This window comes from Hyperolius riggenbachi, chromosome 2, assembly GCF_040937935.1.
Source record: "Hyperolius riggenbachi isolate aHypRig1 chromosome 2, aHypRig1.pri, whole genome shotgun sequence".
NCBI classification, from domain to species: Eukaryota; Metazoa; Chordata; class Amphibia; order Anura; family Hyperoliidae; genus Hyperolius; species Hyperolius riggenbachi.
In genome coordinates, this window is record NC_090647.1 from 320,130,531 (window position 1) to 320,196,495 (window position 65,965).

A 65,965-nucleotide genomic window follows, 5' to 3' on the forward strand; every position below is an offset into this window, starting at 1 on the left:
CGGCGCTGAGGGCACGTCCTGGCTGCCCACGGCTGGAGGAAGCCCCAGGTAAGTGGATGGGCATTTTTATTTTTTTAAGAGCCACCCTGAACCTTCCCTTTAACATTCTTAGACCCTGGTTTGTAAGTTATCACAAAATTAAAGCGGGAAAAGAATAGAGCCCATCGGGCTTGTCTAGGATTAAGTCTTTTAACCCCCTCAATATATTCTAAGTTCTTGTGATCTGTGTACACTGTTATAGGGTGAATTGCCCCTTCCAACCAGTGCCTCCATTCTTCGAAGGCCATCTTTACTGCCAATAATTCACGATTGCCCATGTCGTAATGACATTCAGCAGAAGAAAACTTCAGAGAAAAGAAGGCACAAGGATGCAACCTTTCTGGGCGACCTGAATACTGGGAAAGAACGGCTCCCACCCCTAGATCAGAAGCATCCACCTCAAGTATGAAGGGTAGATTTACATTGGCATGGGAGAGAACAGGAGCTGAGCAGAATGTATTCTTCAGATCAGAGAATGCTTTATAAGCCTGAGGTGACCAGTTGTTTGGATCTGCATCCTTTTTGGTCAAATCAGTCAATGGTGCAACCAAAGAGGAGAAATTTTTTATAAATCTGCGGTAATAATTAGCAAAACCGATAAATCGTTGAATGGCCTTGAGGCCTTTGGGAGGTGGCCAGTTCTGTACCGCTGATCATTTTTTTCATCCATAGACAAACCAGTATCAGAAATGACGTAGCCCAGGAAAGGCACCTGTGTGACTTCGAATAAACACTTCTCGAATTTGGCAAACAGTGAATTTTCTCTTAATTTTTGTAACACACATCTCACATGTCCTCTATGTTCAGACAAAGAATCAGTAAATCAAAATGTCGTCTAAATAAAATACTATAAATCTTCCCAATACATCTCTAAAGACATCATTCACGAAATCCTGGAAGACAGCTGGTGCATTACATAACCCAAAAGGCATCACGAGGTATTCATAATGCCAGTCTTGAGTATTGAAGGCTGTCTTCCGCTCGTCTCCTTGATGAATTCTGATCAGGTTGTATGCCCCTCGCAAGTCTAATTTAGTTAAAAATTTTGCCCCTGAAACCTGTGCAAATAGACCATCGATCAGAGGTAGTGGGTACCTATTTTTTACAGTAATCTTATTCAGCCCCTGTAATCAATACAGGGGCGTAACCCTGCATCTTTTTTCTCAACAAAGAAAAAGCCGGCGCCGGCTGGTGACGTGGATGGTCTAATAAAACCTTTCTCTTGGTTTTCCTCAATATACTCCTTCAGAGAAAGTTTTTTAAGGCCCTGTGAGGTTGTATAGATGACCTCGCGGGGGCATGGTACTGGGTAGCAAATCAATGGGACAATCGTAAGACCTGTGTGGTGGTAACTTATCTGCTGATTGAGGAAAGAACACATCAGAGAAATCTAGATACGGTGGTGGTAATGCTATCTGTTTGACCCCTAGACTGTGGAGAGGGATACCCCATATGCATACATCCTGGCAATGTTGTGACCAACACGTAAGTTGTCCTGAACACCAATCAATATGGGGTTGTGTTTCTGTAACCAAGGTAACCCCAACACAAGTGGACTAGAAGACATACGGAATACATACTACTGCATTTGCTCATGATGTAAAGCCCCAACCTGCAAAGAAATCTCTCGTGTGATGGAAATGGGTTGTTTGGGCTGCAAAGGAGTATCATCAATAGCAGTGACGTAGAGTTTGTTCTGCAAAGAGAGTGCTGGGATACCCAGGTTGGCTGCAAAGACAGAATCTATAAAATTTCCGGCCGCACCTGAGTCAACAAAGGCTTCGGTATGAAATGAAGCAATACCCCAGTGTAAAAGTGACTGGCAAAAGGACTTTTTTTATTTTAAGGGGAACAATTGGCCCGCCCAGGTGAAGTTCCCCAACTTCACCTAGGCGCTGGCGTTTTCCAGAGCCTGTCTCTTTGCGGAACAATTTTGAGCAAAGTGGCCTTTCTCAATACAATACAATAACATTTCTATAGCGCTTTTCTCCCATAGGACTCAAAGCGCTTAGACTCTCTCAGATTCAGTAATTGGTAGTAGGATGAAGTATTTACACAACATTTCTGCAAATGCCAAACTGAACAGGTGGGTTTTCAGTCTGGATTTAAACATGTCCAGGGATGGAGCTGTCCTGATCTGTTGAGGTAAGGAGTTCCAAATCGTAGGGGCAGCATGACAGAAGGCTCTGGGGCCAAAAGATTCCAAGTGGACTCTGGGTATGACTAGATTATTAGAACCTGTGGATCTGAGAATGCGGGGCTTGCTACGCAGCTGTAACATATCTTTCATGTATCCAGGGCCTAGATTATTCAGGGATTTAAATGTCAGTAGGCCGATCTTAAATAGGACCCTCTATTCTATAGGTAGCCAGTGAAGGGAGTGCAGGACTGGCGTTATGTGGCAGTGACGGGGTTGGTTGGTTAGCAGTCTGGCAGCAGTATTCTGTATCAGCTGTAGGCGGTGCAAGACCTTTTTTGGAAGGCCAGTGTAGAGAGCATTACAGTAGTCCAGTCGGGATGTGATGAAGGCATGGACTAAGGTTGGCAGATCTTCTGGGGGGATGAGGTGCTTGATTTTTGCAATGTTCTTCAGGTGAAAATAGGATGATTTCACCACAGCAGAGATTTGAGTTCTGAAGTTTAACTCTCCATCGATTAGAACTCCAAGGCTACGCACATGATCAGAGCTGCGTAGATCCGTGCCTCCTATTCCCAGTGGTGAAGACTGCAAGTTAAGTTGTTTTATTATCATGCTCTGCCCTCCAATCAGAAGGACTTCCGTTTTGTCTGCATTTAGTTTCAGCCAGTTGTCATTCATCCATTGCTGCAGTTCACGAAAGCAGGCGTTTATAGTTAGAGTTGGGTCTGTCACACCAGGCTTGAAGGAAAGATATAGTTGGGTGTCGTCTGCATAGCAGTGGTATGTCAGGCCATGTTTTTGGATTAGTTTTCCAAGCGGTAACATGTAAATCGTGAAAAGCAGGGGAGAGAGGATTGAGCCCTGGGGCACCCCATACTTAAGTGATACAGGGGTGGACAGGAAGGGCCCCATAGACACTTTGTGGGTTCTGCCACTCAAGAAGGATTGGAACCACTGAAGAACTATGCCATCAATGCCGCAGTATTCCTGTAGCCTGTTTATCAAGATGTCATGGTCAACTGTATCAAAGGCTGCAGAAAGGTCTAGTATGAGGATCAAGCACTCTCCTCTGTCTCTTGCCATGAGCAGGTGGTTGCATATTTGGATGAGGGCAGTTTCAGTGCTGTGGTGTTTCCTGAAGCCAGACTGGAATGGATCATAACTGTTGTTTTGTAGGATTTTGGCTTCTAGCTGGTGGTAAACAGCTTTTTCAATTAGCTTGCCCAGAAAGGGGCAACCACAATACATACAGAGACCAGCATTTTTCCTTCTGAGTTTCTCTGCTGGTGATAATCGTGAGAAACCCAGTTGCATTGGCTCCTCACTGGAGGATGTACTTCCTGGCCTAGGGTTCCCTAAAATGGAATAGACTTTGTTTTGAGGTCTGTGTCTGATCCGTCTGTCTACCCTTATGGCCAGGGAAATAGCATCCTCCAAAGTTCTGGGTTCAGGATGGCTCACGAGCATGTCTATTACTGAATCAGCTAGACCAGGGGTCTCAAACTCAATTTACCTGGGGAGCCGCAGGAGGCAAAGTCAGGATGAGGCTGGGCCGCATAAGGAATTTCACAATCGCGGCGCATCGCCGCCTCTGCCCGCCCCTCTCACCCTTCCTTCACAGAGAGGGGTGGGGAGAGGCGGCGATCCGTGCGGCGATTGACGTCAGGAGGGGCAGAGCTGAAGCTGAAAACTGTGCCCCTTCCAGGAAATGCCGGCGGATTGCCCCCCGGGCGATTTGGGGGCTCTGCAGCCCTCGTTTAGCGGCGGGGATGCGGCGGATTACTTGGGAGCACTGAAGCGAACTATAAGGTAGCTTTTGCCGGCGAGGGCCACAAAATATTGTATCGAGGGCCGCAAATGGCCCGCGGGCCGTGAGTTTGAGACCCCTGAGCTAAACCATAAAGAAATTGGTCGAGGAGTGCCGCCTCACCCCATTTGACCGATACCGACCACTTTCTAAACTCAGACACATATTCTTCGACTGTATGCTTTCCCTGATGTAAGTCTCGCAACTTGCGAGTGGCTGTAGTTCAAATGTCTGGGTCAGCATATATTACAGCCATAGCATCAAAGACCTGTTCCACTGAGGAAAGAGCTACATCCTGAGGACTTAACCCATATGCCCACGTCTGTGAGTCACCTTGTAATAACGTTTTGATCAGAGAAATTTTCTGAGACTCTGTACCAGAAGACCTAGACCAGGGGTCTCAAACTCAATTTACCTGGGGTCCGCAGGAGGCAAAGTCAGGATGAGGCTGGGCCACATAAGGAATTTCACAATCGCAGTGCATTGCCGCCTCTGCCCGCCCCTCTCACTCTTCCTTCACAGAGAGGGGCGGGGAGAGGCGGCGATCTGTGAGGCGATTGACGTCAGGAGGGGCAGAGCTGAAGCTGAAAGCTCTGCCCCTTCCAGGAAATGCCGGCGGATTCCCCCCCCCCCCCCCGGGCGATTTGGGGGCTCTGCAGCCCTCGTTTAGCGGCGGGGATGCGGCGGATTACTTGGGAGCACTGAAGCGAACTATAAGGAAGCTTTTGCCGGCGAGGGCCACAAAATATTGTATCGAGGGCCGCAAGTGGCCCGTGGGCCGCGAGTTTGAGACCCCTGACCTAGACCTTACTTCAAAATATGACATACATTGATTACGAAAGTAAGCAAAATCAAAGCGAGCACCTGAGAAGCTCCCAGGTAATGGCATTTTTAGCTCAACAATAGTTGGTATAAGAGCCAGAGGAGGAGATTGAATCTGTTCACGCATTTCCTCCATGATATATTTTATATGGGCCTTGGTAATATCACGCTGGTGCATGGTATGATAGTGTACAGGTAATATGCAATAAACAGTAATAACGTGGTCAGGATCAGGCTAAGATAGTAAACAGGTCAGAGATATCGAGGTACAGAATCGTAGGGCTAAATCATAGTCAAATATCGAGCAGAGTCATACACAGGTCAGATGTCAGTCGTATTGTAAGGATTAGGCAACAACGTAGTCAGGGACAGGCCGAGTCGGTAACGAGTATCAGATGACAGCGGTACAGAAGGATCAGACTAGAGCGAGATCAAGAGGCAGGCAAAAGTTCGGTACACAGATAATTATACAATAGATGTTACTTCAATAATATTACTAGACTATTACGAATAATTACAAAATAACTACAAGAACAATACTGACTGACTAGAGTACATGTATATTGTGCGTCTACACAATATATCAATGTATCTCAGAGTGGCTTTTTAGCTAGACCTGAAACCAGCGAACTGATTAGTATAGCTGCTTAAATCCGGAACCGGGAGACACCCGGATAGTTGCTATCCGGATATCTCCCAGTAAACCTGTGCGGGGTGGGAGTATCAATCTTACCTGTCGGACGTCTTCTTCGGTCCGGTGACATCAGACAGGTAAGATTGAACCCCCGCACAGGTAACTGGGAGATATCCGGATAAAACTATCCGGATGTCTCCCGGATCTGGATTTGAGCAGCTCTGCTGATTAGTATCAAGGCCAGTGAATGACTGAAAGCACTGGCCTTATATACAGATCCTAATTCCCCAAAAACCACTCCCATTTGGTGATGTCACCTAGTGACATCACCTGCAGTCATCCCTAACCCTCCTCCTTAGCCTATAAGGCTCACTCGAACTCGCGTGTGCACGATGCAACCTTTTGGTCGCACGGGAGCTGGAAGACACCGCCGGGGGATGCCACCAGAGGATTCCATCGCGGCAGTTCCACCGCTCGCCCGAACCACGCAGGAGACATCACGGGACCTGCCGCTGGAAGGTAAGCTTATCACAACCAGGCATTAGAAAGGTGGGAGATACGCAGAAATACACATGATCTACTTTGCTGATGCAAACATGGCAAGCGCTGATTACAGCAGGGAGATAAAATAAAACAAAACTCCGGGGCAGAGAGCATGAGGAAGCAGGGGAGAAGACTGATTCCTTCCACCGTTTTTCATAGACTCTTCGACGGGGACGCATCAGGGAAAGTAAAACCTGTAACTGTGCCCCCCAGATGCTGCGCTCAGGGACAGATGTAACCCTTGCCTCCCCCCTCCCCCATAACTACTCCTCTGCAAGAGACTGGAGGAAGCCCCAGGTAAGTAGATCCTGTTTTTCATTTTCCCTCGCACCTGTCCTTTAAGTAGGCAAAACTATATTTAACACTGTATATATGTGTGTGTGTGCATGCGTTCGTATAAATAAATAAATGTTATATATATATATATATACAGTGGCTTGCAAAAGTATTCGGCCCCCTTGAAGTTTTCCACATTTTGTCACATTACTGCCACAAACATGAATCAATTTTATTGGAATTCCACGTGAAAGATCAATACAAGTTGGTGCACATGTGAGAAGTGGAACGGAAATCATACATGATTCCAAACATTTTTTTACAAATCAATAAGTGCAAAGTGGGGTGTGCGTAATTATTCGGCCCCCTGAGTCAATACTTTGTAGAACCACCTTTTGCTGCAATTACAGCTGCCAGTCTTTTAGGGTAGACAAGACAAGACAAATAACATTTATATTGCGCTTTTCTCCTTGCGGACTCAAAGCGCCAGAGCAGAGCAGCAGCCACTAGGGCGCGCTCTATTGGCAGTAGCAGTGTAAGGGAGACTTGCCAAAGGTCTCCTACTGAATTAGTGCTGGCTTACTGAACAGGCAGAGCCGAGATTCGAACCCTGGTATCCTGTGTCAGAGGCAGAGCCCTTAACCATTACACTATCAGCCAAGCTATGTCTCTACCAGCTTTGCACATCTAGAGACTGAAATCCTTGCCCATTCTTCTTTGCAAAACAGCTCCAGCTCAGTCAAATTAGATGGACAGCGTTTGTGAACAGCAGTTTTCAGATCTTGCCGCAGATTCTCGATTGGATTTAGATCTGGACTTTGACTGGGCCATTCTAACACATAGATATCTTTTGTTTTAAACCATTCCATTGTTGCCCTGGCTTTATGTTTAGGGTTGTTGTCCTGCTGGAATGTGAACCTCCGCCCCAGTCTCAAGTCTTTTGCAGTCTCCAAGAGGTTTTCTTCCAAGTTTGCCCTGTATTTGGCTCCATACACCTTCCTATCAACTCTGACCAGCTTCCCTGCCCCTTCTGAAGAGAAGCACCCCCAGAGCATGATGCTGCCATCACCATATTTGACAGTGGGGATGGTGTGTTCTGAGTGATGTGCGTTGTTATTTTACCGTCACACATAGCGTTTTGCATTTTGGCCAAAAAGTTCCATTTTGGTCTCATCTGACCAGAGCACCTTCTTCTTCTGTTTGCTGTGTCTCCCACATGGCTTGTGGCAAACTGCAAACGGAATTTACTATGCTTTTCTGTTCACAGTGGCTTTCTTCTTGCCACTCTTCCATAAAGGCCAACTTTGTGCAGTGCACGACTAATAGTTGCCCTATGGACAGATTCCCCCACCTGAGCTGTAGATCTCTGCAGCTCACCCAGAATCACCATGGGCCTCTTGACTGCATTTCTGATCAGCGCTCTCCTTGTTCGGCCTGGATGTTCAAGGCTTTGGAAATCTTTTTGTATAGTGTTGGGCGAACAGTGTTCGCCACTGTTCAGGTTCTGCAGAACATCACCCTGTTCGGGTGATGTTCGGGTTCGGCCGAACACCTGATGGTGTTCGGCCAAACTGTTCGGCCATATGGCCGAACTAAGAGCGCATGGCCGAACGTTACCCGAACGTTCGGCTAGCGCTGTGATTGGCCGAACGGGTCACGTGTAGTGTTGGGCGAACATCTAGATGTTCGGGTTCGGGCCGAACATGGTCGAACTCCGAACATAATGGAAGTCAATGGGGACCCGAACTTTCGTGCTTTGTAAAGCCTCCTTATATGCTACATACCCCAAATTTACAGGGTATGTGCACCTTGGGAGTGGGTACAAGAGGAAAAAAATTTAGCAAAAAGAGCTTATAGTTTTTGAGAAAATCGATTTTAAAGTTTCAAACGGAAAACTGTCTTTTAAATGCGGGAAATGTCTGTTTTCTTTGCACAAGTAACATGCTTTTTGTCGGCATGCAGTCATAAATGTAATACATATAAGAGGTTCCAGGAAAAGGGACCGGTAACGCTAACCCAGCAGCAGCACACGTGATGGAACAGGAGGAGGGTGGCGCAGGAGGAGAAGGCCACGCTTTGAGACACAACAACCCAGGCCTTGCATGAGGACAAGAAGCGTGCGGATAGCAATTTGCATTTTGTCGCCATGCAGTCATAAATGTAATACAGATGAGAGGTTCAATAAACAGGGACTGGAAACGCTAACCCATCACAGATGTTCATTGTTCATGTTACTTGGTTGGGGTCCGGGAGTGTTGCGTAGTCGTTTCCAATCCAGGATTGATTCATTTTAATTTGAGTCAGACGGTCTGCATTTTCTGTGGAGAGGCGGATACGCCGCCGATCTGTGACGATGCCTCCGGCAGCACTGAAACAGCGTTCCGACATAACGCTGGCTGCCGGGCAAGCCAGCACCTCTATTGCGTACATTGCCAGTTTGTGCCAGGTGTCTAGCTTCGATACCCAATAGTTGAAGGGTGCAGATGGATTGTTCAACACAGCTACGTCATCTGACATGTAGTCCTTGACCATCTTCTCCAGGCGATCGGTGTTGGAGGTGGATCTGCACGCTTGCTGTTCTGTGTGCTGCTGCATGGGTGTCAGAAAATTTTCCCACTCCAAGGACACTGCCGATACCATTCCCTTTTGGGCACTAGCTGCGGCTTGTGTTGTTTGCTGCCCTCCTGGTCGTCCTGGGTTTGCGGGAGTCAGTCTGTCGGCGTACAACTGGCTAGAGGAGGGGGAGGATGTCAATCTCCTCTCTAAAGTCTCCACAAGGGCCTGCTGGTATTCTTCCATTTTGACCTGTCTGGCTCTTTCTTCAAGCAGTTTTGGAACATTGTGTTTGTACCGTGGATCCAGAAGGGTATAAACCCAGTAATTGGTGTTGTCCAGAATGCGCACAATGCGTGGGTCGCGTTCAATGCAGTCCTAGGCCGAAGAGGTCATAGCCTAGGGTCACAAAACCTGTTTATTTGGGCTATTTCAATGGTGGCGAGTCTGACGTACATAAATCGCAGCAATGGCCGTTAGCAACGTCTGAATCTCACGAAATGTCTCATGCAGGTAGAAGACATATTGTTAGACTTGGGCTCCAAAGATGGGTTCCCTACATCTCTGCAAACCAGAGTTACAGGGCTCCAAATTTGGTAAAATCCCCCATAGGCTTTCATTGGGCCTCCTATTTACAGTTCCAAAATCTCACATCTTTTCAAAGGGCAATTACTCAGCAGTGGCAAATTTTCTAGCATTGTAGGGACCCTTAGGGGGAACATGACTGGTGAGTTTCGGGCCCCTAGGCCAAAGAGGTCATAGCCTAGGGTCACAAAAACCTGTTTATTTGGGCTATTTCAATGGTAGTGATGGTGGCGTACATAAATCGCAGCAATGGCCGTTAGCAACGTCTGAATCTCATGAAATGTCTCATGCAGGTAGAAGACATATTGTTAGACTTGGATTCCAAAGATGGGGTCCCTACATCTCTGCAAACCAGAGTTACAGGGGTCCAAAATTGGTAAAATCCCCCATAGGATTTCATTGCCTCCCTATTTCACTTTCCAAAATCTCACATCTTTTCAAAGGGCAATGGCTCAGCAGTACCAAATTTTCTAGCATTGTAGGGACCCTTAGGGGGAACATGACTGGTGAGTTTCGGGCCCCTAGGCCGAAGAGGTCATAGCCTAGGGTCACAAAAACCTGTTTATTTGGGCTATTTCAATGGTAGTGATGGTGACGTACATAAATCGCAGCAATGGCCGTTAGCAACGTCTGAATCTCACGAAATGTCTCATGCAGGTAGAAGACATATTGTTAGAGTTGGATTCCAAAGATGGGGTCCCTACATCTCTGCAAACCAGAGTTACAGGGGTCCAAAATTGGTAAAATCCCCCATAGGATTTCATTGCCTCCCTATTTCACTTTCCAAAATCTCACATCTTTTCAAAGGGCAATGGCGCAGCAGTACCAAATTTTCTAGCATTGTAGGGACCCTTAGGGGGATCATGACTGGTGAGTTTTGCCACTGCTGAGCCATTGCCCTTTGAAATGGTGTGAGATTTTGGAACGGTAAATAGGAGGCCCAATGAAAGCCTATGGGGGATTTTACCAATTTTGGACCCCTGTAACTCTGGTTTGCAGAGATGTAGGGACCCCATCTTTGGAATCCAAGTCTAACAATATGTCTTCTACCTGCATGAGACATTTCGTGAGATTCAGACTTTGCTAACGGCCATTGCTGAGATTTATGTACGCCACCATCACTACCATTGAAATAGCCAAATAAACAGGTTTTTGTGACCCTAGGCTATGACCTCTTCGGCCTAGGGGCCCGAAACTCACCAGTCATGTTCCCCCTAAGGGTCCCTACAATGCTAGAAAATTTGGTACTGCTGAGCCAATGCCCTTTGAAAAGATGTGAGATTTTGGAAAGTGAAATAGGGAGGCAATGAAATCCTATGGGGGATTTTACCAATTTTGGACCCCTGTAACTCTGGTTTGCAGAGATGTAGGGACCCCATCTTTGGAATCCAAGTCTAACAATATGTCTTCTACCTGCATGAGACATTTCGTGAGATTCAGACTTTGCTAACGGCCATTGCTGCGATTTATGTATGTCACCATCACTACCATTGAAATAGCCCAAATAAACAGGTTTTTGTGACCCTAGGCTATGACCTCTTTGGCCTAGGGGCCCGAAACTCACCAGTCATGTTCCCCCTAAGGGTCCCTACAATGCTAGAAAATTTGCCACTGCTGAGTAATTGCCCTTTGAAAAGATGTGAGATTTTGGAACTGTAAATAGGAGGCCCAATGAAAGCCTATGGGTGATTTTACCAAATTTGGAGCCCTGTAACTCTGGTTTGCAGAGATGTAGGGAACCAATCTTTGGAGCCCAAGTCTAACAATATGTCTTCTACCTGCATGAGACATTTCGTGAGATTCAGACGTTGCTAACGGCCATTGCTGCGATTTATGTACGTCAGACTCGCCACCATTGAAATTGCCCAAATAAACAGGTTTTGTGACCCTAGGCTATGACCTCTTCGGCCTAGGACTGCATTGAACGCGACCCACGCATTGTGCGCATTCTGGACAACACCAATTACTGGGTTTATACCCTTCTGGATCCACGGTACAAACACAATGTTCCAAAACTGCTTGAAGAAAGAGCCAGACAGGTCAAAATGGAAGAATACCAGCAGGCCCTTGTGGAGACTTTAGAGAGGAGATTGACATCCTCCCCCTCCTCTAGCCAGTTGTACGCCGACAGACTGACTTCCGCAAACCCAGGACGAACAGGAGGGCAGCAAACAACACAAGCCGCAGCTAGTGCCCAAAAGGGAATGGTATCGGCAGTGTCCTTGGAGTGGGAAAATTTTCTGACACCCATGCAGCAGCACACAGAACAGCAAGCGTGCAGATCCACCTCCAACACCGATCGCCTGGAGAAGATGGTCAAGGACTACATGTCAGATGGCGTAGCTGTGTTGAACAATCCATCTGCACCCTTCAACTATTGGGTATCGAAGCTAGACACCTGGCACAAACTGGCAATGTACGCAATAGAGGTGCTGGCTTGCCCGGCAGCCAGCGTTATGTCGGAACGCTGTTTCAGTGCTGCCGGAGGCATCGTCACAGATCGGCGGCGTATCCGCCTCTCCACAGAAAATGCAGACCGTCTGACTCAAATTAAAATGAATCAATCCTGGATTGGAAACGACTACGCAACACTCCCGGACCCCAACCAAGTAACATGAACAATGAACATCTGTGATGGGTTAGCGTTTCCGGTCCCTGTTTATTGAACCTCTCATCTGTATTACATTTATGACTGCATGGCGACAAAATGCAAATTGCTATCCGCACGCTTCTTGTCCTCATGCAAGGCCTGGGTTGTTGTGTCTCAAAGCGTGGCCTTCTCCTCCTGCGCCACCCTCCTCCTGTTCCATCACGTGTGCTGCTGCTGGGTTAGCGTTACCGGTACCTTTTCCTGGAACCTCTTATATGTATTACATTTATGACTGCATGCCGACAAAAAGCATGTTACCTGTGCAAAGAAAACAGACATTTCCCGCATTTAAAAGACAGTTTTCCGTTTGAAACTTTAAAATCGATTTTCTCAAAAACTATAAGCTCTTTTTGCTAAATTTTTTTTCCTCTTGTACCCACTCCCAAGGTGCACATACCCTGTAAATTTGGGGTATGTAGCATGTAAGGAGGCTTTACAAAGCACAAAAGTTCGGGTCCCCATTGACTTCCATTATGTTCGGAGTTCGGGTCGAACACCCGAACATCGCAGCCATGTTCGGCCTGTTCGGCCCGAACCCGAACATCTAGATGTTCGTCCAACACTATTTTTGTAGCCTAAGCCTGCTTTAAATTTCTCAATAACTTTATCCCTGACCTGTCTGGTGTGTTCTTTGGACTTCATGGTGTTGTTGCTCCCAATATTCTCTTAGACAACCACTGAGGCCGTCACAGAGCAGCTGTATTTGTACTGACGTTAGATTACACACAGGTGCACTATATGTAGTCATTAGCACTCATCATGCAATGTCTATGGGCAACTGACTGCACTCAGACCAAAGGGGTCTGAATAATTACGCACACTCCACTTTGCAGTTATTTATTTTAAAAAAATGTTTGGAATCATGTATGATTTTCGTTCCACTTCTCACGTGTACACCACTTTGTATTGGTCTTTCACGTGAAATTCCAATAAAATTGATTCATGTTTGTGGCAGTAATGTGACTAAATGTGGAAAACTTCGGGGGGCCGAATACTTATGATGCTGGTGCTATATTTAGAGATGTGTTTCTTACAAAAGTGAGTCCACCATCTCATTTTTCTAAATATTTTATTATATCTTTTCATGGGGTAAAACTGAAGATATGACATTTTGATACAATGTAAGGTAGTCAGTCTACAGCTTGTAGAACTGCCATTAAAGTCTAAACTGTTGGCAACAAAAGTGAGTACATCCCTAAGTGAAGAATGTCAAAGTTCTGTCAAATTAGATTTTCCCTCCCTAAGGTCATGTTATTTGTTAGTGTTCCAAGGTCTCAGGTGTGAATTGGGAACAGGTGTGTTAAATTTGGTATTATCAAGCTCACACTCTCTCCTACTGATTAGTGGAAGTTCAGCATGGCACCTAATGGAAGAGAACTCTCTAAAGATCCTAAAAAAGAATTGTTGCTCTACATATAGATGACCTAGGCTATACGAAGATTGCCAACACCCTGAAACTGAGCTGCAGCATGGTGGCCAAGACAATACAGCGGTGTAACAGGACAGGTTACACTCAGAACAGGTCTCACCAAAGAATTTGAGTGCACATGTTCAGCATCATAAGGTTGTTTTTTGCAAATAGATTAATGAGTGCTGGCAGAATTACTGTAGAGCTTGAAAGGGTGATGGGGTCAGCCTGTCACTGCTCAGACCATACGCTGGACACTGCATTGAACTGGTCTGCATGGCTGTCATCCCAGGAAAAACATTTTCAGAAGATGACGCACAAGAAAGCCCACAGTGTGCTGAAGACAAGCAGACTAAGCACATGGATTACTAGAACCAAGTCCTGTGGACTGATAAGACCAAGTTAAACTCATTTGGTTCAAATGGTATCTGGCGTGTATGGAAGGAAATAGGTGAGGAGTACAAAAACAAAAGTGTCTTGCTAAAGTTCCATGGTAGTGGAAATGTCACGGTTTGGGGCTGCATGAGTGCTGCCTGCAATGGGGAGCTACAGTTCATTGGGGAAAACCGTAACTGCAAACATGAATAAATGCCAACATGTACTGTGATATACTGTAGCAGAGCATGATCCATCCCCTTTAGAAACTGAGTCCCAGGTCAATATTTCAACATGATTCCACACCTTCAAGATAACTACTTCCTTGCTAAAGAAACTGAGGGTATAGTCCATGATCTAAGCTCTATCCAGCATCTGTGGAGCATCCTGAAACGGAAGGTAGAGGAGGGCAAGGTCTCTAACATCCACCATCTTCATGGAAGGTGGAGGGGGGCAAGGTCTCTAACATCCACCAGCGTCACAATGTTATCATGGAGAGGTAGAAGAGGATTCCAGTGACAACCTGTAAAGCTCTAGTGAATTCCAAGCATAAGACAGTTAAGGCAGTGCCAAAAAACATAATTGTAGGCACACAAAATATTGGCACTTTTTATTTTGATGGGACAGAAAATGTACACTGTCATGCAAGCTATACACTGACTACTTAACAATGTATCAAAGTGTCATATCTTCAGTGTTGTCCCATGAAAAGATATAATACAATATTTACAAAAATGTACTCACTTTACTGAGGTACTGTGTATGTTTATGTCTATCTATCTATCTATACACTGCTCAAACAAATAAAGGAAACACAAAAATAAGACATCCTAGATCTGAATGAATGAAATATTCCTATTAAATACTTCATTCTTTACATAATTGAATGTGCTGACGACAAAATCACACAAAACTTATCAATGGAAATGAAATCTATCAACCCATGGAGGTCTGGATTTGGAGTCACACTCAAAATTAAAGTGGAAAAAAACACCACATCAACTTTGATGTAACGTACTTAAAACAAGACAAAATGAGACTCAGTAGTGTATGACCTCCACGTGCCTGTATGACCTCCCTACAACACCTGGGTATGCTCCTGATGAGGTGGCAGATGGTCTCCTGAGGGATCTCCTACCAGACCTGGACTAAAGCATCCACCAACTCCTGGACAGTCTGTGGTGCAACGTGGCATTGGTGGATGGAGCGAGACTTGATGTCCCAGATGTGCTCAATTGGACTGAGGTCTGGAGAACAGGCAGGCCAGTCCATAGCATCAATGCCTTCGTCTTACAGGAACTGCTGACACACTCCAGCCACATGAGGTCTAGCATTGTCTTGCATTAGGAGGAACCCAGGGCCAACTATTGTCTCACAAGGGGTCTGAGGATCTCATCTCTGGACACTACGCTGAAAGATACAGCAAACCGTCTTGCCACAGCTCAAGTTGATGTGCCATCCTGGATGAGCTGCACTATCTGAGCCACTTGGATGGGTTGTAGACTCTGTCTCACCACTAGAGTGAAAGCCCCGGCAGCATTCAAAAGGGTTCCAAAACATTAGCCAGAAAGCATAGAAACTAAGAATTGGTCTGTGGTCATCACCTGCAGATCCACTCCTTTATTGGGGATGTCTTGCATAATTGCCTCTGATTTCCACCTGTTGTCTATTCCATGTGCACAACAACATGTGAAATTGATTGTTAATCAGTGTTGCTACCCAAGTAGACAATTTGATTTTACAAGAGTGTGATTGACTTGACGTTAGATTGTGTTGTTTAAGTTTTCCCTGCATTTTTTTTTAGCAAAATATAAATATATTTTATACACCGGGCACAGTTAAAGGGGCACTACAGCGTAAAAACTGTAACATTTAAAATATGTGCACACATATACCAATAAGAAGTACATTTTTCCAGCATACAATGTGCCATAAATTACTTTTCTCCTATAATGCTGTCACTTACAGTAGGCAGTAGAAATCTGACAGAAGTGACAGGTTTTGGACTAGTCCATCTCTTCATAGGGGATTCTCAGCAAGGCTTTTATTCTTTATAAAGATATTCCCTAAAATGGATTTAAACAGTGATGCTGGCCAGCTTCCCTGCTCCCTACACAGTTTTTTGGCAGTTGGACAGATCAACTGCTATTCACTAAGTGCTTTTGAAAATAAATATATCCCTGAGAATCCCCTATAAAGAGATGGACTAGTCCGAAACCTGTCACTTCTGTCAGATTTCGACTACCTACTGTAAGTGACAGCAACATAGGAGAAAATTCATTTTTGCCTCATTTTACTTTGGAAAAAAATGTACTTCTTATTTGGTTATGTTTGCACATATTTTAAATTTTACAGTTTTTCGCTGTAGAGCCCCTTTAAGCATATAAATGAGCGGAGCTCATAGTTTAGTCAGTAGCTACTAAGAAAGGTGGGGTGTTTTTAATTGCCTTTTTCCCATTTAGTTGACTCTTGGGCTTTTGGAATGGTTCCCACTAGAACACTAATAAAAACTAGCAATTTTGCATGGTTAGAATAGGACTCACCAGATTGGGGACACTTTGGCGCAGTTGGTGAGCTTAAGCGCGTTAAAGCGTAACCAAGAGCCCCTGTCACTGTTTTCCTGTTGTGTGCTGCAACCCCTCTGTATTTATATATATATATATATATTTACATACACACACACACAGACACAGGAGAGGCACTGTAATAGATAGCGGAGATGCCGCCGCAGCGGTGAGCGGCATGAGGGCTGCCTCCGCATCTCAGCCGGCGGCCTCCGCCGCGCACTTACATAGTGGAGTTTTGCCTGGTCCTTCAGTTGCACATAGACTGAGGGCAGGTGACAGGACCTTTATGCGAATAGAAGGGGAGTCAGCTGATGGGCTGGTCAGCTGACTCAAGCAGTGCTCCTGATTGGCTGAGTGACTGGGGTGGCTCTGTGGGGCGCTCTCAGTATATATAGGACCTGCCTGTCAGTAGCTCCTCGTCTGCTGTTGCAAATGCTACGTGTTAGCACTCAGACCTTAGTCAGATCCCAAAGTGTGCTAGAACCAGCAGGAGCTGGGGATCCACACTTAGTCAGATTCTGTTGATAGCTAAAGTACTAATTGAATTGTATTATTTGTTATGACCTTCTGCTAGCCTTGACTACTCTTCTGCTTACTGATTCTGTGCTTCTGCCTATCTGATCCTGTTGCCGACTCAGCCTGAACACTACTCTGATTTAAGCCTTCTGTCTTTGTACCATATTTGTCCGTTTGTTGCCGGATCTGCTTGTCTGACTCTCCTGCCCTCACCAGTGAGCCTAGTCCCTGGTGAGGGATTCTCTGTACAGCTTAATCACCTGATCCTCAGGTGCCCAGTAGCTGCAGTACAGTCTTAATCACCTGCTCCTCAGGTGACCAGTAGCTGCAGTACAATCTTAATCACCTGCTCCTCAGGTGACTAGTAAACTACGGTACTGTCCTCATCACCTGCTCCTCAGGTGATTAGGAGCTGCAGGACAGTCTTGATCTCCTGCCCCTCAGGTGATCACCTGCTGCAGTACAGTCTGAATCAACCGCTCCACGGGTGATCAGTATATGCTGTCTTACTGTGCACCACCCGCTCCTCGGGTGAACTGATTACTAGTTCATCTGCATCTCTAGCTTGCTGGAGTGCTGATCCCTGTGTTCTATATAGATATCTCCCTCTACCAGCTCCTCTGGGGGAGTTGGTATCTCTATTTGTATTACTGTTGCATCAAACACCTATCTTTACATCTGGTTGTCCTGTGTCTCACTATACTCGCATTATTGGTGATTCTGCAGATCACCACATAATCAGGTATAGTATCTGTATTATTGGTGATACTGCAGATCACCAATAATCAGAAAATCTGTTCTTGCTGACACCAATCGTTACAGAACAGCAGACCAAACATTATGGACGCACTGCGTAGTCAGGTTTAAGTCCTGACCACCGTGGTAAACAATCTTACCGGGGTGATCAATACCCAACAGACTCAGATCACTCAACTGTCTGGGACAGTACAAATGACTATTGATACAGTGCGATCCCCTTCAGTCACGGACCTTCGTATGTCCGTACCCGAAAAGTTTTCTGGGCATAGATCTGACTTTCAGAATTTCAGAAACCGTGTGCTATCCTATTTTGAGTTGAGACCCAATCTGTCAAGATCTGAGAACCAGAGGGTAACCTTTATAAAGACCCTTTTGTCAGGAGATTCACAAACATGGGCATATAGTCTTCGCACAGGGCATGAGGCATTATCCTCAGTTCAGGAGTTTTTTAAGGCCATGGCCGTTTTATACGATGATCCGGATATTGCTATCACGGCTGAGAGGAAACTAAAGACTCTCAGGCAGGGTCGTAATCCAGTGGAGGTTTATGCCACAGAATTTAGGAGGAGGGCTGTATCAGCTAGATGGGGAACGTATGCTTTATTAGACTGTTTCCTGTCAGGACTATCTGATGCAGTTTCTGATTTGATGTTAGGTCATCCTGAGCCTAAATCTCTAGTCGAAGCAATTTCATTGGCGGTGCAGGTTGATCGCCGCCTTCGCTATCAAAAACAAACCCGTGGCAGAAATGCTGTAGGATCCGTTTACTACGCCTCTTCTTCACCCTCGTCACCTCAGGACGAACCGATGAAGGTCAGTCAGTCTAGGTTAACACAAGTGGAGAAGAATCGCAGAAGGTCAGTGTGGTGATATATTGGGGTGCTGATGATGTTAGGGAATACAGGAACATATTTCGGTCATTTTTCTGTCTACTATGTCTGCTAAAAGCTAGTCTGGCTCTTGAAGGTGCCACCTGGCCCCAGGAAACGGTTAATGGGAGCCTGTATGTACATGAAAATTCTGTATGTAAATGTACATTACCTCTGCCCTCATTGTCCAGCAGGGGAAGAGGTGTCTACTGCTAATTAGCTGCCAATTGAGGAAGAATAGGCTGGTCGGCCTGGCTTTTGAACTCTAGAGTCAGCCATTGTCCCATTATACAAAGCAAGCCTACCAGAGTCTTGGGGACAGGAGAAGTTGACACCTGAAGGTTTGAAATTTACATGACAGCCGGCTGGAAGGGGTTGGAAATCTCTGCAGACTTTAAAAACGGAGACAGGAAAACTTTGATGCTAGGAAATAATGTTGAGGAAGCCTTTTGATGTCTGTTAGGATACAATCTTACCTGTTGAATTCTGCAACCTTCAAAAAGCTAAAACAGGAACCCTTTAAAGTTTGTATATCACAGGAAGACTAGGACAAGCGTTCGGTGATGTCACAAACGGGGAAATTGCATTAGTTCCGGGGGGCTGGACATTAAATACCCCAGGGGACACTTCGGACTATTTAAGTTGGTCCAGGACAGTCACAGATATCTTCTCCTGGAGATAGCGCATAGCTAGGGATGATCTCGACTCCTGGTCAAAAAAACGGCATGCTCCTGCCAACAACGTTTTGACCTTCAAGTTGGTAACGTTTTAATCCTAATTTTATTTTACGCAAATATCCTTGTGTGTATTTTTGTAACTTTTATCTTGTAACTTTTTTACTTTGTTTTTTGTACATCTGTTGTATATATTACTTTCTGCATTGTTCCACTTTTTTCCTGGAATATTAAATTGTTATTTAATAAGCTTGACTTCTGCTGTACTAAACTAACACTCACAGCCTAGAAGAGACTGCAGTGTAACGGTGTATAAGTCCATGCCTAATTGTATGCTTGAACAACACTACCATATGAAATTGTAATTGCATTGTGTGTATGGGGCACGTCTGCACTCGACAGCAGAGTGGGAGTGTATAACAGTATCGTTCGGAACGACTGTTAGTGGTTTTGCTGCATGACAGTGTAACTTGCATTACAAGTCAGTGCCTGATTGTGCTGTGTTAGTGTACAACTGTACTGTGTGTGTGGGTGCGTGGCGTTCCCGTATTCGGCCTAAAGCGCAAAGCTGACCAGAATAAAAAACGCGGATTGCGCGCTGAGGACTCGACAGCAGAGTGGACGTGTCTAGCAAACCGCTAGTGGTGGCAGTGAGAAGTGTTCTGAGGGGTCACAGCCTTGTTTGTAGCTTGAATAAGGCTGCTCCCCGCTTGATCTGGTCAAACCCGCAGTCGGGAACCGTATACGCAGGCGTGCCGCAGGCCGGTTCCTGACAGTCAGAAAGACTCTGTCTATACTGTGCTGAGGAGGGTCACATTGTCCAGAATTGTTCTTAACAGTCGGGAAACGCTGCTGCCTAGGTGTAGTCAGAGGTAATACCCTAGGCGAGCCGTGTTTACATCTAGATAATAACCACTTTCTCCTCCCTTGCTCTATTACCTGGGAGGGTCGGGCCACGGCCACAGAAGCATTCGTGGACTCAGGCTCTACAGTTAATTTTATAGATTATGACTTTGTCAAAAAATTGGGGATTCCCTTATTTCCTTTAGACCGTCAGATTTTGATCACAGCGGTAGATGACTCTCCGTTATAGTGTAGACCAGGGGTCCCCAACCTTTTCCGGCCCGGGGACTGCTTTCTGACCCAATTTTTCTCCGGGGACCGGGGGGGGGGGGGGGGGGGGTGTTATGAGGTGATCAGTGGGGTGCGCGACCTAGTGAACAGTGTCGTGCGCAGCGGGTTACGGGGGGGGGGGGGTTCTGGGGTGCAGCTGCATTGCTAGCATAGTTGCCCAAGTATAGGTAGTTTAGTTGCCCCAGTATAGTGACCAGTATAGCTAGTATAGTCCCAGTATGGGTAGGTAGTGCCCCAGTATAGCTAATATAGTGTCCAGTATGGGTAGGTAGTGCCCCAGTACAGCTAGTAAAGTGCCCAGTATAGCTAGTATAGTGCCCGTATAGCGCCCCAGTATGGCTAGTATAGTGCCCAGCATGGCTAGTATAGTGCCCAGCATGGCTAGTATAGTGCCCAGCATGGCTAGTACAGTACCCCAGTATGGCTAGTATAGTGCCCAGCATAGCTAGTATAGTGCCCAGCGTGGCTAGTATAGTGCCCAGCGTGGCTAGTATAGTGCCCAGCATGGCTAGTACAGTGCCCCAGTATGGCTAGTATAGTGCCCAGCATGGCTAGTATAGTGCCCAGCGTGGCTAGTATAGTGCCCAGCATGGCTAGTATAGTGCCCAGCATGGCTGGTATAGTGTCCAGCATGGCTAGTATAGTGCCCAGCATGACTTGTATAGTGCCCAGCATAGCTAGTATAGTGCCCAGCATGGCTAGTATAGTGCCCAGCATAGCTAGTGCCCAGCGTGGCTAGTATAGTGCCCAGCATGGCTAGTATAGTGCCCAGCGTGGCTAGTATAGTGCCCAGCATAGCTAGTATAGTGCCCAGCGTGGCTAGTATACTGCCCAGCGTGGCTAGTATAGTGCCCAGCATGGCTAGTATAGTGCCCAGCATAGCTAGTATAGTGCCCAGCATGGCTAGTATAGTGCCCAGCATAGCTAGTATAGTGCCCAGCGTGGCTAGTATAGTGCCCAGCATGGCTAGTATAGTGCCCAGCGTGGCTAGTATAGTGCCCAGCGTGGCTAGTATGTGCCCAGTAAAGTGCCCTAGTATGGGTAGGTGGTGCCCCCGCTCATGTTACCTTATGAGCGAGCGGGCGGCCGCTTCCGGATTCCCCCAGGCGCCGCTCTCCTTAATGCCTCATCTCCGATACCAGCAGCGCGTCTTGCAGAGGAGGGAGGGAGGCGGGGCAGCGGCTTCCTGTAGCGGCGATATGCTATGCCGCTACCATGGCAACCGCTGCCCCGCCTCCTTCCCTTCTCCACAAGACGCGCTGTTAGCGGAGATGCAGCATGAAGGAGAGAGGCGCCTGAGGGAATCCGGAAGCGGCTGCTCGCTCACAAGGTAACATGAACGGCGGCCGCGGGTTGTTGGAGGGGCGAGAGGACAGACCCGCCGCAGCCCAGCTGGAGAAGACTGCCAATGGACCGGCAGTGGGCCGCGGCCCGGTGGTTGGGGACCCCTGGTGTAGACAGCCTCTCTCCCAGACCCCCTTATTGTTGTGTAATATAGGGGTTCTACATAAGGAGAAACTACAGTTCTTTGTCCTGCAAATGGCAACTTCCACCATAATCCTCGGTATGCCTTGGTTGCAACTCCACTCCACTCAGATCGACTGGGCTTCAGGTCAGCTACAGAGTTGGTCAGCCCATTGTCATCATCATTGTTTGGAGAAAGTTGCTGTTTGCGCCACCAAGGTTCAGGTGAAATGGGTGCCAGTGCAGTACGCAGAATTTTCTGATGTGTTTTGTCCAAAATCAGCACACAAACTCCCGCCACACCGGAGCTTCGACTGTCCCATAGAGTTAAGATCAGGTTGTATGCCCCCTAGAGGCCATCTCTTTAATCTGTCAGTGCCAGAGAAGCTGGCTATGCAGGAATACATTAAAGAAAATTTGGCCAAGGGCTTTATCCGTCTTTCCCGGTCACCAGCAGGGGCTGGGTTCTTTTTTGTACAGAAAAAGGACGGTGGGCTTCAACCTTGTATTGACTATAGGGGTTTAAATAAGATCACAGTGAAAAATCGCTATCCACTGCCTTTGATTGATGATTTGTTTGGTCAGGTGACTAATGCCAGTATCTTCTCTAAGCTAGACCTACGAGGAGCATACAACCTGGTACACATTAGGGACGGTGATGAATGGAAGACGGCATTAAACACGCCCGATGGGCACTACGAGTATCTGGTCATGCCCTTCGGGTTGTGTAATTGTCACAGGAGCCCTAGTGGCTGACCGCCCTTAGCCTTCTAAACGGTGCCAGCGCACAGATCGTGCGAACTCTGGTCGCAGTCAATGCGCAGGAACCGTTAAGAATTAGCCGCAGACAACTCAGAAGGGAGCCTGTGAGACACGGGTAATTACAACGTCACCTACTGGTTAAGAGTAAACTGCCACCACCGCGGTTACCATGGGACCGTGGAGCCCACTAACTGACTGACTAGTCCTGCGAATAAAACGGTTAAACACACGGTATTCTGTCTAGCCAACAACAAACAAACAGTAGCGTATCTTCAGAGACCCGGGATCAGTTCTGCGTGTGCTGATAAGCAGGGTAGCGGATAGTGAATGACTTGAAGAAAGTCGTTTATTCACGCAATATAAATAATTAATATATACAGACAATTATTAACATCACAATTATTAAGACAGTAATAGCCAGTATAAAAAATAAAAGAAGGGAGAAAAATACTTAGTTCCTGGAAAGATGTCCTTTTTGTGGGAAAACAGAGTTCTGGGTTTCAATTTGAGTTCAGAGTTCAGACCAGGTGGATGCCAGCATATCCTCAAGCTGGCATCTGATGAGTGCAAGATGTTTCAGTCTGGAGGACACTGAGTTTGGGTCCTCAGCCATCCTTATGCCCCTGCTTCAGTAGGAGGGAGTGAGGGCGGGGAGCCATACACCCCCTTAGAAGATGAGATGAGCCCTCCCCTTATCCTGGGGGCTAGAAATCATATCTACCCATATATGGGCTCTATCTCACAGAACCGTACAGGTCAGGGCAGATTTATTAACATTTTCAGGTCTGGCTCGATTTACCCAGCGCCCTGATACCAGACATGAGGGGTGGGACCCCTGTGGTATCATCAGGGCATTTTCAAACTGCCTAACTGGCAGTCCTTACCTCAGAATGTTCTGAAACTTCCTCAGAACCAGCACCGGGGCTCATGCTACACTTCCCCCACGTTTGGCGAAGCTGCCATCTCAGGAACCCCAGAAATATGACAGATCAGGGAAGTTATGGATTATGCTATGAGACTCAGCAGCTAGAACACATCCTGAATAAACCTAACAGCTGGCTTCCCTTTGATCTTTACCAGTGAGCAAGGTGTCAAGACCTCCCGTGGATTCGTAGCCTGCCTGGCTGTGCCTAGGCATCCTTTGGTTAATTAACATCTCCATGAGATCAGCTAAGTGTCACCTGGTTCCCAGAACCAAAAGGGGAATTGTGCCTTCCACAGGGAATATGTCCAAGCTAATTAACACCTTCCCCCCAGGCTGTCACTTCAGCTAAGACAGATCCCCCAGCTGTTCCTAGGCATAGGGATACTACACGTCAAATCTTGGTTCTATTGATCTGAGGCGCAATCGATGCAGGAATCGAGTGCGATTGTTCTTTTCTTCACGGGCGGTTCCAGGACGCGCCTGCGTCCCCGCAACCGTCCGTGACAGCCCTCCCCCTTGTCCGCGGCTTAGCCACTCATCTGCACGATGTGTGGCGGCGCCGCTAACCTGGCTGACGGGCCTCGAGTTGCCGGTACGGCGGGAAAACCTATTGGAGCCTGTGGCTCGGTTCCCCTGGACCGGTCGCGGTCTGCTACCCTCAGGGTTGACCCAACATGGACCGTTCTGGACAGGGCGTTTGCGCCACTGCAGTCGGACGTGGTGTCTGCCGGGACTGCTGACAACGGGCAGTGGGTTGGTTAGGTCAACAGCCAGCCCACGCAGGGTTCCCCTGCTGAGTGGCTGTGGACCTAAGGGAACCCCGCAGGAATCCCTGAACCTTCCCAGCTCCTGACAGACGGCACATGCCCTGCAGTAGTTTGCTACATCCCTGTTCATCCGGGGCCAATAAAACTGGTTCCGAATACCGGCGAGTGTCTTGCGGACACCCGAGTGCCCTGTCAGAGGATTACCATGTGCGGATTTCAGCACATGTCCCCTGAACGCACTCGGGACCACAAGCCACTTGGTATTCGCGTGGGATCTACCTGTAGGGGGCTGTACAGACTCACTGTACAGTCTCCCACCTTCCCAGTACACCTTGAAAGCGGCCCCATCTGCGAGGGGCTCAGCGGCTTGCTGCCTGAGCACCTCCAGGCTTGGGTCACTTTGTAGTGCGGCTGAGAATATGGCGCTGTCAGTTTCAGCCAACTGGCTCATGTCACACGAGGCCAGCGGCTGAAAGGTCTCATCCCTGCGGTCAGAGGAGGGGGAGGAGGCCGGAACCCCCTCCACCTGTTCTGAGCTCGGGTTCTGAGCAGTGCAGCTGCGCGGTACTGCTAGCACAGGTACACTGTCAGAACGGCACAGACGGACATTACTCAAATCATCATTGCATGCAGTAATGACATTGACAGGTATAGACATTTTTTCATTACAGACAGGTTGTACAGTAAACTCAGGTACAGCTACAGCATCATCACAACAGACAGTCTGTACATCAAACTCAGGTGCCTTTGAAGCAGGCACTATTGAACCTGGTACCCTTGAACTGGGCACATTCAACCCACCTCCCCCTGGTGCTCCCCCAAGTGTATAAAGTACCTGGTGGTGGGTGGAGAGTCCGTCTCCTTCCGTGAGCGACAAGGCGGTCGTGGCAGGTTCATAGTAGGACACAAGCTTGCCCAAATCAGTCCCTAGCAACACAGGGACTGGGAGATCCTTCATAACCCCAACAACCCGTTCTTGGACTCCTCCCACTCCCCAATCCAGCTTCACTTTTGCGTGGGCTATGTGGAAAAGGGTGCCCTCTACTCCAGTCAGGGCAAGGGATCGGCTGGAGCTGATGCTCTCCTTTGGTACAAGGTGTGAGTGAACTAACGTGATGTCAGCTCCGGTGTCTCGGAATCCGGTGACAACTTTGCCGTTCACTCTAACAAGTTGCTGCTGGTCGGTTCGGTCGCGGATTTCCTTTCCGCGGGCAAACAGGACAAAATCTGATGATCCAGGCTGTGGTTCGCTGGCGGGTTGCCTCTGCTGTGGGTGAGGTGCAGGTGATGCAGATGATCCAGGTGCTGGTGGTGTCTGTCTCCGCTCCGGGCAGTCGAACTTCATGTGTCCGGGCTGGCGGCAGTAGTGACAGGTGACCTCTCCAGGCGCTGCAGGCCTGGGTGCAGCAGCTGCGCTGGGTGGCCTCTGTGGCGGACGGCTCACAGGGGCAGGAGAGTCTGCCAGAGTATTGGGCTGACCTCCTCTCCAGCTGGATGGGACAGTCCTGCGGGTATCAGCCACCCGGGTAGTTGCAAAAGTCTCAGCAAGGTCTGCAGCGACAGTTGCTGAAGCCGGCTTGCGTTCTAGCACAAATTGTCGTACATCAGCAGGGCAAATGTTCAGAAATTGTTCCAGGACTATCAAGTCCTCCAGGACATCATAAGACCCTTTGGTGAGGCCTAGAGTCCACTGGCGGAGTGTGGTAAGCAAGCTGCTGACCACATCTCGATACGAGTCAGAAGACTTTTTCTGCCAGGCCCTGAACTTTTTCCGATAGGCTTCTGGCGTCAGCTGGTACTTAGTAATGATAGCGTCTTTTATAGCAGCATAATCATTATCCTTCTCCGCAGGCAATTCTGCGAAGGCATCAAGCGCTTTGTAGCGCAGCAAAGGTGTCAGATGTCTGGCCCACTGGTCTTGGGACAGACGATACTGACGGCATGCTTTTTCAAAAGACCGCAAAAACAAGTCAATGTCAGTGTCTTTTTCAATATTAACAAATTTAAATTTTGCACTTACGGGTGCTGCAGCTCCTTCAGCAGGGAGGCTGGGCGGTGAACTCCGGCTGGCCTGTTGAACCTTTGCCATGTTGAGCTCATGCTGTCGTCTCTCCCGCGCCTCTGCGGCATCCCTCTCCGCGTGGCGTTCTGCAGCAGCAGCAGCAGCCTTGCGTTCTGCAGATTGGCGTTCCCGCTCCTCGCGGGCTTCCATGTACTGCATGTACTTGTCCAGGTCAGTCTCCATCAGCTTTTGTAATGCCTGCTGCATTACCGGGTCAGCACCCCTGGACAGTCCAGTACTGGCCAGTTCCGGGCGAGTATTTTCAGAAACTTTGGGGTTGGGGTCCACACTGACATTCTCCTGCGTAACTGTTGATGCAGGGCCCCCAGGATGCACAACCTCTGTACGGTCAGGAGTCTCAGTCTCTGGTTCCCCTTGCCTTGAGTCAGATGGGTCGGCGTCTACCTCAGCAGACACATCCAGCTCCTGCAGTTGCTGGGTATCCCATTGAAACAATTCCGTTACCAGGTCCCCTTGTTTCTTGCGGCCGACATCAATGCCTCTCTCTTGGCAAAGATTTTGCAGGTCCGCCAGGCACATTTTCTTGTAGTTCCCGGACATTTCCACGCCAAATAAAATAAAACTTTTGGGGAGGGGTACTGGCTACACAGTCTCTCTGTATATATAAAAAAATATATTGCCTTCCAGCTACACCAACGAATTAGTTCGTTTCTTGATAGCGCTAGCGCTATCGTAGATACTTTCAGCACAACACAGGTCCCAACCGCTCCCTAACACTTTCACAGGAGCCCTAGTGGCTGACCGCCCTTAGCCTTCTAAACGGTGCCAGCGCACAGATCGTGCGAACTCTGGTCGCAGTCAATGCGCAGGAACCGTTAAGAATTAGCCGCAGACAACTCAGAAGGGAGCCTGTGAGACACGGGTAATTACAACGTCACCTACTGGTTAAGAGTAAACTGCCACCACCGCGGTTACCATGGGACCGTGGAGCCCACTAACTGACTGACTAGTCCTGCGAATAAAACGGTTAAACACACGGTATTCTGTCTAGCCAACAACAAACAAACAGTAGCGTATCTTCAGAGACCCGGGATCAGTTCTGCGTGTGCTGATAAGCAGGGTAGCGGATAGTGAATGACTTGAAGAAAGTCGTTTATTCACGCAATATAAATAATTAATATATACAGACAATTATTAACATCACAATTATTAAGACAGTAATAGCCAGTATAAAAAATAAAAGAAGGGAGAAAAATACTTAGTTCCTGGAAAGATGTCCTTTTTGTGGGAAAACAGAGTTCTGGGTTTCAATTTGAGTTCAGAGTTCAGACCAGGTGGATGCCAGCATATCCTCAAGCTGGCATCTGATGAGTGCAAGATGTTTCAGTCTGGAGGACACTGAGTTTGGGTCCTCAGCCATCCTTATGCCCCTGCTTCAGTAGGAGGGAGTGAGGGCGGGGAGCCATACACCCCCTTAGAAGATGAGATGAGCCCTCCCCTTATCCTGGGGGCTAGAAATCATATCTACCCATATATGGGCTCTATCTCACAGAACCGTACAGGTCAGGGCAGATTTATTAACATTTTCAGGTCTGGCTCGATTTACCCAGCGCCCTGATACCAGACATGAGGGGTGGGACCCCTGTGGTATCATCAGGGCATTTTCAAACTGCCTAACTGGCAGTCCTTACCTCAGAATGTTCTGAAACTTCCTCAGAACCAGCACCGGGGCTCATGCTACACTTCCCCCACGTTTGGCGAAGCTGCCATCTCAGGAACCCCAGAAATATGACAGATCAGGGAAGTTATGGATTATGCTATGAGACTCAGCAGCTAGAACACATCCTGAATAAACCTAACAGCTGGCTTCCCTTTGATCTTTACCAGTGAGCAAGGTGTCAAGACCTCCCGTGGATTCGTAGCCTGCCTGGCTGTACCTAGGCATCCTTTGGTTAATTAACATCTCCATGAGATCAGCTAAGTGTCACCTGGTTCCCAGAACCAAAAGGGGAATTGTGCCTTCCACAGGGAATATGTCCAAGCTAATTAAAACCTTCCCCCCAGGCTGTCACTTCAGCTAAGACAGATCCCCCAGCTGTTCCTAGGCATAGGGATACTACACGTCAAATCTTGGTTCTATTGATCTGAGGCGCAATCGATGCAGGAATCGAGTGCGATCGTTCTTTTCTTCACGGGCGGTTCCAGGACGCGCCTGCGTCCCCGCAACCGTCCGTGACAGCAATGCTCCTGCCGTCTTCCAGGAGTTGATCAATGAAGTCTTTAGGGAAGTTCTGGGAAAATTTGTGCTAGTGTATCTGGACGATATACTGATTTTCTCACCCAATCTAACAGAACATCAGAAACATGTGAAGTTCGTTTTAAGAAAATTGAGGCAGAACTTGTTGTATGCAAAGTTAGAGAAATGTCTCTTTGAAGTCACTAAGGTCCCTTTTTTGAGATATATTATTTCCACTTCAGGTCTCTCCATGGATCCTGAAAAAGTCGCTGCTGTATTGGAGTGGCCTCAACCTGTAGGATTGAAGGCACTCCAAAGATTTCTTGGCTTCGCCAATTACTACAGGAAGTTCATCAAAGGGTTTTCTTCTGTAGTGTCACCCCTCACCAACCTTACCAAGAAGGGGGCTGACACTTACCATTGGACAATAGAGGCACAGTCTGCCTTCGCTACGTTGAAAAAGTTATTTTGTTCTGCTCCCATTTTGAGACACGTGGATGTAACCTTCCCCTTCATTGTTGAGGTGGATGCATCGGAGATTGGGGTTGGGGCTGTGCTGTCTCAACGCTCTGGCCTTCATGCAAACTACATCCCTGTGCCTTCTTTTCTCGTAGGTTCTCTCCAGTCGAGAGGAACTACGATATTGGCAATAGGGAGCTCTTGGCCATTAAGTTAGCCTTTAAAGAATGGCGCCATTGGCTGGAAGGGGCAGAACATACGATCACGGTCTATACTGATCATATAAATGTGGAGTACAACGAAGGGGCCAAAAGACTTAGCTCCCGACAGGCTCGCTGGTCCTTGTTCTTTTCAAGGTTTAGGTTTGTCATCACGTATACACCGGGAAGTAAGAATGTCAAAGCAGATGCATTATCTAGGTGTTTTGAGCCCGAGACAGTTCAGCCATCAACCCCTGAGACCATCTTACCTCAAAGACTGGTGGTGGCAGCCATGGAAACCTGGGAAGACTGGGCGGTTACCCTAGGGCCTTACCAGCAAGATATTCCAGAAGGGAAGCCCGAGGGGGTTCTGTTTGTGCCATTTCCTTTTCGCCTACAACTCTTTCAATTGTTCCACGCCCATAAGAATGCAGGGCATCTCGGGGCTGCTCGAACTCAGGACCTACTGGCCAGATGTGTATGGTGGCCTTCGTTGGCTCTTGATTGCAAAGAGTTTGTGAGAGAGTGCTCTGTGTGTGCCAGAAATAAACCCTCTCGTCAAGCACCAGTAGGTACGCTACAACCTTTACCGGTGCCAATTGAACCATGGACCCACTTGTCTATGGACTTTGTAGGAGAACTCCCCATGTCTGAGGGCAAGTCGGTCATCGGGGTGGTAGTTGATAGGTTCAGTAAAATGGCTCATTTTGTCCCTCTGAAGGGACTCCCCTCGGCCCAGGAATTGGCTGATCTCTTCATCCAGCACATTTTCCGGCTGCATGGCATTCCGGAGAATGTGGTGTCAGATAGGGGAGTCTAGTTTGTGTCTAAATTCTGGAGAGCCTTTTGCCACCAGCTCGGTATGGACCTGTCATTTTCCTCAGGCTACCACCCACAGACCAATTGACAGACCGAAAGTGTTAACCAGTCCTTGGAGCAATTTCTCAGGGTTTATGTGGCAGATGCGCAGTCAGATTGGGTAAAGTTCCTGCCATTTGCGGAATTTGCGCATAATAATCTGAAGAGTTCCTCTTCAGGTTTTTCTCCTTTCCAGGTGGTTTCAGGGAGATCTCCCAAATTCTCTCCAATACCAGTGGCATCTTCCCCTTTTCCGCTGTAGAGGATTAGCAAAGGGCATTGAAGGAAATTTGGGTGCTTGTAAAAAGGAATCTGGGAAAAGCCTTCCAGACTCAGAAAAAAACGGCGGATAAAAGGTGGTCTGTTGAGTGGAAGTTTTCCCCAGGAGACATGGTGTGGGTGTCTACTCGGCATCTGGCGTTAAAGCAACCATCACCTAAGTTAGGACCCAGATTTGTAGGCCAATACCCTGTGTCCAGAAAGATTAATGACGTGACATATGTGATTGATCTCCCAGCCAGCATGAGAGGTGTGAGATCATTTCATGTTTCTTTGTTGAAGCCTGCTGTACATGTGGATTCCCCCCCCCTGTGATGATTGACGACCAACCTGAGTATGAGATCGAGAAGATTTTAGATTCTCGATTAGTGCAGAATTCTGTACAGGACCTTTATGCGAATAGAAGGGGATTCAGCTGATCGGCCGGTCAGCTGACTCCAGCAGTGCTCCTGATTGGCTGAGTGACTGGGGTGGCTCTGTGGGGCGCTCTCAGTATATATAGGACCTGCCTGTAAGTAGCTCCTTGTCTGCTGTTGCAAATGCTACGTGTTAGCACTCAGACCTTAGTCAGATCCCAAAGTGTGCTAGAACCAGCAGGAGCTGGGGATCCACACTTAGTCAGATTCTGTTGATAGCTAAAGTACTAATTGAATTGTATTATTTGTTATGACCTTCTGCTAGCCTTGACTACTCTTCTGCTTACTGATTCTGTGCTTCTGCCTATCTGATCCTGTTGCCGACTCAGCCTGAACACTACTCTGATTTAAGCCTTCTGTCTTTGTACCATATTTGTCCGTTTGTTGCCGAATCTGCTTGTCTAACTCTCCTGCCCTCACCAGTGAGCCTAGTCCCTGGTGAGGGATTCTCTGTACAGCTTAATCACCTGCTCCTCAGGTGACCAGTAGCTGCAGTACAGTCTTAATCACCTGCTCCTCAGGTGACTAGTAAACTACGGTACTGTCCTCATCACCTGCTCCTCAGGTGATTAGGAGCTGCAGTACAGTCTTGATCTCCTGCCCCTTAGGTGATCACCTGCTGCAGTACAGTCTGAATCAACCGCTCCACGGGTGATCAGTATATGTTGTCTTACTGTGCACCACCCGCTCCTCGGGTGAACTGATTACTAGTTCATCTGCATCTCCAGCTTGCTGGAGTGCTGATCCCTGTGTTCTATAGAGATATCTCCCTCTACCAGCTCCTCTGGGGGAGTTGGTATCTCTATTTGTATTACTGTTGCACCAAACACCTATCTTTACATCTGGTTGTCCTGTGTCTCACTATACTCGCATTATTGGTGATTCTGCAGATCACCACATAATCAGGTATAGTATCTGTATTATTGGTGATACTGCAGATCACCAATAATCAGAAAATCTGTTCTTGCTGACACCAATCGTTACAGGCACACTGCGTTGTGGCCCACTGACACTTTTTATTGGCATAAACACAAATGGGGACACAACAGCAACAGTTTTAGGTTATCCCTACCATAATTATTGTGTTACTTACCTATCCTTGCAGCCTGTGCCGGCTCCTGTTTGGGCGGCGGAGGGTAACGATTGCTTTTTACCCTCCAGTTGCCGAGTCCCACGCTGCTCCTTCCTCTTGTATCATGGTAAAAGGACGCCGACCTGACGGACTTCCGCGTTCGGCATCTCCTGTTGCTAGGCAGGCACGTGCGTGCCTACTCTCCTCTCATGCAGTGGCCGTTACTGCTCCCTGATTGATTGAGAGCCAGGGTATTTAAAACTAGATACTCACCTAAGGAGAGGGAGGCTCTGGGTCCCATAGAGCATTCCCTCCCCTCTCCCGGTCCTCGTCGTTGCACTAGCTCCCCCGTAGCGGTATTCGACCGTTTCGGTCAAATACCGCTGTTCCCCCGCCGAAGGGAGGCTTCGGAAATGCTTCGGGAGCCCGAGTGCTCCTGAAGATGGGCCGCTCTACACTGCGCACGCGCGTGTGCCACCTGTCTTCAGGAGGACTCGGCTCCCAAAGACTTTTAAAGTCCCCGCGGCGGCAGATGCGAACGGGGAGCCAGCGCAGCACTGAGGGCACCAGGAGAGGAGAGGGAATGCTCATTAGGACCGAGCCTTCCCTCTCCTTAGGTGAGTGTCTGACTTATTTTTATTTAAATATGGGGTCACATTAGCTTGTAAACCCTGTGCTCTCACAGATGGATGCTGTTGCGTCCCTGGTCACAGCCACGACGTTCTGTTGCCATTCCCCCTCTCGACCAGGTTCCCTTCTAGGATTCTCCCTTTGGCGTTACCCTGTTGGCATTTCTATATGGTTTCCCTATTGCTGCTATCTTGCTTGCTTGAGCCTACCTTGTATCCCAGGGATTCCCCCTGCCTGCCAGTTCCCCTCACCAGTCAGCTTGCAGAATCCCAGGGATTACCTCTGCCTGCCAGTCCCCCTCCGGGAACTCCTCCAGTCAGCCGCAGCATCCTGGGGATTCCCCCTGCCAGTTCCCCTCCAGGAACCTCGCCTTGGGATTACCTAGCCTGTCCCTTCCCCTCTTGGGACCCCCATAGTCTGCTTCCTTCCTGGGTTTTCGCCTGCCTGTCCGTTTCCCATCCTGAGAACCCCACAGTCAGCTCTCTTCCCGGGATCCCCCTGCCTGTAACTATCTTTCCGGGGGTTCTCTTTAGGTTAGGCCTTCATGCCCAGCCAGGCCCATCAAGCCTGTCCTGGCCTGATAAGCTTGACAGTCTGCTCTGCTCGAACCCTCTCCTATCCCGTCAGGTACCCTCTGTTCCTTCCGCCACTGGTGCGGTTGTCCTAGAGGTGGTGACCGGGCAGGCACCAGGCAGCAAAGTAGTCCATCACCCACTAGGGGTGACAGCCCATCATCCCTTGAGGCGTGCGCTGGTGAAGACCTGTGCTTGCTTAGATCCCATGCCCTGGGGCTGCTCGCCCCTTGATACCAGTGACAGAATCAACAGAACCTGGACGGTTCGCAAGAACCTTGACACCTACCCTTTGTCATGCTGACATATAACCACTGAAATATATATATTTTTAATCTTTTTATTGTTTTTAAACAAGAAAAACAGACATTTATATATAACAACAACCCAACAGACAGTGATAAGCATATAAAACGAACTACTCATCAACACTATACAGCATCTAAAACAATAAGAAATTACTGAGGCACATATTAGTTGAAGTTAAGGTACAATAAACATGCAATAATATACAGCAAATTCCCCAGTATCTGGCACCAGCGGATATCGCCTGATACATGTGCTTGCCGGTAGCTTGAGCAATCCCCCCCCCAAAAAAAAACAGCTTACCAAGTCTCCAGCGACATCTAGCCTTCCTGCAGCCCCTAGCAGCTTTCCGGCTTCCCCTGTGCACACATTGAGTCAGGTGACTAGTGATGGGCCGAACTGTTCGCCTGGCGAACCTCTCTGAGCCTCTTACTACTTTCAGGTCGCAATGACCCGGAGTAGTACGCCTGCGCTGCTCGGCGGAGCGCGTCCTAGGTCGCGCTCCTGTTGCCGGGCACTCTCTGCGCATGCGCGTTACGTCGTTCATGACGTCACGCATATGCGCAGAGAGTGCCCGGCAACAGGAGCGCGATCTAGGACGCGCTCCGCCGGGCAGCGCAGGCGTACTACTCCGGGTCATTGTGACCCGGAAGTAGTAAGAGGCCCATGGATTTAGAGATGTTCACCGGCGAACGGTTCGGGAACCGTTCGCCACATCTCTACAGGTGACACGCCGACTTGCATGCATGGACACCGGAAGCTGCTAAGTGCTGCAGGAAGGCTGCTAGATGTTGCTGGAGGCTTGGTAAGTATTTTAAAAGCATCCAACCTGCCGAAAACTAAGTCCCCATTCTCACTCAGGCATGCTGGTTAGTTGAGACTTCCACTTGCGTGAGTTCTGGATAACGGGAACTTTGTTGTTTTCAGAAATAGTGACATAGTTTGAAAAAATACATTTGTCTGTCAGGTCCAACTAGAAAATTCAAATAAATAAGATATCCTCCCTCTTTAGAGTGTTACCCAAACTTTGATAACATGTTTGATATGTGACTTGGGAGATCTTACCTGGAGGGCTAGGCCTCCGAAGGAGAGCAGTGCAGGCACCCCTATCAATTGTACCTCGTTAGTGGGAAGCCTGTGGAAAGTGCAGAGGCTTCCTGGATCCTTCTCCAGGCCACCGAAGCTTGGCTGTGAAGACATCCACACACGGCATGCCCAGTTGTGCACAGATAAAAAAACCCTGTGCACCAGCGCTACTTCTACTCTCAAATGCCCAGTGCGAATGTGCCTGTTGCTTGTTGTGCAGCATCAATTGCTATGTATAGAATGCTTGGAGGGCCCAAAGGAAAACTCGCACTGGGGACCATAGCTCCTTAGCTACACCACTGGTTCTCTCCATTCTCTCCTCTCACTGTGTGATGCTCCTAGTAAGTCCCTTATCCCTCTTCATAGCAGTAGAACACATTGCTAGCCTGAAGGTTAGTGACACGTCTGTACAGCCTTGGTCCTGCAATGGCAACATGCTTCAAAGACTAGTGTGAGGCAGAGACAAGGGGGAAGGTTAGAGTGAGGGAGAGGTGGAGGATGGAGTCGGCCGCAGCATAACTGTTAGCAACATACCAATCTTCCTGTTGTGTGATAAAAAAAACGAGACTTTGTAAGAATTTCTGACCTCAACCACTCCTCTGCCTCACACTAACCTTATCACTGGCCTCTACTAACTTTATCCCTGGCCTCTGTCTCACACTAACCTCTTACTACTGTAGCAGTGGTGACCCGCTAATGGAATAATAATAATAATAAACTCAAACATTCCCATGTACAACTTATATTCAATCTCCAATGAGTTCTGGGTCACCATGAGCTTTCTGGTTAGTCTGTACCTCTTATATTCAATCTATTTAATATGTTCCAAGTTTATGAAGTTTACATAGCTATACAGTTAGCCCCCTTTCTCTATAGATTCAATGCTTCCCATGAGGCCCCACACGCTATAGTAGTTCATGCAGGTGGCTGTTGTTAGCCCCGCCCCGGCACCATATAGCTGCATAGCAGCAACAAGGTATATGTCCCATTCCCTACCGTTACAGCGAGCGTACCTCATGATTAGTACCCTGCGCGTGCGCGGTTTTCCTTTGTGTGACGTAATGCGCAGTGTGCGCGCTTCGTGTGGGAACGCGCGAGGCAAAATGGCGGCGGCCACAGGAGAGGAAAGCTGAGGTGAGAACGTTGAAAATGTCTTGTTTTTAGCGACGTACCCATCTGTCGTTGTGCCCGACGGTATCGGCTGGTCCCTGGCGCCCCCCCGAAGCCTCCTTCTGATGAATGATGTGGGAAAAACAAAGCGAATAGCATCTTCATTGTGTGAAAACGTGTGGTGAATGCTGGAACAATAAGGTGCTCTGCCACTGACGGTATGCTGCCTGTAGGGATATGGCCTGTGCGGCGGCTGGCAAGGCCTCGGCTATTCCTGCATTGCTCATATTCTCTATGGGTAGTATAGTTTTAGGTTATAGGTCTGTCAATTGTTTATCGTGTTCAGGACAAAAGCTCCAGATATCTCTGTAGAATTAAATATGGCTAAGCTTATGTAAAGTTCTAACATTTCCTTACTATGGGATCCCTCGTTTTAGTTCCTAACTTTGGAAATCATGTTGATCTGTTACACAATCATGTTGTCTTTATTGTTTTATGTGATTGTTACCTCTGTCCTGCACTACTTCCTGTGTTTGAGCTGTATACAGGATATAAACACTTGATAATAAAGTAATGTAATAAGGGGTATGATGTAATCTTTCGTTGTCCAAGTGCCCCAGCACTGCCAGAACCTGGTATTTTTTTTTTTTTTTTTTTTTTTTTTTTTTTTTGCCAGGGATATATCATCCCTTATTGTGGTTGGTCTCACTCCCCTGCTATTCAGAGGTCATCCCAAGCTGACATGCAGCACACTCACATCAATGAACACAACAACCCCAGGACATACCCGCTAGTAACAAGCTTTCCCAAGATCATGATGTCCAAGCCATCACCTCAGCAATGTATTGATCAGGGTGTGCTGCTACAGTCATAACTGCCTTGCAAATCCGGAAGGGTGAGAAGAGGTAGAGTACCCTGAAGTATTCAGGGCTGTGGAGTGGGAGTCGGAGCAATTTTGGGTGCTCGGAGTTGAGAAAAAATGCACCGACTCCGACTGAATTTAAACTGTAATTAAAATAGAAAATATGATAAAATGTTTTATTTCTCAGATCATAGTCATCATAAATACTTTATATATACAGTAATAGCTGTGCTAAGTCCACAAAAATGAAATAAACCAATCAAAATTAGTTACTTGTGCTGCAGTCCCCGTATTTTTAAAGTCAGATATACATATCTGTGACTGTATATATGATTTGTACACAGGAATCTTTTGTATATACTTGACATCTATGCTGTAAGAATAAAGCCTGATGTGTAGCTGTGTCACTAATAGAGATGGTCAATGAGATGGAAATAATTCTGCGCTGATGCTGGTTTATGCAAATGTATGCACTCTCTTTGCTCATGAAATCAAATAATTTGATATGTTAAAATTTGGTTTGGTGGCTACCAGGAGAAATGCGCAATATAAATGTCATTTGTCTATACTCTACATATGCACTCCCCACAGAGCTGCAGAGAATTCACTGAGAATGTTGTGCACATTGAACACAGAGGTGTTGTCTATCGCCCATAAACCTGGTTCAGATTGTGCATGAAGAATGTGTAATAGAGGAAGAATCGCCTCATTCCCCTGCAGAGTACCTGCACATCACTCTTACGTGTACCCACAGTCACATTGCCTAGGGCCTGATAGATGTTCTTTGTTCCGGTCTGTACCTTTTACAAGTACTCTTACCAAGGACTAGTTTTAGTTTGACTAAAGGGAATAAATATGTCAGTCTACATATCCTTCTCACTTCAGTTGTCTTTTAAAATTCCTAAGCGTTGGCAGTTAAGAGATTAATTTTATGTTACATACTTTCAATCAACAAGATTGTAATATACAAATTAGAGGAGTCTGAGTCGGTGGAATCCAAAACTGAGGAGTCTGAGTTGGTGGATTTTTGTACCGACTCCACTGCCCTGGAAGTATTATAGTCTTGTATAAGCAAACTTAAAGCAAACCTGTAAAAACAAAATATGAAAATTAGATGCTTCAGTAGAGGAAAGGGTTTGTGTGATCCAGAGTCTCCTCCACTGCTGTGCGGCAGAACCCTCTTAAGTGCTAGTCTACTTTAGGTGACCCAGCAGGAAACCTCATAGGGTAGTTGGGTGGACATCTCCATCTCAAACTGCAAGGTTTCCAATAGGTTGTAGTAAACTACGCCCACTATTTGGCTAATCACAACGCTTTGGGCTGTAAGACTGTACTGTTTGGAGAACTGTTCCCTGTGGCGTGAGCTTTCCTGCTGGGTCCCCTAAAGTAGACTATTTCCCTACACAACTGCACTCCTGTCTGTGTATGAGCACAGTTGCGTTACACAGGTGGAATGACAGCCTGTGTAGTAGCACAAAGGAAAAAGCCGTGTACTACTGCATAAGTGCAGGCCACCCTTGTGCCTTAGTGTGGCTATGCTGTTACATGGACAGAAGCGTGGTTGTACAAACATAGGACAAGCTATCTCATGTGCTTTTTTTTTTTTTTTTTTTTTTTTTTTTTTTTTCTTTCCCCTCACAGATGGCATCCCATGGTTCCATTCCACTTTTAAGCAGACCTTTTAAAGGAATTGTCAGCCAAAATATGCTGTGCCATGATATATTTACCTGGGGCTTCCTCCAGCCCCTTGCAGCTGACATGTCCCTTGCAGCATCACCGCTCACAGGTGCCGGGATCCCCACTGGTGCAGAGGCCGAGCTCCTCTACTGCACCTGTGCAAGCGCAGCTGTCAATCAAGTCCACGTTGCAGTGTACTGCACAGTAGTTCTGCACCTGTGCAGTACACTGCAGACAAGTGGAATTAACAGAGGCGCAGTAAGGATGACCTCGAGGTCGGCCTTTGCACTGGTGGGTACCCCGGGCCGGCGGCTGCGAGCGGAGATGCTGCGAGGGACAGATTAGCTGTAAGGGACTGGAGGAACCTCCAAGTAAATATAGCATGGGGCAGCATATTTTGGCTGACCATTCCTTTAAACCCAACTAAAGCCTAAACTGAACAAGCAAATTCTTAAACCAGTGAACTTGAATTATGCTGGGAATACACCATGAGTTTTTTTTTCGGCAGATAGATGGCTCGATGGATAATTTCCAACAGATCCAATCTGATTTCTATCTTTTTTTAAATCGATTTTCTTATAGAAGTGAACAGAAATTAATCAGAACGTAAATCTGCCCAAAGAAAAAAAAAAATCATTGTGTAGTCCCAGCTTTGTAGACCCATTTTGTAGTCCAAAGGTACAGTGGCTTGCAAAAGTATTCGGCCCCCTTGAAGTTTTCCACATTTTGTCATATTACTGCCACAAACATGCATCAATTTTAATGGAATTCCACGTGAAAGACCAATACAAAGTGGTGTACACGTGAGAAGTGGAACGAAAATCATACATGATTCCTAACATTTTTTACAAATCAATAACTGCAAAGTGGGGTGTGCGTAATTATTCAGCCCTCTTTGGTCTGAGTGCAGTCAGTTGCCCATAGACATTGTCTGATGGGTGCTAATGACTAAATAGAGTGCACCTGTGTGTAATCTAATGTCAGTACAAATACAGCTGCTCTGTGACGGCCTCAGAGGTTGTCTAAGTGAATATTGGGAGCAACAACACCATGAAGCCTAAAGAACACACCAGGCAGGTCAGGGATAAAGTTACTGAGAAATTTAAAGCAAGCTTAGACTACAAAAAAGATTTCCAAAGCCTTGAACATCCCACGGAGCACTGTTCAAGCGATCATTCAGAAATGGAAGGAGTATGGCACAACTGTAAACCTACCAAGACAAGGCCGTGTACCTAAACTGACAGGCCGAACAAGGAGAGTGCTGATCAGAAATGCAGTCAAGAGGCCCGTGGTAACTCTGGACGAGCTGCAGAGATCTACAGCTCAGGTGGGGGAATCTGCCCATAGGACAACTATTAGTCATGCACTGCACAAAGTTGGCTCTTATGGAACAGTGAAAAGAAGAAAGCCATTGTTAACAGAAAAGCATAAGAAGTCCCGTTTGCAGTTTGCCACAAGCCATGTGGGGGACTCAGCAAACATGTGGAAGAAGGTGCTCTGGTCAGATGAGACCAAAATGGAACTTTTTGGCCAAAATGCAAAACACTGTGTGGCAGAAAACTAACACTGCACATGACTCTGAACACACCATCCCCACTGTCAAATATGGTGGTGGCAGCATCATGCTCTGGGGTTGCTTCACTTCAGCAGGGACAGGGAAGCTGGTCAAAGTTGATGGGAAGATGGATGGAGCCAAATATAGGGCAATCTTGGAAGAAAACCTCTTGGAGTCTGCAAAAGACTTGAGACTAGAGCGGAGGTTCACCTTCCAGGAGGACAACGACCCTAAAGATAAAGCCAGGGCAACAATGGAATGGTTTAAAACAAAACCTATCCATGTGTTAGGCCCAGTGCACCCCGAGCGGTTTTTCGAGCGATCCGCCGGCCGCATCCGCCTATAAAAACGCTTGGCTAATGTATTGCAATGGGATGGTGCACACCGGCGGTTTGAGGTTTTTGCCAAGCCGCAAACGCGCCTCCTGCTGCGCTTTGCGGTTTGCTAAAAAACCTCAAACCGCCGGTGTGCACCACACATTGAAATACAATAGCCAAGCGTTTTCACTGGCTGATGCGGCTGGTGGATCGCATACAAAATCCGCTTGGTGTGCACCCGACCAAATATCTGCTCTCTGCTCCCAAAACCGCTAGCGTTTTTACGATCTGCTAGCGGTTTTGGTGTGCACTGGGCCTTAGAATGGCCCAGTCAAAGTCCAGATCTAAATCCAATCGAGAATCTGTGGCAAGATCTGAAAACTGCTGTTCACAAACGCTGTCCATCTAATCTGACTGAGCTGGAGCTGTTTTGCAAAGAAGAATGGGCAAGGGTTTCAGTCTCTAGATGTGCAAAGCTGGTAGAGACTTACCCTAAAAAGACTGGCAGCTGTAATTGCAGCAAAAGGTGGTTCTACAAAGTATTGACTCAGGGGGCTGAATAATTACGCACACCCCACTTTGCAGTTATTGATTTGTAAAAAAAAATGTTTGGAATAATGTATGATTTTCATTCCACTTCTCACGTGTACACCACTTTGTATTGGTCTTTCACATGGAATTCCAATAAAATTGATTCATGTTTGTGGCAGTAATGTGACAAAATGTGGAAAACTTCAAGGGGGCCGAATACTTTTGCAAGCCACTGTATCACCTTTGAAACTGAACTATTCAAATGTCTGGCTTGTTTGCTCTTAGCTGATTGAGGTCTTGCAATTGTTCACCGCATCTGTTATGTACAACTTGTCTCCTCATCCACACAAATGTTTTTTATAGTATTATGCTAGCTACACACGATGCAATTTTCTGACAGTTTTACTGTCAGATTGACTATTTCTACATGTCAGATTTGATTTCAGATCGATTTTCCATAGAAGTGAATGGAAAATCAATCGGAAATCAGATCGGACATGTTGGAAATAGTGGATCTGACTGTAAATCTGTCAGAAAATTGCATTGTGTGTACCTAGCAGCATAGAGATATGCAGAGAAATGTAGTCTGGCATCTAGTGTTCTTTTTTTTTTTTCCTTGGGGTGTCAAATCTGATTGACCTGTCCAACTGAATCCAGAGGAGAGGAACCAAGCTGTACCTTAGTAGTAAGCTAATTTAGCCCATGTTACAGGTACTTCCCGTTTGCTCCCATATTCTGTTTTTTATTAATTTATCAGATTAGTGATTATGTTGGTGTTTTGTTTTTTATTTATTTTGTACTAGAATTTTTTTTTAATTCTTTGGTTTATTACAGTGTATATTTTTATTCACCCTAGGTGATTTTGACTGTGGTACTATTTTACATAGTTTTGTCAATTGCAATAGTTAAATGCCAGATTAATTTTGCTTATCAGTTCTTTATGCTAGGGAAGTCATTTCATCTTAGTGGACTTTGTTGAGCAGGAAGTGTCCATAAAACTAAATAATTATTAACATAAACCAAAGTTTACTTCACTTGATCTCATCTGTGTTATGTTCTGTGTGCCTACATAATATTGTTTCACTAATGCACTTTGCCAACACAGTTAGCCAGAGCTGTGCTTTGTTTTTGTCTTGGTAACTGTCATCTGCAAATTATGAAAATTACATGTATCTTTGTTAGGGGTTGTACAGAGCAGCAGCTATTGCCAATGGCTGCCAGACTAGTGGAAGTCAGGACTATTGCACAACAATGTAAAATTTAAATAAATACATAAAACATTTTCTCAGAGTAAAATGCACTCCAAATTACCTTTTTACCTATGTTGCTGTCACTTATAGTAGGTAGTAAAAAGCAGACATTTGTCAGATTTTGGACTAGTCCATCTCCTCATGGGGATTTTCCGTATTTATTTTTACAAAGGCACAGTGTAAATAGGATCTACACAAAAAATGATGGCCAGCCTGGCATCTCATTTGCACTCTATTCTGGCAGTTGGACTGAGCAACTGCAGTTCAGTAAGTAGCATAACTTCATTCTACCTGCCTTTGGGTGGAAGTAATTTACTCTTCCCTTCCCTTGCTCCATCATATTCAGCTACTGTGGAAGCAGCTATCTTATATAACATGATGTATCCAGTTCAGTCAGTAAGTAGCATTGTATTGTTTTCAGATAAGACTGAAACATTGCAGGCAATCTTTGTGCCTTGTCTTTTCTCCTGCATTTCAGGGCTGTGGAGTCGGGGCAATTTTGGGTGCCTGGAGTCGGGAAAAAATGCACCGACTCCCAATGAATTTAAACTGTAATTAAAATAGAATTTTTTTTTCATATTTGCTATTTCTCAGATAATAGTCATCATAAATAATTTATACATACAGTAATAGCTGTGCTTAGTCCACAAAAATGAAATAAACCAATCAAAATGAGTTACTTGTGCTGCTTCAATAAAGCAGTCCCCGTATTTTTAAAGTCAGATATACACATCTGATTGTGACTGTATGTGTGATGTGTACACAGGAATCTCTTATATATGTTACGGCCAGAACCCGAAGTTTGGCCACTTCTAGTTCTGGCCGGCCACTTCGGGTTCTGGCCGGCCAATTCGCGAAGTGCCCGCTGCGCTGCGGCCAATGTTAGAAACGGATCGTTTAACTCTGATATGAATGTATCTTCTGGCCGCAGCGCAGCGGCCAAACGTATTAATTTGTTGCAATTTTAAGCCGGCGGCAATGTAACGATTCAAGCCGCCGGCTTTTTCATCTGCCTCATCTCTCTCCCTCTCTGTCTTATGGGCAGCCGGGCGGGGACACGCGTGTCCCTCCGGAGTCGTTCGTCGCGGCAGGGAAGCCTGCCGTTCTTGCAGAGCGGGTGCTGGCAGAAGCAATGTCTGCAGCCTCCCCGCTCTGCTGCCCCTGCTGCGACGAACGACTCCCGGGGGGACTCGCGTGTCCCCCCCCCCCCCCCGCCGGCTGCCCATAAGAAAGAGAGGGAGAGAGATGAGGCAGATGAAAAAGCCGGCGGCTTGAATCGTTACATTGCCGCCGGCTAAAAATTGCAACAAATTAATACGTTTGGCCGCTGCGCTGCGGCCAGAAGATACATTCATATCAGAGTTAAACGATCCGTTTCTAACATTGGCCGCAGCGCAGCGGGCACTTCGCGAATTGGCCGGCCAGAACCCGAAGTGGCCGGCCAGAACTAGAAGTGGCCAAACTTCGGGTTCTGGCCGTAACATATATACTAAATAACATCTATGCTGTAAGTATAAAGCCTGATGTGTAGCCGTGTCACTAATAGACGGTCAATGAGATGGAAATAATTCTGCGTTGATTCTGATTTATGCAAATGTACTCTTTGCACATGAAATCAAATAATTTGATATGTTAAAATTTGGTTTGGTGACTACAAATTAAATGGTACCTGAGAAGGAGGAAAATAAAAGTTTTATACATACCTGGGGCTTCTTCCAGCCCCCCTTCAGGCTAATCAGTCCCTCACTGTCCACCTCCACCACCTGGATCTTCTGCTATGAGTCCTGGTTATTCAGCCAGTCAGAGCAGTCTGGCTACGTGCCGCTTCCACAGCCAGGAGCGTTCTGCACCTAGGCAATAGTCCTGCGCAGGTGTAGTACACTCCCGGCGGAGGAGTGTGTGCATGCGCACTACGCCAGACTGGCTCAAGTACCTGGACTCATAGCAGAAGATCCAGGTGGCGGAGGAGGACAGCGAGGGACTGATTAGCCTGAAGGGGGCTGGAGGAAGCCCCAGGTAAGTATACAACTTTAATTTCATCTGTCTCAGGTTTACTTTGTTACACAGTAGTACTCTACATATGCACTGCCCATAGAGCTGCAGGGAATCCACTGAGAATGTTGTGCACATTGAACACAGAGGTGTTGTCTATCACCCATAAACCTGGTTCAGATTGTGCATGAAGACTGTGTAATAGAGGAAGAATCTCCTTATTCCCCTGCAGAGTACCTGCACATCACTCTTACATGTACCCACAGTTACATTGCCTAGGGCCTGATAGATGTTCTTTGTTCCGGTATGTACCTTTTCAAGTACTCTTACCAAGGACTAGTTTTAGTCTATGACTAAAGGGAATAAAATATGGCAGCCTCCATATCCCTCTCACTTCAGTTGTGTTTTAAAATTCCTAAGCGTTGGCAGTTAAGAGACAAATTTCATGTTAAATACTTTCAATCAACAAGATTGTAATATGCAAATTAGAGGAGTCTGAGTCGAGGAGTCGGTGGAATCCTAAACCGAGGAGTCGGAGTCGGTGGATTTTTGTACCGACTCCACAGCCCTGCTGCATTTACAGATAATTGAGCAATTTGCAGTCTGGAGAGCTCAGTGGCCTCTGGCTCAGAGACTGATAAGACTGCAGGAAAAAAATAAAACCTTGAACCTTCTCTGGCATGATGTCTCATCCCCCCCCCCCTCTTTTTTTTATTTTTTTTATTTTTTAACTTTTAACTGACATATTTGGGGATATTTCATTCGTTTTTTTTTTCTCTACAGGATTCACATGCTGTAAAGCTGGCCATATACTTATAGATTGCCTCCCGATGTATTAAAATTATAGACCTCTCTCTGAAAAGAATCAATTCAGGAAGGATTTGGTTCTTCCCACACAAAGCACATTTTTTTTTTTCCCCAGTCATTTTCAGCAGAGAATCTATTGCAAATCGATCAAAGTGCAGTGTTGCACTGTTTGATGCAGTGCAACGCTATGGGCCATCAATCTACCACCCCTACTGCTCAGCTACCAGTCAACTTAGATCTTCCATTTTGTCCAATCGATGGGTTTTAGTCAAAATTGACCAAAGGTCGATTGATCAGACATTTTTGGGGAATTGATCCCCGCTTGGGGGAACCTCTGCTTATAAACAGTGCAGAAAACTGCGCTGCCTAATACAGATGGACATTGAGCTGCTAATAATTCCTGATTGCATTGACATGTAATGGAGATTGTATACAGCCTGAAATTGGTCCAATCCAAACTGAATGGAAATGTATTTAACATGCACCTATCTCTTGAACAGTTCCAAAAATGTATTCCATTCCTCAGCCAAAAGTAAACAGTGTTGACATATACAGAAAGGGATCGGACACGCATGTGAGCAAGCGCCCGAGCGGCGTGAAATGACAGTAGTGCCGTCCAATCTTCCCCTGGTCACCCCTCCCTCCTTCACCGCAACGACTTTCAGCATACAGGTTTGACGATTCTTTCTGTATATGTCAACACTGTTTACTTTTGGCTGGGGAATGGAATACATTTTTGGAACTGTTCAAGAGATAGGTGCACGGTATCCTCCTTTTTACATGTACTAAATTCGTTGTGGTGCTCTGCACTAATGATTACTTGTTGCACATCTCGAAGTTCTTCCTGCAAGCCTCACAGAAGTGGTTTATTTAATGTCAAGGTGAAGATACCTTTTACTGCATGTGACGCAAGCGCCCTCTGAGCAAGGCCATTAACCCCCAGGTTCAAGCATTTGAGTGCCAGACCTTAAGTCCTTCTGCTATAGTGTACTGGAAATGTATTTAACCTTTTAGCAACCACATAAAGTAAAACTTTATTTGGCTGCATGGCCGCATTTGTCCTACCACTGGCTAAGTGTGCCTCTCCCACCCTGGCAAGCCATGTGGGCTATGCAGAGAGGGCGACTGAGCTGTTGTTATAGTTATCTATCCAGATGGTTGGATTGGCTTCTTCTCTCTCCCATCACGGTGGCGATGTAATCCTGACATGTCTTCTGGGTTCCAATCATATTTGATCACATGATATGATACAGTACAGACCAAAAGTTTGGACACACCTTCTCATTCAAAGAGTTTTCTTTATTTTCATGACTATGAACATTGTAGATTCACACTGAAGGCATCCAAACTATGAATTAACACATGTGGAAGTATAGTACATAACCAAAAAGTGTGAGACAACTGAAAATATGTCATATTCTAGGTTCTACAAAGTAGCCACCTTTTGCTTTGATTTCTGCTTTGCACACTCTTGGCATTCTCTTGATGAGCTTCAAGAGGTAGTCACCTGAAATGGTCTTCCAACAGTCTTGAAGGAGTTCCCAGAGATGCTTAGCACTTGTTGGCCCTTTTGCCTTCACTCTGTGGTCCAGCTCACCCCAAACCATCTCGATTGGGTTCAGGTCTGGTGACTGTGGAGGCCAGGCCATCTGGCGCAGCACCCCATCACTCTTCTTCCTGGTAAAATAGCCCTTACACAGCCTGGAGGTGTGTTTGGGGTTATTGTCCTGTTGAAAAATAAATGATGGTCCAACCAGGGCTGTGGAGTCGGTCCAAAAATCCACCGACTCCGACTCCTCAGTTTAGGATTCCACGACTCCGACTCCTCTAATTTGCATATTACAATTTTGTTGATTAAAAGTATGTAACATGAAATTCGTCTCTTAACTGCCAACGCTTAGGAATTTTACAAGACAACTGAAGTGAGAAGGATATGTAGACTACTATATTTATTCCCTTTAGACTAAAACTAGTCCTTGGTAAGAGTACTTGTAAAAAGGTACAAACCGGAACAAAGAACATCTATCAGGCCCTAGGCAATGTAAGTGTGGGTACATGTAAGAATGATGTGCAGGTACTCTGCAGGGGAATGAGGAGATTGTAAACGGACAACACCTCTGTGTTCAATGTGCACAGCATTCTCAGTGGATTCCCTGTAGCTCTGTGGGGAGTGCATATGTAGAGTATAGTACTACTGTGTAACAAAGTAAACCTGAGACAGATGAAATTAAAGTTTTATACATACCTGGGGCTTCCTCCAGCTGCCTTCAGGATAATCAGTCCCTCGTTGTCCTCCTCCACCACCTGGATCTTCTGCTATGAGTCCAGGTACTTGAGCCAGTCAGGCGTAGTGCGCATGCACACACTCCGCCGCCAGGAGCATACTACACCTGTGCAGCACTATTGCGCAGGTGCAGAATGCTCCTGGCTGTGGGAGCGGCATGCGGCCGGACAGCGCTGACTGGCTGAATTACCAGGACTCATAGCAGAAGATCCGGGTGGTGGAGGACAGCGAGGCACTGATTAGCCTGAAGGGGGCTGGAGGAAGCCCCAGGTATGTATAAAACTTTACTTTTCATCCGTCTCAGTTACCCTTTAATTTGTAGTCACCAAACCAAATTTTAATAACACATCAAATTATTTGATTTCATCAGCAAAGGGAGTGCATACATTTGCATAAATCAGCATCAATGCAGAATTATTTCCATCTCGTTGACCATCTCTATTAGTGACACAGCTACACATCAGGCTTTATTCTTACAGCATAGATGTTATTTAGTATATATAAGAGATTCCTGTGTACACATCATATATACAGTCACAATCAGATATGTATATCTGACCTTAAAAATACGGGGACTGCTTTATTGAAGCAGCACAAGTAACTAATTTTGATTGGTTTGTTTTATTTTTGTGGACTAAGCATAGCTATTACTGTATATATACATTATTTTTAATGACTATTATCTGAGAAATAGAACATTTTATCATATTTTCTATTTTAATTACAGTTACAAATTCATTAGGAGTCGGAGTCGGTGCATTTTTTCCCGACTCCGACTCCAGGCACCCAAAATTGCCCGACTCCACGACTCCGACTCCACGACTCCGACTCCACAGCCCTGGGTCCAACTAAAAGCAAACCGGATGGAATAGCATGCCACTTATTAAACCTGACAGGGCACACCTGTGAAGTGAAAACTATTTCAGGTGAATACCTCTTGAAGCTCATCAAGAGTGTGCAAAGCAGTAATCAAAGTAAAAGGTGGCTACGTTGAAGAACCTAGAATGACATATTTTCAGTTGTTTCACACTTTTTGGTTATGTACTATACTTCCACATATTAATTCATAGTTTGGATGCCTTCAGTGTGAATCTATACAATATTCATAGTCATGAAAATAAAGAAAACTCTTTGAATGAGGTGTGTCCAAACCTTTGGTCTGTACTGTATGTGATGGGGATTCAGGGAATGGTGTCAGCGTTTTAGCGCCACTCATGTGATCAAGAACCAAAAGACATGTAGAAAGTTCAGCACAGCTGCCGATCCAGTTGTCCAGACAGGTAACTTTAACAGCTCTCTGCATCATATAAAACAACTCGTGCAGGGCTGTTAAAAGGTGAATTTGTACCATTTAAGAAAAACATGTAAAATTAATGTAAATAGTGGTGGCTATTTGGGGGGGGGGTTTACAAGCATTATCTTCCATCATTGGCCTGAACACTAGCCCCCCCCACCTGTATGCACTCCATCTCATCCATCTAAAACTGCAGCTGGGGCAGTTTCAAGTGTCTGCAGGCACTTTCAACTGTGACACCTACAGCTCTAGATGGACAAGTTTGTATAGCACATACAGATGATGGGCTAGAGAGCAGTCCCCCCCCCCCCCCCCAAGGGGAAGTAATGCTTCCCTCTGCACCACACACACACACACGAAGGCCCGTTCCACTTTCCCTGTTTTATCATACTCGCTAACCCCAAAATTCAGGTGCAATGTAAGGTTTGTGTCAGCCCCTGTCCCCTTGTAGCAGTCAAGGAGATGAGTGACACTTAGGTCAGGCTGCTGTGATGATGCAATGGTTCTCTTCCAGAAGACACGGGAGTGCCTGCCAGAGGTATTAGTAGGGTGGTGTGCATATGTTTGGGTTTTTGTTTTGTTTTTTGAGAGGAAGGGGGTTCTAAATAGATGAAGAGTAAAAAGAACTCCACCATTTGCTAGAAGACTAGCTGATAAATCTTTACCCGCAGTGTGCATTCATTTAATTCAGTTTAAACAAGATGCAGAGTTGGAATAGAACAGTTGCAGGCATTTGCCTTCTATGACAGATTGGCTCCTAGTTTTGTACATGCTGTAAATGCGTTTCAGTCAAAGCTGAAAATGGATTAATAGTTCACCCTCAGTCTTGCACTTGCTTATACATACCAAGTTAATGTGAATATATACAAACTTTAGTGTAACAATACTGGATGAAAGTGTGCTGATTGCTTTTGTGAGGAAGCTGTGAATAGCACCGGAGGAAGTACTGTGGGAGAAAAATAACTGCTTGGACAACAGGGAATGTGTGAGGGTGAGGCATCTTCTCACTCAGACCAGCAACTGCTGGAGGAAAATTAGTCTTTAGGGCCCGTTCAGATCACAAATGCGGATGGCCATGCGTGCGGAACGCAACGCGTACGAACGCACGCCATCCGCGTTTGTGCGCGTTGCGTGGCTGATCCCATCACTGAAAAGTGAATGAGACAGCCACGCGTTTTGACAAAATCTGCGTGCATGCTGTACGCAGATTTTGTGCTGTCCCATTCACTTTTCAGTGAATGGGACACAGGTCCGGAACGCATGCAGTGTGAACATCAGACAGTGCACTCTATGCACTGTATGATGTCGTGCGTCTGCCTCCTGCACGCATTTCCAAAACACGGCTGGAAACGCGTGCAGTCTGAACGGGCTCTAACTGTGCCCATCCTCCTGCATGGTCATACCTTCAACAAATCAGGAATTGAATGTAAATGAAGCAGTTGATAAAAGAAAGCTAAGCATGGCATATATATTCAGTGTTCTCCCCAGAATTTTTTTCCAGCCGGGTGGCATGAAAAAGTAGCCGGGTGGCACGAAAAAGTAGCCGGGTGGGTCGAGATGAAAATGCAGGGCAACTCTGCTTACAGCATAGGAGGAGGTGAGGAGGTGAGCCGATGACAGCCGGGTGGTCACCAAATCTAGCCGGGTGGAGCACCCGGCTAAAAGAGCCTGGGGAGAACACTGTATATTATCCTCCAATAAGTGTTGTTTTAAAGACCTATTTTTTTTTTTCAACTTGAGGGAATTCAGATGCAAATGTACCATTGCATGGTTTATACATTTATTTTAATAGCTTTGGGACCTCATTATTGTCTTCTGGATTTTCTAGTGATAAACTTCTTCAGAAGAGGCAGGTGTTGCACCTTATGCTTCGCAATGCAAGCTGCTATTTGGCGCAGTGGCATGATACTGAAAATTCCTGGAGAAAATGCATATGATATGAAAGCTTTTTCAGGTGAAGGTAAGAAGAAAGGTATAGATTTGTTATACTACTTTTGTTCGTAAACTCCCCAGTAATAATTTGATCAGTCACAGCATTTACACCTTTGATATGTGAAAAGCATAACATTGATTATCTAATTACAATGGCACCTGTAAAGGGGAGGTATAGAACATGCAGCAAGTCAAATGTCAGTTCTTAAAGCGGATCTGAGATGAAAAACTAACTATAACAAGTAAATTGTCTATCTTATCTAAAGTTTAGTTTACACCAAATCTATCTGCAAACAGCTTCAACAGTTTATGATTATTTATTCCTGTGATACAATGAGAGCGGCCATGTTCTGTTTGTCAAACAACACACAGGCAAGCTGCTGTGTATCTCCAGCCCTCAGCCTGTGAAAACTTCACTCCCCTCTCCTCCTTTTCCCCTCTGCCTCTGAAATCTCTGGCTAGTAACCTCCTTCTCCTCCTGTCCAGACTGAGCCCCCATAAGCCCTTGCTACTAAGACTGAGAGTGCCAAGGCTCTCTGGAGAAGCTGTGGGCAAGGCTTGTTTAGTTTATAGGGAATTAGAGTATTAAAACAAAAAAAAAAGGTATTTGGCTTGAGGAATGCCTTATAAACTATATGAAAAGAACACAATTATGCAATGAGTGAATGTTCATCTCAAATCCACTTTAAGGGCTCAAACCCACTAGAGCGATTTTCTGAGCGTTTAGGGAGCGATTCAAACCGCTAGTAATTTTTCTAAACGCTCAGCTAATGTTAATGGATGGGCCAAATTCCACTGGAGCGATTGCGATTACCAAATTGCAAAATGCAGGACATGCAGCATTTTTAGCGTTACCGTTTCTGCAATGTAAAGTATATAAACGCTGGCATAATCGCTTATCAAAACCTACACAGAGCGATTTTGCTAGCGTTTTACATTACTGCACACTGTAACAAAATTAAAATTAATTGAAAAGACCAATCAGAATTAAAAACGCTAATCGCTACACAACCGCTGGGAAATTGGTTACTTTTTAAAATTGCTACCTAAAACGCTCATGAAATAGCTTACAAACTGCTCATACAAAACGCTAGCGATTGCGATTAGTGATAGCGTTTTGTAGTGGGTTCCAGGCCTCAAGGTGCTATGTAAAGATTTGAGCGACAAGTTCCAAATTGTGATGGTTAGATGATTGGACCAGAACATCTCCATATTGCTCTGAGGAGTTTTCCTGGCATGCAGAGGCTCATACAGACCAAAGGTAGACCGAGGAAAGCGGACTCTCAACAAGGTCATGAAAGCCCAATGCTTATTGATTGTAGGGAATTAATGTCTTATTCAGTACTACAGAAAAGCAACTGTAGTACAAATTGATGAAAAACTTGAAGGACCATTGAAGTGAGTAGAATATGGAGGCTGCTATTAAATAATACCAGTTGCCTTGCAGCCCTACTGATCTATTTGGCTGCAGTAGTGTAATCGCTAAAGAAACAAGCATGCAGACAAGGGGGCACAGCCAAGAAGAAAGCTTTATGCCATCAGAAAGAGCAATCGCTTGATTGGTTCCTTCCGGTACTGTAGACGCGACACAAGACTTGTTTAACCACCCTGGCGTTCTATTAAGATCGCCAGGGCGGCTGCGGGAGGGTTTTTGTTTTTTTTATGAAAAAAAACCTATTTCATGCAGCCAACTGAAAGTTGGCTGCATGAAAGCCCACTAGAGGGCGCTCCGGATGCGTTCTTCTGATCACCTCCGGCGACCAGAAGTAACAAGGAAGGCTGCAATGAGCAGCCTTCCTTGTTTCGCTTACCTCGTCGCCATGGCGACGAGCGGAGTGACGTCATGGACGTCCTGACGTCAGCCGCCTCCGATTCAGCCCTTAGCGCTGGCCGGAACTGTTTGTTCCGGCTACGCTGGGCTCAGGCGGCTGGGGGGACCCTCTTTCGCCGCTGCACGCGGCGGATCGTCGCGCTGCGGCGGCGATCAGGTAGCACACGCGGCTGGCAAAGTCGAATGCAAATCGGCCCAGCAGGGCCTGAGCGCCAGCCTCCGGCGGTAATGGACGAGCTGAGCTCGTCCATTCCGCCCGGCTGGTTAACCCTCTCAAAGATAGTAAGGGGGCATGGCCCAGACTGCTTATACAGCACTAGGCCAAAGGAGGTCAGCAGCCCAAGAGGAAGCGGCAGGAAGATGTAAACACTTTTCCAGTACATTACAATATAATTCACGATATATTAGGCTTTATCTAACTTTAGATGATTCCTGGGGATAGGGTTGAGGTATAAATAGTAATATGTTGAAAGCCATGCTTTAAGTTATTACGTTTGAAATAACCATTATGCTGGGAATACACAGTTCGTTTCTGCTCTCGATCGTTTTTGCTGCTTGATTCTGCAGTCTATTCTCTTATCTTCCGCTCGTTTTTCTTATCTTTATCCATTCACTTCCATCAGAAAACAAGCAGCCAAAGAATCAAAAGGGAGATCGGACATGTGGAAAATTATCTATCGAACCATTTAATCAGCTAAAAAACGAACCGTGTATTCCCAGCATTAGACCAATGTGCAGATCAGCATCATATGATTAGTATGATAAATGGCTTTCCCTTTAGTAACTTCAAAATGATTTTAGGATTTCCAAATAGTAGACAAATGTTTAGAACAACTTTCAGCCCTCTGCAGCTGTCCTGTGCATGGATCCTCCTGTCCCCAGCCACCAGCTAGTTTCCATTCGCCGATAGGCCTGACGATGCGTAGTCTTCGCGTTCCTGTCCGCAATAGCGATATTGCGGTCAGGAGCGCGAAGGAGACGTGTGGCCAGGCCTGTGCAGGCGCAGTGAGCCTGTCGGATGAAAATGAAAGTAGCTGCCGGCGTGGGACAGGAGGATCCGCAATTGACTTTGAGTGCACGGGACAACTGCAGGGGGCTAGTAGAAGCCCCGGGTGAGTAAAACTGATTTTTTTTTGTTTGTTTGTTAGGTTTAAGGATGCCTTTAACCACTTAAGGACCAGACTATGTTTTGCAGATCTGTGCTGCGTGGGCTCTTTGGCCCACAGCACAGATAAGGATTGACGCAGAACGATCAGACCTCTCCCCCCCCCTCGACCCCCTTTTTCCCCACTAGGGGGATGTCCTGCTGGGGGGGGGGGTCTGATCACCGCCGCTCTGTGTGGCCGAGCGGGGGCTCCTCAAAGCCCCCCTCCGCAGCGACTTCCAGCCTCCCTCTCCTTCCCTCCCTCCCCTCCTTCCCATAGGCGGCACAGGCCGGCAATCCGTCCTGCACCGCCTCTGATAGGCTTCAGTCTATCAGATGCCGGCGATCCCCGACCAATCAGAGGCCGGGGATCGCCGATCTCCTTTACCGTATGATGTAAACACCGGTGATTTCTTCCCCACGTGTTTACATTTAGCCTGCGTGCCGCGATCGGAGGCTCGCAGGCTGTTCACGGAGACACCCTCCGTGAACTGATATGGAACGGCCGCTCGACATGGAAACACCACTTTGACCTGCCGACGCCTATCGGTGTTAGGCGGTCGTTAAGTGGTTAAGTCAAAATGGCTTTCAAAGCACCTTGTTTGGATTCTCTTCCCCAGTAGCTTCCTGCAGCTTACACTTCCAGAACTAAAAGTTATAGTCAGTCCAGAGCTCTGCCTGTGTCCCACCTCCTTGCAGTCTGAACACCATGATTACATTGCATGGGGAGAAAAAGAACTCCATGATCATGCTGAGCCAATCAGCAACCTTATGGAGCCTGTGTTTAAAGCTTTCAGCTGCATTGCTTCTTGTCACATTTATTTAAAAAGGGCAACATTTCACATTCTACTAAAGAAGCTACCAGGTAGCATAATTGTACCTGGATTTGAGCTTTAAGGTGACCTGATGACAATATTTGTATTAAATGTAGTGCGTTTCTATGGAGCACATTGACTTTATTAGTTAGTGTCAACCATGTTCTCATCCTCATTAGCACAGTTATGTATTCTCTGGTGTCAAGCTACAGGGGCAAAAAAAAAACTCACATAATCCAGGATCCTCTTCTTGAGCTAGGACATTTTAAATATTTTATGTAATAGGGAGGTACTGGAAGGGGTGTGGCAACAAAACAGCAAAGTTAATCAACCTCTGCACACTCTCATGCAAATTCTTTCACACAACTCATGCAGGAACCAACACAGAGGACGTTAGGATATGTGCTCTTAATCCCTAGATAGGCTTGACGAATCCTTGCATGTTTGTGCTATGTGTGTTACAGGGCCATAGTTATGACACCTACTAACACTGGGAACCTCTGTGTGGTGTATGTGACTACGCAAGAGACTTTATTCTTGTAATGAGGACCCCCCCAGCTTTTAACTTAGCTGTAGGGATAGCATTGGTTCCTGTATGAGTTGTGTGAAATAAAAATAATTTGCATGAGAAGTTGCATGTGAGAGTACGGATGGTTAATTGACTTTGCTCTTTTATTTGCCACACCCCCCTCTAGCACCTTCCTATTACATATTCAAATATTTAAATGTTCCAACTGGAGATGAGGAGTCTGGATTCTGTGTTATTTCTTGTATTTGATCCTTATGGCTAGGATTTTATTCAGTGCTCTCCCTCTTTTCCCCTGTCAGTGACCATTGTTAGCATGCACACAGTTTATGCTGTTGTGTGCATGGTACGTATGGATGTATTTTGGTAGATCCTTTGGGGGATTAGTTTAATGCACTATCAGTCCCAGTAGAGGACATTGGGATAGGTACTCCTAATCACTAGATGGGCTTGACGCACTGAATGTTTGCATGTTTGTACTATGCGTGTTACAGGGCCAGAGTTAGGACACATACTAATAAGGGGCACCTCTATACTGTGTTTGTGATTAGGCAAGAGACTTTATTCTTGTAATAAATACCCCAGCTTTTCACTAAGCTTCATACAAAGGTGGCTATCAGCAAGGTCTCCAGAGCTTGACCTGAGTGTGGTGGTTGCCGCTGTCCATCTCTGCCCACACTGTGACATCACTCCTTACTCGCCTTCCCTTCACCAATGCAATGAGACTAGTGAGGGGAAGGTGGCGAGGAGTGACTAGGGTTGCAACGGTATGAAAATCCACGGTATGATAACCGTCAAAAAAAATACCACGGTATTACGGTATACGGTATTACGCAATTATTCTTATTACAATTACCCTTATAAAATGAGAACAGGTCAAAGTTGAACAAACTCTTTGTTAAACCCTTAATCTCTTGTCATGCTTGAAATATTTACTCTTCTAAATGTCAAAAAAACCAACAATACCAAAAGTAAATCTCAATCCATAATTGCCAATAGAGCAATTTGATATTTTGTTGGCTGTCACTCTCCCCGTGTCACATGACTGCCCATGGCAGAGCAGGCAGATAATAAGGCCATTGGAAAGCACAGTAGGTTAATATGTCTGCTTCCATGAATCAGGAAGTAGAAACTGTGCAGATTTATTTTAGGATTTGTATCAGCTGCAACAAAGAAAGAAATTGCTGTTGCATATCTTTTTGAGCAGAGAGGACGTTTTGAGTTCAGTTTTACTTTAAAAATGCTGGTGGTGCGTTTCACTATACATCTTAAAGTGTACCAGAGACGAAGCATAGTGAAAGTTTTTTTATACATACCATGCCGCCATCCTCAGCCTTTTTCTGGACGCGACTGGCTGAAGTTACGGGACTCAGTACCAGCGATAGAAAAGGCTGAGGATGGCGGCGAGGGAGGGATCTGTGCGCATGATGGGGCTGGAGGAAGCCCCAGGTATGTATAAAAAAACTTTCACTATGCTGCATCTCTGGTTTCCTTTAAAGGATACCAGAGCTGAAAAATATAATGCAAATGGGGGGAGCGGACATGTATTAAGTGCAGTCCTGGGCTGAGCCGCAGCAGAGGATTTCTTTACAAAGTAGGGGGACAGAGGAGAACAGGGGGGAGCAGTGGGCATGAGGACTCATCATGACACATCACACAGACATCAGGCAGACAACAAACACACACATACAGATACATCACACAGATACATGCATCAGGCAGACATCACTCAGACATCACACACACATATACATCAGGCAGACACACATATCAGGCAGACACATCACACACATGCCATAAATATACACACTGGCTGCATTCAAACACTGCACCTCTCCCACAGCAGCGCTGCTTATCTGCCGTCATAGCTTCAACTCCTACACGTGCAGTCAGTGTGTCTTTCTCTCTCTCCTTCTCCGGGGCGGGCGGCAGTGTTCATTTTCATGGGGGAGGAGCGCTGGCCATTCCTTTGAACACTGATCTTTATCAGTGTTAAGCTCAACTCTGCAGTCGGGGGAGGAAGGAGACTGCGTGCATCGAGCGGGAGGGAGAACGGGCTGTAGCCTTTTCTCATTTAGTGTAGTTATTTTTTGAATCGCCTGGTGTCTCCCCCCTCTGCTCTTGTGGTACAGTCCACAATTAAAAAAAAAAAACACAAGCAGATACATTGCAGGGGGAAAAAGATCTCTGTGTGCGCTCCAGCCGCGTCATCACAGGACGCGCTTCACCACCCAGAGTCTGCTGCACACATGTTGGCAAGCCTCCCGCAATGTAAACTAGCTTTGGGAGCTTGCCGAGGGAGACGGAGAGCAGGACAATGCCGGAGCGGTGGATGCGGAAATGCAGCCTAAACCGGTATTTCCTAAAAGTGCACGGTACGGTTATCATGCATTGTAAAACCGTGATATACCGTAATACCGTTAAATCGCGGCAACCCTAGGAGTGACATGACAAGGTGGGTGGAGTGGGATAGTAGGGTGCAGCCATCACATCCAGGTAAAGCTTTTCCGATTTTGTGCTGATGGTTGTCTTTGCGCGGAGCTTGGTGCCAAGGAATACTCTTCTGTACTAACAGGGATAAGTATGTGGATGGTGCTGACTGGAAGTGTAGTCAGTTGCTACATGGGGATGTGCTTAGTTTATCCTCATGACTATATTTCAGAAAAGCAAATACTGAACTGTTTGAGAAATGATGATGCATGCTATGGTATTGTTTTGTCTAATAATGGTTCATGTTTTTTCCCAATCAGTAAATGTGAAGATGGTGAGCAGCCAGCCCAAGTACGACCTGATAAAGGAAGTGGGCCGTGGCAGCTATGGAGTGGTGTATGAGGCCTTAGTTCGCAGGACTTGCCAACGAGTGGCAGTAAAAAAAATCCGCTGTCAAGCACCAGAAAACGTTGAGTTGGCACTGCGAGAATTCTGGGCACTAAGCAGCATCCAGGGTCAACATCCTAATGTAATTCACTTGGAAGAGTGTGTCCTGCAGAGAGATGGAACAGTTCAACGCATGTTACATGGATCCAGTTCAGCACTTTACCTTCCGGTGAGGAGGAGGAAGAGGGGGGGGATAAGTGAATAGATGAGCACAAAATGAAATTCATGAACACTTAATATTGCTTGTGTTAAGGGAGTGACTCCTGTTCTGCCCTGTGTTGGTTTTAAAATACCCATACTGATTAGATTTTTTTTGTTTGTTTTTTGTATTTAACTTCTCTGCACTTTCTTGGGTAATACAATACAGCCAAGGTAACAATATTTCTTGAGTAAATTGGCCCCAAAAGAGCTCTGCCATTTCCAGTGTTCTCCCCAGTGGTTTTTTTTTTTTTTTTTTTTACACCAGCCGGGTGGCATGAAAAAGTAGCCGGGTTGGGTTAGATGGGAGAATGCAGGGCCGGGGCTTCTCTTACTGCGTGGGAGAAGGATGAGAATGTGAGCCAATGACAGCCACGTGCTCACCAAAATGCCCATATGCATTAAGATGGACCAAAAGCGATCTTCATGATCTAGTTTGCATTAGCTGAGCTTCATGATCACATGGTGGATAATAAAATGGTTAACTGTGTTACAGATTGGGTTGTTTTGATTTGGTACTGCATCTCTTCATTCTTCATTCAGAGGATGATGCATATTGACCTCTCCATGTACAAGAAAATTAGGTCTAGATCAGTCTACTCTTGAAGGTACTTTGCATATGTACTTGCATACTTAAGTGTTCATAAGTTTCAGTCTCATCATCATGAGTCCAGTTGTGCCATGCGCTCAACGAAATTATAAAAATTGCATTCAGTAAACATGTAATTGGTGGTATATTTTATGCAAATGTACTTAAAGGTTTTTGCATGACTATGGCTGCCAGATTGATGTTACTTTAAATCTTCAGTGTTCTTTGCATGCAATATTGGTTTAATTTCTCAATTTCATTAAAAAATTTTTTTTTTTTCCTTGAAGTTGGTGGAAACCTCTCTGAAAGGCAAGATTGCCTTTGACCCACGCAGCACCTATTGTCTGTGGTTTGTGATGGATTTTTGTGATGGAGGAGACATGAATGAGTATATCTTAACGAGAAGACCAAGCCGTCGAACAAACACCAGTTTCATGCTGCAACTAAGTAGTGCACTTGCATTTCTTCACAAGAATCAGATTATACACCGTGACCTAAAGCCTGACAATATACTAGTGTGCAAAGCACGGGATGGAATAGATGAACCAACCCTGAAGGTTGCTGATTTTGGACTGAGCAAAGTATGCTCCACCTCTGGGTTGAACCCCGAAGAACCTGCCAGCGTCAACAAAAGCTTTTTATCTACTGCTTGTGGCACTGATTTCTACATGGCACCTGAAGTGTGGGAGGGTCATTATACAGCAAAGGCAGATATTTTTGCTTTAGGAGTGATACTGTGGGCCATGCTTGAACGTTTAACTATCATGGACAGTCACACCAAAAAAATATTGCTTGGTGGTTATGTGCAGAGAGGTGCGCAAACAGTTCCAGTGGGAGCTGCACTACTTGATAATCCCAAAATGGAAATTCCTATTCCCATCAAGAAAAAAACCTTGAATCGGCACATGAAACAATTATTGCTGCAGATGCTGTCTGCTAACCCTCAGGAGCGCCCCGATGCCTTTCAGCTTGAACTGCGTCTCATTCAGATTGCCTTCAGAGACTATACCTGGGAAACGTGACATCCAGTAAATACTGCCGAGTAGAATTACATGAACTGGGATTTGCAGGGCAGCTTGAAAGGAAGTAGATTTTTACAAAAAAAAAAAAAAGAAATTGCCAACCTAGTTATTACAGTACAATGTTTGTACTTGTAGAAAGTAAGTAAATGTTAGTGTGTTATATGCCCCATTCCTTACCCTTCCTTAGATATTACATTTTGTCACATAGCAAACCTAATTTGGCAATAGTTACCATGAATGGGGTAACACAGACCACATAGTTTTGAAGTGGAACTTCTAGTTAAAGCTTCTAACGTTTGGATAGTGGAGAAGGTTTAGAACCTTTATCAGGTTTTGTTGCTGTTTCCATGTTTGTTAGTCCTCTCCCTTACTTGTCTTAGAGCATCCAGGCCATTGTGAAGTTTGTCAGTCTGGAATGCATTCTCTACAGTATACATAGGAATAAACTGTAAGGGCTGAAGACAGTTCCCACTCCCTCAGTGCATTCCCTATCCTTTTTTGAGAATAGGATACTGTGCATCACTGGGAGTGTTAATGGTGGAAAGTGTTCCCACTTGGGACACTTAGTAGCAACACAACATGTCAGCGGTTCTAACCCTTCACCTTGCTACCCAAAATAAAAAAAGGTTTGCAGTTCCATCCTCTTTCAAGATGTCCGCTCCATTTTCAGTTTCCCGTAAGGTTTCATATCTCCACCTGGGCTGCTAACCTATTCACTATCCCATGGGTATTAGATTAGAAGTTTAATATTGCACATTCCAGTGGGATTACTGGACTTTCCAAAGAATGTATGTGATCAACTGCTGCTGTGTGCTTTGTGTGTGGGTTCTTTTGAATGTGTATTTATTAATACATAAAGATGCATGTCTCCAGTTGTCACTTAGGATGGCTCTTCGATCAGTTTAGTTATTGTTCAAAAGGCTGCTTCTTTTCATTGTCATGGCTTTTATTAAGATACACTATAACCTCCGAGAAAACCACAGTGATCCTCCGTCATATGCTCATATCTGATCTGCAGCAGGATGAAAGGGGGTCAGCATATGTAGTCCTGACTTTTTATCAGGAGTTTTCTTGCACCTTGGTGTTCTTCCAGTTTTTTTGGCTTCTAGCATAAACTTGGGAAATTTAATTGTATATTGATGTTTGAGTTTCCATCATAAAGTAATTCAGTGAGTAAAGTTATTGTTTGTTTACAGCTCATTCCCATATATACATCTGGGCAAGATATTGGTCCCTTGAATGAAATATACAGACCTATCAACTTAGCCCTAACATTTAACAATACAAGAAAAGCTACATACACACTTTAGCTGTTCATTGGCTTAAACTATTGTTCCTCATTGGTACAGCTGGAAATCTGAAGTTTGTACAGGGGTTTCCCTCCTTGAGATTTGTCTCAAGGGATTTCTCTTGTCCATCCACCTACTGCTCTTCAGAGGGTCTTCTTGCAACATGGTGCCTCTCACATCCGTCCCCCTCTGCAGCTTGATTGAATTGAACAGGGAAATGATAAATGCACGTTTCCTTAAAGGGGACCTGAGGTGTGTTATATGAAGACTGCCATATTTATTTACTTTTAAAAAATGCACGTTTCCTGGCTGTCCCTCTGATCCTCTGCCTCTAATACTTTTATCCACAGACCCTGAACAAGCATGCAGATTAGGTGATTCTGACTAAAGTCTGACTGGATTAGTCCCATGCTTGTTTCAGGGGTGTGTTCTAGACACTACTGATGCCAGAAGGAGTATAGGACTGCCAGGCAACTGGTATTGTTTACAAGAAAATAAATATGGAAGCATCCATATCACCCTCACCTCAGATTCACTTTAAACAATAAAAGTGATGTTTTTTTTTTGACAGCCCCTTGTCTCTAGCATTGAACAAGAGCAATTTGCAAAGGAGAGGCAATGATTTGTTGTGCCCTGTTTGCTGATTGTACTCCTGTATTACAGTACATGAGGACTGGTGTAGCTTATATTGGTGGGCGCTACAATACCAGTCTTTAGAGTCAAAATGTGAAATTGGCTTGGGGACATACTATATTGGACAGACTGACTCATGAATTTGTCAGCCCTTTATGTGATCTTACAGTATATGAATCCCAGTTTGTAACCGCATACAAGAACTGTACCGAAAATATTTTTAGTTGTATTTTTTTGTCTAATAATCAGTTAACCTCTGCCAAGGCAGAGCAGAATTGTTGTTCTGACTCGTCTTGGAGGGAACAGCTGAGTTTTCCAACATGCTCGGAATAGTGGCTATAGGTGAAGGAGGGGGAGGGAACAGCTGAGTTTCCCAACATGCTCGGAATAGTGGATACAGGTGAAGGAGGGCCACCTTATGACTGCCTCATGTATGGCCACATTAATGCAAAACTGTAGAAAGTAATCTTTATCAAGTCAGTGACACCAATTAAGTCTCATGCTATGTTTTAAGGTTATTCTTGGGAACTTCCAAGCTTGGATAGCTCTGTAAACAATCAACTTTTAGCTCTAAAGTTGTTTATGAGCCATCTGTAAGATCTAGCTCCCCCTATTTATTTTTTGTCAGTAGGAGAATTTGCATACTCCTGTGCTTGAAGTGTAACCGAGTTGATATTATGAGATAGACATGTCTATGAACAGTGCCAAGCATACAGATAACTGGGCTGTGTTCAGACTTCTTTTTCTGCCCGAAAGTTAAACATTCAGGTTTGCAAGTGGCAGTTTTTCTCTAGTCTGGACCTTGTTAGGCTACAGTGGAACCCTTGTGGATTAGGAATTGCAGACATGAAACTCTTACCTGGAACAGAGTAGCTTCTGAAAGCAGGGGATAGATAAAAGTCAGTTCATATATTTTAGCTCTGGGACACTGACTGTGTGAAAGACACTATACAATAGGCCTGAACGATTTTAGGAAAAGATTGAATTGCACGATTTCTGTTAAATTGCGATTTCGATTCGATTCACGATTTTCTTCAAATTAAGCATTAACATGTGCCTCATCCCGACTACCTCTGTGCAAAAAAGACGGGGGGGAGCTGATAGGAGGAGGAGTGACAGCAAACGGAGTAAACCTGGCGCTATGATCAATGAGTAATTATAGTTTAAGCCTCATATACATTCACACAATCACTGTATATGACATTGTTAAAAACAGTCTCTACTCTCATAAGCCAGAGGTAATGCATAATAAGGTATTGAAGAGTAGTACCTATGCTATTAGTAGTACCTATACTACTAATCTAGGTCTGCCATATATTACTAATAGGCCTGCCGCTCGCCCAGCTGAAGATGCGCTAGACCAGGGTTGTCAAAATTAAATAAACAGGGGGCCAAAATTAAACCACGTTGAGGGTCAATGAGGACTGGCGGGGAAGGGGATATCATGGCACCTGCCCCTCGTTTCCCCATGCGGCACATATTAGGGGGGGGGATACGAGTCATGCCACAGTGGCGGCGGAGTCAGTGAATGATAGGCGTGGGGTAGGTACTGGTAGGGTAAAGGTAAGCTGTGGGGGGAGGGGGGGGGTTACACAGATACACTCGCTGATACATACACTTCTCCAGCTCTCACTGATGCACACATCCTGCAACACACACACACACACACATCCTGAAACACACACACTGTATATACACACTCTCTCACTCTCTCTCTCACTGATGCACACATCCTGCAGCGCACACACACTCTCACTTACTCACTCTCTCAAACATCCTGCAGCACACTCACACTCTCTCACTGATACACACACACTTATCCAGCACGCACTTCAGTCTTGTTAATTGAATCCCCTGACCCCCTCTTGTTGATCCATGTTCTCTCTCTTCTGCACTTTGGGCAGTGACGACTTCTGGAAGGGGGAAGGAGGGAGGGAATTCCTTCTCTGCTCCTTGCTAGCCAGGGGAACTGCTGAATAAGGGGGAGGAAGTCAAACCAGACACTAGCCTGGTTTAACTAAATAGCTGTTCTCTCCCTGTGGTCTGCAGAGACGCAAAATTAACAATCCGTGGAGCAAATGAATGTGTCTGCCGCTGGGTCACACTTGCCGCTTGGCTGATGATGTAGGAGGAGGAGGAGGCATAAGACGGAAGGAGAGATGAGTCGCTGCGTGCATAAGAGCCGCTGCTATTATAACACAGAGCTGTGCACAGCGGGAGAAGGGCACTGCTGGCCATTTACTACTGCACAGCGGGAGGGCGCAGCTCCACAGGAAATCGTGAAAAACCGCCGCTTTGGCGATCACGGAATCGTCATTTCCGTGATCGCGATTTCGATATAAAATCGATAAATCGTTCAGCCCTACTATACAACATTACAGAATTCCTGAACTGGAAGTGATATGGAGGCTGTCATATTTATTTCCTTTTAAATAATACCAGTTGCCTGGCTGTCCTGCTGATTTATTTGGCTGCAGTAGTGTCTGAAACACACACCTTTAAACAAGCATATAGCTAATCCAGTCACATTTCAGTCAGACACACCTGATCTGCATGCTTGTTTAGGGTGTATGGCTAAAAGTATTGGAAGCCGAGGATCATCAGGACAAAGGGAAATGCCAACTGCTCACTGTGGCTACAGTTCCCAACAGATCTTGATCCCCAAATTTTGTTCTACTGCTATACATTTTGGAATTAAATTGCTTATTAGCTCAGTGACTACCTGTAACAAAAACAGAAAGTGTTGGAAAATAACACCAATGGGTGATACAGACAGCAATAAAAACCTGACAGTGGTTTTAGGACCCTTAATTCCACTTTAAAGGATACCACAACTGACATGTGGCATAATGAGATAGACATGGGTGTGTACAGTGCCTAGCACACAAATAACTATGCTGTGTTCCTTTTTTTCTTTCTCTGCCTGAAAGAGGTAAATATCAGGTATGTAAGTGGCTGACTCAGTCCTGACTCAGACAGGAAGTGACTACAGTGTGACCTTCACTGATAAGAAATTCCAACTATAAAACACTTTCCTAGCAGAAAATAGCTTCTGAGAGCAAGAAATAGATAAAAAAGGGAGAATTTCTTATCAGTGAGGGTCACACTGTAGTCACTTCCTGTCTGGGTCAGGACTGAGTCAGCCACTTACATACCTGATATTTACCTATTTCAGGCAGAGAAAGAAAAAAAGGAACACAGCATAGTTATTCGTGTGCTAGGCACTGTACATACACATGTCTATCTCATTATGCCACATGTCAGTTGTGGTATCCTTTAAAGGGCAACTGTAGCAAGAGCTATGTGGAGGCTGCCATATTTTATTTTAAGCAATACCAGTTGCCTGGCTATCCTGTTAATTCTCTGCCTCTAATACATTTAGCTGTAGATCCTGAACAAACAGATCAGGTGTTTCTGACATTGTCAGATCTGACAAGATTAGGTGCCTGCTTGTTTCTGGTGTTATTCGGATACTACTGCAGCCAAATAGATCAGCGGGGCTGCCAGGCAACTGGTTTTGTTTAAAATGAAATAAATATGGCAGCAACCACATACCTTTCGCTACAGTTGTTCTTTAAAGCTGATCTGATCTGTCTGGAAGAAAAGACAGTATGGCTGCAAAAGCTGATACTACTTGCTGGTTGCTCTACACATACCACTGGCAGGTCCCTTATCGCTCCCGTTTTCAGGTAGTAAAAGCAGAGTAGCTGTGCAGTAACTAGGGGAGAGGGGGACTAGGCCATTGGCAAAAGACTTGACTTCCTGTGACATAGGGACGTGTTTGGCCTTGCACTAGGGCATTTCATGTAGCGGCCAGAAGCGTAAGATAAATAAGGCTGTGGCAGTGTGACAGTTCATTTTGTCCAGCAGATGTGGGTCCTTGACTTGTAAAATGAGTGATTCCCACTCATTCAGAAAAATGTCATTTTCCATTTTACAGCCGAGATACAGGTTGCCTAGCAAGCTTATGGTGAACTAGAACTCCTAGGAGTGAGGGGCTAAAAAGGACAAATCATCCTTTGATTTACATATTCAGCAGTGAGGCATTGTGGGACACCTCATATACTCACTCCAACCTGAATAATTACAAAAACCTTCTGTTTTAAGAAGGCAAAATTATCACTCTTAGAAAAATGTTTTCATGTAATGGGCATTTGCCTTTTTTGAGTTTTAATTATAGTATTTTTTCTTTAAATATTTCAGAATATATTTTATCAAAATGCTAGGAAAAATGAATTTACTGTAATATTATCAATATAACAGTGTGCAGAAGCTGTGGGTGTTTGTGTCACAGAATTTGAAAAGCACCTAGACTTGCGTAAACCGTGTTTAGTCTTTTCTTCTTCCTGATTTGTTATGTTGTGGCTTTGTTCCAGTTACAAAACAAATTAGTAACTTTTAAAATTTGAAAGTGGCGGGCTAACGCCCAAGCCTGCACGCCTTCCCCAAGTGTGGCGTAACAGACTGTGTACTGAGATAAGCACCAACTGTCATAAGCAGTGGCTGACCTGAAAGCACTTGCTGAGGCAGTGGTTTCACTTTCTAATCAGCACAAGCCAGGGGTAAAGGCTAATATTAGCTTTTAAAAGGATTTACCAAACGGTGGAATGCTCAGCCCTTATAAAGAGATTTAGATATCGTGGTATCTTTGTGGAAATAGGAAGGTGCAATAGAACAGGAACTGTGACATACCTGTTCCAAAATAAATGTGGAGGTATTATTGCTGACTGACTACCAAATTGCATGTCTCCTGGCTGTTTTGCTGTTCCTCTGTCCTTAAAGTGGACCTGAACTTTTTTACAGGACCGAAGGAAAACATAAAGAAATGCACCCTGTATGTATTTAATTTTTAGGGAGTTTAGCCTGTCTAATTCCTCCTCATCTGTCTAAGCACAAGTTGTAATTTGAGCTCTCCCTGATTGCCATGGTAGATAAGCTTGTTTAAAAGCACAGGAAAGTAACAATATGTCTGCTTCCATGAAAGAAGGAAGTACCCACACTAAATTTATTGCAGGATTTGTATC

At 45.8% G+C, this 65,965-nt stretch overlaps 1 protein-coding gene across 2 annotated transcripts; it reads left to right on the forward strand.

Annotated features, from left to right (window-relative positions):
• The first annotated feature begins 35,445 nt into the window (after nt 1-35,445).
• Nucleotides 35,446-60,197, forward strand: PDIK1L (PDLIM1 interacting kinase 1 like). Of its 2 annotated transcripts, none has more exons than XM_068269204.1 (4): nt 35,446-35,540; nt 49,914-50,045; nt 57,084-57,379; nt 58,285-60,197. In XM_068269204.1, the coding sequence occupies exons 2-4, from the start codon at nt 49,961-49,963 to the stop codon at nt 59,017-59,019; spliced, it is 1,116 nt and encodes a 371-aa protein (XP_068125305.1). In that variant the 5' UTR covers nt 35,446-35,540; nt 49,914-49,960; the 3' UTR covers nt 59,020-60,197. The 2 variants fall into 2 exon arrangements, with proteins under 2 accessions (XP_068125305.1, XP_068125306.1); XM_068269205.1 differs by lacking the exon at nt 35,446-35,540 and adding an exon at nt 35,567-35,734.
• Nucleotides 60,198-65,965: the final 5,768 nt, after the last annotated feature.

Bases quoted from the DNA above. Each gene is read 5' to 3' on its own strand.
- PDIK1L (XM_068269204.1), top strand. From the start codon at position 49,961: ATGCAAGCTGCTATTTGGCGCAGTGGCATGATACTGAAAATTCCTGGA. The intron at 50,046-57,083 runs GTAAGAAGAAAG...TTTCCCAATCAG, and splicing joins GAAAGCTTTTTCAGGTGAAG to TAAATGTGAAGATGGTGAGC. The intron at 57,380-58,284 runs GTGAGGAGGAGG...TTTTCCTTGAAG, and splicing joins GTTCAGCACTTTACCTTCCG to TTGGTGGAAACCTCTCTGAA.